Genomic DNA, 72,089 nt, shown 5'->3' on the forward strand with positions numbered 1-72,089 from the left:
ATTCAATGAATTAGGCCAATCTCATATCATAAATATTATCTATGACAGAGAGAAATTAATGAAGAATATTTAAGTGTATTGTTTTGAAATTAACAAATGCCATAATAAATATTTTGTATAGATTAACTTTAATTCATTAAGTAATAAAGCTAAAAATGTATGTACTAAGGTATTTATTAGGCTTCTGGCACCATATGGAAAAGTAGTATTTTTTGAACACTTTTGCCTTCATTCTAATCTAGTTTCCTCCAGGATCTGTTGGATGATTTCCAGCCATACTACTTAAAATAAATATCTATAATTTTTATTGACAGCAGCTCTCTTCAAAATGTCAAATATACTAGTATGTGTGCAAGATATTCTAACAGGTGCAATAATGACAGCTTGTGGCCAGAATGAAATACCAAAAAAAAAAAATTAATGAGACCCTGTATTTTGAGAATATGTATAAAATTCTTGTTATTTTGTCAGTTCAGATGAAAGTCAAGAAAAGGTACTTGTGTAGGTGTGAGGGAGAAAGAAGAAAATGCCTTGCTCTTTCTGTAAGTATTCAGAAAAGATAAAAAGTAGTTACAAATAATTTCCTACTGAAGTATCCAAGAAGAAAGATGTGTTTTGCTTCTTAAAGTAAAAGTTAAACAGCATAGGCAAAGCAGAGAGTCGGGACAAAAGAATGGTTATCTTGCTGCAGAAAGTTTTTTGCGAGTAGTATTCACCTTGGTGCATTTACACTGAGCCCTCAGCTGTGACTAACTCCCAGATTTATGGGTGCAAAGGTGTAACATGGCCTGTTCATTGTGAGTAACTTTTCCACTAAAACAATCAGTTACATTAACAAAGTGAATTTATCAACATTCATTCAGATGCAAGTAACAGAGGACCTATAGGCTCAGTATGTGTTGTCTGGGACAGTTTAAGTTCCTCACGTGGGACATTGGCTTTTCAGTAGAAAATTTCAAGCTTATTCTAAAATAATGTGTCAATTCACAGTATCTACAATAATCAAGTAATCATAAAATATAAGAACAATGTTGAAAGAATAGCACTACATGATTTCAAGAGTTACTACAAAGTTATAGCAATGAGAAGAGTGTGCTTTCAGCATAAGAGTAGACAAATAGATCAATAAAACAAATAGAGGGTTCATAAATGTGTCCTTATATGGTCGATTTTTAGCCTAGGCACAAAGTCAATTCCATGGAGAAAGACTGTCTTATTTTTTTCAATTTGAATACAGTTGACATACAATGTTACATCAGTCTCAGGTGTACAACATAGTGATTTGACAAGTTTATGCCTTATGGTATGTTTACCACAGTGCATCTGCCATCTGTCACAATACATTGCTATTACAATATCACTGACTATATGCCTTTTATTTCTGTGACTTATTCATTCTGTCCCGGAAGCCTGTATCTCCCACTCTCCTTTACACATTTTGCCCATTCCCATACCTCCTCCCCTCTGGCAACCATCAGTTCTCTGTATTTATAGGTCTGATTCTGCTTTTTTGTTTATTCATTTGTTTTGGGGGATATTTTTGTTTTTATTTTTTTGTTTATTTGTTTTTTTAGATTCCATGTTTGAGTGAAATCACATGGTATTTGTTTTTTCTTAGTCTGACTTATTTCACTTCGCATAATACCCTCCTCCAGGGCCATCCATGTTGTCACAAATGGCAAAGGCTCATCTTTTTTTATGACTGCAATATTCCATTGTATATATATGCCAATCTTCCTTATCCATTCATCCATTGATGGTTGCTTTTAAATCTTAGCTATTGTCAATAATGCTGCAATGAACATAGAGGTACATGTAGCTTTTCATTTTCTTTGGGTAAATACCCAATAGTGGGATTATTGGGTCATATGGTATTTCTGTTTTAATTTAAAATATCCATATTACCCAAAGCAATCTAAAGATTTAATACAATCCCTATCAAAATACCAACAACAGTTTTCACAAAACTAAAATAAATAATACTAAAATTTGTATGGAACCACAAAAGACCCCAAATAGCCAAAGCAATCTTAAGAAAGAAGAACAGAAGCTGGAAGTGTCATGATTCCATATTTTAAGGTACACTACAAAGCTATAGAAATCAAAACAGTATGGTACTGGCACAAAAATAGACACATAGATCAATGGAACAGAATAGAGAACCCAGAAACAAATGCACGATGATATGCTCAATTAAACTATGATGAAGGAGGCAGGAATATACAGTGGGGGAAAAGACAGTCTCTTCAACAAATGGTACTGGGAAAATTGGACAGCTACATGTGAAAGAATGAAACCAGACCACTTTTTAACATTGTACACAAAAATAAGTTCAAAATAGATTAAAGACCTAAACTGAGATCTGAAATCAGAGAAGTCCTAGAAGAGAACACAGGCAGTGATTTCTCAGACATTGGGTGTAGCAGCATTTTTCTAGATCTGTCTCCTAAATCAAGGGAAACAGAAGCAAAAATAAGTGAGTGGGACTACATCAAAATTAAAAGCTTTTGCACAGCAAAACAAAAAGCCAACCTACTAAATGGGAGAAGATATTTGCAAATGATACATCCAAGTTAATATCCAAACTATAAAAAGATAGTCTTTTTTAACATACGATTCCTACAAAACTGGAAAAATGAGTGGGAAAAAATACTCTTCTCCTACTTTATACCATACACAACAGTAATTTGAAAAAAAATCAATTATATTAAGTTCAAAAATACTGTATGATGTTAGAAATGCATGGTGATAGAAATCAGAATTGTGTTTGCCAATGGTGATGGAGGTTAACAATGGGGAAAACAAATTTTCTGGTATGATGGAATTATTCTGTATCTCAAACAGTAGTTTGGTTATTTTGGTATATATATTTCTTAAAATTCATTTAAATGCACATTTAATATTTCTGTGTTTCACTGTAGGTAGATTTTATCTCAAAAAAATCTCAACTATAAGAAAAGGTGTTAATTCTGCACACTTTTACTTGCATGACACCCACAAGAAAATCTTAATATATCTAAAATAAACAAACACTTTTGCAATTACAATCTGCTTTGGCTTAGTAAAAATACAACCCTCCTTTGAAATTAGCCAGAAAGGAAAAAAAAAAAGATGGGCTTGCAAAAAAAGGCTCCTTAAGAATTGAAAAAATGGCACAAAAAATATTTAAAATAAAAAGTATTGTCATGTCTCTGGAATAAAGCTATGCCTGTATAATGTTAAACGTCCAAGTGAAATGTGAAAACTTCAAACTTGCAGATATTTTCTTTCAGACCAACAAATATTCTGATGTTTTCAAGTCTAAGGATAGAAGGCTTTGTATAAAGTTGATTTTTGTTGGAATGAATCTAACTACATTAGAAAAAGATGAAAAAGTTAAAGGAGGTGCTAGAGATCAAGTTACAATTAAATATTGATGAAAGTTGACTTTGGGAAAATATTGTGTATTCCTGACGTGGAAGAATCCAAAATAAATTTGTGAGGATTCAAATTGAAATGGATCAAGTTTGTGGCTGCAGCCTTGCTACTTATTAGTCCTCGTTTATGTTTTCTTAAAGTACATAGGATTATATTTTTAAAAAGTATTTTTAGGTAAAAATAACTCACGATAAAAGATTGCAAATATGTTACCAAGTAGCTATAGACAATCTTCATATTTATTTTCTTACCTCTGTAGGAAAACTTATCTTCATCTTCCCACCGTATGGAACCGTGAGGCTCAACTGACAGTATATTTGTGAATGAAGTTAAAAAACTATAAAACATCACACTCACTATATGTATCATTCTAAATATTACCATTACATGGTTTCGACTGAAAAATGTCAGTAGTGTCATATAAATCTGCTTTAAGAAAATGTTTGTATTTTACCTATTATTTTTCCTTTTTTTCTTTTTGTTTTGCTTATAAATAGTGTTTTTGCACAAGTCCTCTAGATTCAGATAGAGACTTAGCATGTTGCTCCTAGCCTTTGGTTATCCAAATCTTTTATATTTATTTTCAGACATAAGCCAGAACATTTCAGTTTTTTATAGAACTCTGCACACATTCAGAATCCTTTTGATGTTCAGAATAAATATAGATGGATCAAACAGTCTTTCTTTGTAGACCACAGTTAGCATGATCTTTTGTTAGGGTTTTAAAAGAGTGGACACTAATCAGAGAGGCAGATTAGCATTGTATTTATGAGGATAGGCTCATAGGCCAATCTGTTTGAATTCAAAATCATACTCTGCCACTTTACTGGCAATATGACTTTCAGAAAGAACCTGAGCTGTCTTTGAATCAGCTTTCTCAACTTTAAATTATCTTTAATTTTCTATATTTCATAGTGCAGTTTTTCACATTAAATGCAGTAGTACATTTAAAAGACTTAAAAGAAGGGTAAAAATGTAACAAATATCAGTTACTTTTATTAAAAATAAGCATGTTTATCAGGCTTCTTAAAACTATATAGGCAGAAACAACTTTAGGTGGGACCAGAGAGATCCATACTGGGAAGCTGATTTTCAAAGAAACTTTAAATTGTTGTAATTGACTAGGATCTAGGAGTTCGATGTGCCACTTAATAAAAAAAGCAACTGAGTCTGGCTGCACATTTTTGGTACAAAGCCTGCTTGGGGATTATGGGAAGCAATCTGGCATTAAAAACTGAGCTGATAGTTTTCTCTTCAGTGGTTTGGCCTCACTTCCATGTGGAATTAAATAAGCCTGTAAACCAGCCTGAATGCTCAGTGAAATAGAGAAACAGAAATCAAAGTGTTAATGTTTGTGTTTTGTATTTCATAGCTCTGAGTCAATTGATTTCTTGTTTCTTAAAAGCCATTTTTTTTTTTTTTTTTAAAGATTTTATTTATTTATTTGAGACAGAGAGAATGAGAGAGAGAGAGAGCACATGAGAGGGGGGAGGGTCAGAGGCAGAAGCAGGCTCCCTGCCGAGCAGGGAGCCCGATGCGGGACTCGATCCAGGGACTCCAGGATCATGACCTGAGCCGAAGGCAGTCGCTTAACCAACTGAGCCACCCAGGCGCCCCATTAAAAGCCATTTTTAAAGAGAGCCTTCAAGAAGTCACACAACATTTGAAATCTGAAATCCCCATCTTCATATTCTTAAGTTAAAAGCTTTAAAGAAATGGTAGAGGCTGCCATTTTATACATTTAAATGCCTGAGAGGCTTTCATCCTTTTCTTGAAGCTAGAGCATGTTTGTTCTAAGGCTAGTATGAGTAGAAGATGCAATTGATCACATGGGTGGATATTGACTTTAGTGATGCTCAATGTATATCAGACTCAATATTTTTGTTTGTTATTTGAGTTTTGTTTTTCCTTCTATTTCACTTTGCTGTACTGACAGATGACACATTACGGTTTTGAGGTGTGTGTGTGTGTGTGTGTGTGTGTGTGTAATGGATGTGATAATCTGAACCGAATAATAAAAAAGGAAATGGTGTGATTCCCTTGAATGTACTGAGAAATTACTTTGGCAAGCAGAAGAATAAAATCTTCTATGATGACACTGTGGCTTCTCCTTGCACTTCTTTCTTTCTTAAGTGTGTGTTTGAGATGTCATGGGCATGTTCCTGGGCACAATGGACACGATCAATCACCTTTTTCTTTCTAGAACATAAAACGTGAGCTATTTTATAATGTTGCTATGTACTGTTCCTCCCTTTCATGTTATTCCAAAATACAATTCTTCAAAATAAATCTTACTGATATGTTCCCATACTGATGAGCATATGTACACAGAAATTATTGCTAAGCAGGGCGATTCGATATATTTGAGTAAAACATCTCTTGGTATTGCTTTAATGGTTGAGCAATTGTGTTCCCCCTGTGTGGTCTCCAGTGCATAGGTGTAAGTGTAAGAGCAGCTGTGCAAACAGTCTGCCTTCCTGATGTTTAGATACCTCGCTGGGATCGCGGAACAACGGACGGAATAAAAACTGCAAAATGTAATAAAGGCAGAAAATATACATTAGATATGTTTCTCCTGAATCCTGATAAGAAAACCCAGATTTTATCCTTCTTTCTTTCTTTCTGAAAATATATTTAATATGCCACCTTTTTTAGAAACCATATACATTATACATCACGTTTCAATACCAAAAGTACTCTTTTGTGGCTTGAAACACACAGGATAGAATGCTGTAACTTCAGAAAGGGAGGAGATAATTCCACTATATAAGAAAACTCAATGATGGGGTACTTTTCTAAATTCGGACTGTAACAGAAAGTATTGTGGAGGCAGTCTGGTGTTTTATTTTCATCAAATATTCTCTCCTTATTGAATCCTCTCAATCTTTAGGCTAAAAATAGGTATGATTTATATTGGAAATATGAAAATTAAGTTCACTCAGCAATGTGTTCAGATAGACTTTAGGAGGGACAGGAAAGAATGAAATTAACAAGTTTACCTGTAATAAAAGTTTCATTTCTTTTCATTTGCATTAAAGAATTGAGAAAATGGCCACCTCTGATTTATCAGTTTGTACTCAGGATAAGTAGTAGTTGGCAGAGCTGTTTCCTTTTTGTATAAAAACTATATTTGCTGAACACAGATTAACATTTTTGAGAAATATTTTGCAAGAACCATATTTGAGGAAATGCAACTCTAGATCCTCTTCAGGATATTTCATTTGCTGAAGCATTTAAACTTTAATATGAAGTTACTAAAGACAAAAAAAGATAAAAATAACTTTAAAGCAAATAATTATTGTATGAGTCTATATCTACATTAATTCAGACACTTTTCCTTTAATAGAAAAACATCAGAAATATGTGCTTAGGGCTTTGAGCTCTCTTGAACTAATGAGTAACATTTTGGTAATTCACATATCAGTTTATAATTTACACCCTTTACCTCGGAAATTAGATACATTTTTGGAAATTATAAGAACACTATCATACACCGAAAAAGGTACTTTTTAAAAAATAGAATCATGTTCTTGGGGAAAGTATATTGTAATACAGACAAAATGTTTAGGCAGGTTCTTGGGTGCTGGCATAAACTGCTCACTTAGTTATGGGAATTAAACCTTGGCTAGCTAGCACAGAAAAAAAGAAGGAACAAAAGTCCATTGTATAATTCCTAGAAGGTAGTTTTGTCGGGAAGATGCACTGAAACACAAAAAGCAACAATAAAAACCCTTTTGATGGTTGAGGGAATGGAATTTAGAAGAAAAACTAAGTATCCATGGTTAAAAGAAGCAAAAAAAAAAAAATAGGTGATACATAGATTAGACATAATGGACTCCACATCATGAGAATTAAGATAAAATGAATTCTGAGTGTTTTGGAAATCTTCTGCCTCATTTGGATCATTTTGAAACTTTCATTTAGCAAATGATATACTAGCTGAAAATTGGGTTTGCTTCTTGCTTCCACCATGGGAATATAAATTTAGGTCAATCATTAAACTCTCTAATGAATATACTAACTTATTTTATTATCATAGATATTATGTATACATTTATTTCCCATCTACCTTCATACTCTTTAACCAGATTCTCTAGGGTTTATAAACAGACTCTATCTACCTCCATTAAACTATTTAGGGTCAAGTTATTATGAGAATCATAATTTAGAGATTTAGAAATTGCAAATAAGTGAGTAGCTCTATCCTTTACCAATTTGGATAAGACTGTTTTCAACTTCTTTTATTTATTCTGGGAAGCATTTTACTCTTTTCATAAGATAATGTTAAATTAACTAAATTAATTATAACTATAATACATTTATTATATCAATTATATAATTTTAATATACAATATAGAATTATAAGATGCATAGTACAGAATTATAAGATATAATATAGAATTAAAACATATATATTATTGAATGAAGGCGGTAAACGCTTCTTCCTGTATTTCTCAAGCAGAGGTAAAATCTCCTATGACTATCTTGCCCTTGTGAAATTAGTGGTGTGGACCAGGTGGGCATATGAGAATGGATGTGCTTCAGCCAACTGTTGCTAAGTAGAAACGAGGGTTTGCTTTTGCCACATGCTTTCATTTTAAGGAAGCTAGAAATGCAGCTTTTTAAGTGAAATATTGTTTTTTTTTATATTAGAAGAATCTAAATATCTTAAAACACTATATGAGTTCAACAAAACTTGAGGGGCATCAGCTAACTTGCTGCTTCTATTAAAAAATTCATCATCAGTAACAAACCACGAGAATGTAGCTGGAGGTTTAAATTCTCTAACATAAACCTGAAAAACAACCTCTATTTCATTAGGCTGACTTTTGAACAGTGAACTCCACTTCCTCCAAGGAGCTTTCATAGGTCTCAACTGCCCCCCAGCAGGATCTAGTATGTTCTTTCTCAAATTGCCCATAGCACATTTTTATGTTTCCAGCAGAGATTTGTAATAATACTCTTTTAAAATAAAAATAGGATATGAGGTATAGAAGGTACAAAAACTAATGATGGGGTAGCTAATACAGAAAATATGGTGTACATTCTATCTTAGAAAAATCTTGGATCTATGACTTTCATGATAGAATATATATCACAATTTTATCACGTTAGAAAATTATGTAGTTGTACACACTCTGTATTGTAAGATTTTAGGGAAAAAAGAACTCTGATTTCCACTTTGCATTCCTGTCACCGTGGCCAGACTTTGGATGTTTAATATGTGTAGAATCAAGTTAAATGTATCATTAAAGTTTTATTCTGATTTTCCATATCTTACCTGCTCAGGAGTGGTGATTCTTGGCACTATATATTGAGAAAACTATCAATGCTTGCTTATTCTTTGGCTCCTTAAAATATGTAAAGGTAGTATTATTATAACAGGATTGATACATAACATGCACAAAAGTGACATGGAAAGAATGAGGTATAGCAAAGGTTATTGCATTCAGATTTAGGAAGTGGTTGCCTAGTGAGTGAAAATCAGTGAAGGATTACTTTTAAGTTTCTTCATCTGTGGGGAATCTCTTCCAACCCAAACCTGAACTACAGAGACCTTTGGATCCAAATCTGATTGAGTAAGGTGTTCCTATGAGCTTTTCCAAAGGTTGCTGTTACCAAATATTCTCAAGTTTCCCATCACTATTAAAAGAAGCTGTTCTTTTGTTTCAGTCTTAAATTCCAAGAGTGCACATTTTTTTTAATGATTTTTGTCATACCCATGACTTTTTTTATTAGCTCTAGATATATTTACACATCTACACACACACACACACACACACACACACACTAATGCTTTGAACAGGATTTGTCAAAGATTTCAAAATGAGGATAATGATGGAAAATACCAAATACACAAACATGTTTCATTGTATTTGCCAAATCCTTAAACTCTATTTTCTTTCTACAGATATTAACTAAAAAAGAACATATCAGAAGTCTTAGAAATAATTATAAAAATATATTTGCTACATTATGACTCCAAATCATAGTCTATACTTACAAATAAATTTCTTATGACCTTAAAATAGTCAGGAGTATATTTCTTGACACAGTAGTGAAACATACATTCATACCCACAAATATATGAACTCACACATATAAAAATAAAAAATTAGTATTTAAAATTCAAGACTGCTTGATATTTCTTCACTATACATGGTTTCATAAAGATCTTTGAATTGTCATGACAGTGATAAACTGTGAACACCTGGCATGCTATCACTGAGAATGATGGAAGACTACATAAATTTGATATATATTCCTTCTAAATAGGAAAAATAATTAGACTTTATGGAAGCCATAATCCAAATGGTGTATACTTGGTCTTTTTAGAGTCCTTAGGATAGTTTTACTCCTGAAATAAAACTCCCGATAATTTTAAATCTGAGTTTAACTCAGATTTAACTAACAGTAGAACTTCTATACATGTTTTAATATTGTGATGCTCCCAAAATATTTTACTTTTTTAAATCAAAGTCTCTGAAAGAAAAAAAATCCTATTTTAAAGATATCAAAAAACACTGAAAAATAAAGACACATTTCAGATGAGTAATAATTTACTCAACCATTCAAGTTAATTTTTAATTAAATGAATTATTCCTATATTCATAGAAGATTTCAATTTCCAACAACATCATTTTAATGAAACATACATAATTATATCCATCTCTGTCAAATAAAATGCAAAATCATTTCAACATTTTTCTGTGATAGTCTAAACTATTGTCATTTACTTGAGTTAGTATTTCTCCCAATTCAGGACATCTTAGTTTAAAAAGTTAAGTTTTCCTAACTGGCTGGAAAAAAAAATACTAGTTTACATTAAATGTTTAGACAGTGATACTTTTTAGAGCCTCTTTCTCATGAATATTACTTCTGGGAAACTACTATATATGTAAGATACGAAAACCGTGAACACATTCACAGATTCATAACACATTAGTGTTGGAAGGTATTTTTATATACCTGACTTGTCTAGGTTTAAATTGCACTGAAGAGAAACTGAGGATAGGCAGAAAAGTGATAATCATCAGCAGGGTCTCATGGCTTCCTTTAACTTTCCAAGTGGACTTCTTCCGTGCAGGATTTTTGATGTCAAATAGGTGATCACTTAAGCAACAGCTAACGACAGTCAAACTCTTGCCCAATTTACTCTGGTAGAATTAGTTCTAAAGTGATCACATGTATATTTAAACCAATCCAAGTGAGTATCATGCTAGCTGAAATTGAGAATCAAATCAAGACAGAACCCATGAAATAGAGTTTTAATTTTAATTTATAATGTTCTACATTAGCTGAGCAAATATATGGAAGAAAATCAGTAAACTCTCTTTAGAAGGTCTAATTAAAATGTGTGGGGCCATATTTTTATTGTTGTAATCATTATATAGATAAAAGTTTAGGAAAATATGCTTAAATATGTTTCAGAAGACACTCCTAACATCGGATATTTATAAGCACATCAGGGTATAATTGTGTTTCAGAGTCAAATCTGCAGAACTTGTTAGACAACCAGCTCTATTAGCAAATTTTTCTCAAGTCAGTGCAATATTGTTAGTATCTGAAAAGTCACACAGAGTATTACTAAAGACTTACCACAGCATTTCCGCCAACCAGTGTTCAAATGTGTATTAAAACATAGTTGAGAAAGCTGAGAACAATGAAAACTTCCTAAATATTGTGTTTTCCATGTTTGTGCACTGGTAACATAAAGACAGCTGAGCTCCAAATGTCTTCACTTTTAGTAATACTCTTGATTGAGTATTACTAAGAAGAGGAATTTTCAGCCTGAAAGGATTATCTTTGTCAAAGTTATGACAAGTTATGAATTGTCTTAAGCAGACATGCCTTCCCTTCTTAAATTCTGGTACTGTAATAAATTTGTTTTAAGAATTAAGCATGGAAAGCTAGCTTTGTCTTAAGAATTAATTTTTATAATCAAAACAATGCCAAAAAGAACAGTGATATTTTTTTCTCACACTCAAAACACATTTGGCTTGGACTAAATACAAGCATAAGCTTTTAATCATAGATGCTAAAAATCATTTATTTACATATGAAGATATAAGCAGTAGATAGGTAGGTAGATCAATAGATATGTAGCCAGGTAGAGAAGGAAAGCAAAAAAAGAAAGGAAAAGGAGGAAGGAAGGAGAGGGATTGGGAGAGAGAATAATATATGGAAATTTATGAAAACGTACACAAAATATACAGATTGTTCTTCCTTTATAATTCAAAAATAGTTCTGCTGCTGAATTTGCACATGAAAAATATGAAACAAAAATTTTAAAGACATAGTTCTAACACATAATTTTTATGACATAATTCTAACACAGCACGCACTGACATACAGGGAAACAAGGAATATACGGAAATACATACACACAGCCTGAAAGGATTATGTACTACCTTAGGAAAACCTTGGAGCTATGGTTTTCATAGTAGAATAGCTGTCACAATTTTATCACACTGGAAGAAATATGTAGTTATATATTGGAATACATACATATATGTATGGGAATATATTCTTATCCACTACAAAAGATCTCCTTTGATTTCAAATTTATGGTCAGGCTGTAATTGCTGGGTATGAAGGGTGGGTTAGTAAATGATTATGTGAATATGATGAATGTTGTGTGAAACATCAGTCTCTACCACTTTCCTATTCATCCTCTACTCTCTCACCCACTTGTGCATATCTGGCAATTCTTCAGGGATATCTGTTTCCCCTCATATCTATTAGAATAAGTATATTCAAAATAATTTATAAGTTAACATGTTGAGTACATTCTTATATGTACTACTATAACATTTCAATTGTAAAACAATATCTAGAAAAATAATCAGTAAGATCATTAACAATAATAGCTAAAACAACAGCAGAGTCAAAAGGCCTAAATTTTATGTATATATATGACCTTGTGCACATTTTCAAGCTTCTGTGCTTGAAAGCTAGGTTTGTAAAGCTAGGAATAATACTATCATTTGTAAAGCAAGGAGTGATACTATCTGTGTAACTACTACACAGATTGATGTAAATATAAAATGAGTTAATAGATAAGAAATAGTGTGGTCTGTAGAATTCAGAACACAATGTAAATGTCAGGTGTCGTTCATGATGTTTTCAGAGATGATGGATGGCTACAAACTTTGGCCAGAGGAATTGAGGGCAGCACGAAGATAATAAGCAGAGGGAGTAGAAAGAAAGCTTTCTACGTTCTGTTCCTGCAGAACTCTCCTGCGTTGTCCTGGGGCAATTTTCACCTGTCTCTTATGCATAGAAATCAGTGGTTAGTCTCAGGCTTCCAGGCCAGTGTCCACATGCTACCAGGCCAGTGTTACCATGATCATAACAGAAAATCAGACTCTACTGGGGAGAGTTGGTGAAAACAGGAAATATGATAAGCCATATGTAAGTATTTTCTTCTCTATTAGAATGTGCTGTTGTTTCTCCTGAGAGTTTGAAGTAGGTCCCTGAGCAATAGAGTTGTCTGGTGGATAATGGCGGCAAAGATGGGTAATTCAGTGTCTAAAGGATACAAAGGCTCTCTGCCCATGTTTCTTCACCTCTGGGCTGTTTAAACTCACTGTTCCCAGCATAGATTAGGGCTTTCTCCTCTACTGCATGACTCTTACGAGAGCAAGTACCTGGCATCCCTAGAGAAAGATGGGTTTGTAGGAAAAAAGATTTTTCACCATAAAACTACTATAAAGGACAAGAAAAAGAATATCCTCTGAAGTAGTATTTTTTTTTTAAGATTTTATTTATTTATTTGAGAGAGAGAGCGCATGAGAGGGGGGAGGGTCAGGTGGGTCAGAGGGAGAAGCAGACTCCCTGCCGAGCAGGGAGCCCGATGCGGGACTTGATCCAGGGACTCCAGGATCATGACCTGAGCCGAAGGCAGTTGCTTAACCAACTGAGCCACCCAGGCGCCCCTGAAGTAGTATTTTTGAAATAGTTTACTCATGTATTTAAACTAATCATGGTAAACTATTTCAAATTAAAATTATTGGAAAGATTTTTTTATTAATGTATCACCATATGTATGGTGAACTCCAAGTAGGTCAGCCATAATTATGAAAGGTAATACGATAAAATGGTGCTCAATATGAAATGGTGTTCAAACCTCTTGGTAATGAGAGGAATGGAAATTTAAATAAAGGCTTTCACTTTATACTGTTTGATTGTCCAAAATTAGAAAGTTGGCTAATACCAGTGTTGGTGGAGATGTGGGATAATAGAAACTCATATACAGCCAATGACAGTATATTCTGGCTTCAGTAATTTTGGAGAAAATCATAGCATTAATATGCCAAATTATTGATATACTCTATCAACCCAGATTTTCCATTCTTAGGTATTTATCTATGAGACATTTTCACACATGTTTATGAAGTGCTCAGGGTTGCAGAAATGCTTGTGAGGGTGAAGAGTTTGGGGGAACTTTGAGTGTTCATAATTGGGAAAATGAGTACATATAATGTACCAAATTCAGATTATGAAATACTATGTATACAGTAGTTCGGAGCAGAACATCAGATATATATGTGGCTGAATCTGACAGAGTACTGAGTGGAAAAATAAAGGAGGGATAACTGTTATACTGCCACTGATGTAAATTAAAATATATGTTCACAAACAATATAAGTTTGTCAGGAATGCATGAAAGCAAAATTAAATAAACACATTTATGATGCAAGAGGAAGAAAAAAACTAAACAAGACAACAAAGAAATCAATATTTCTTATTGCTAAGAGTAAGGTAATGTTCAGGCTTGGAATAGAACTGTGATATGATCTTGTCCAAAATTCTCCATTTTCTGCTTAAGAATTATGTTTTTGCTCAGAAGACATAAGTGACTTCCTATGTAGGGGTGAAGCGGGAACACGCACACAGATTTACTGGCCCTTAATCTCATATAGTCTCTTGATCACACAGCAATCTCCTTCTTCCCTCTCATGTTCTATAAGAAAAACCCTACTTTGTTTTGATATACATATCATACCTTTAAAATTTTAGATTTATTGGGGCGCCTGGGTGGCTCAGTCGGTTAAGCATCCAACTCTTGATTTTCGTTCAGGTCATGATCTCAGGTCATGATTTCAGAGTCCTGAGATGGAGCCCTGCCTCAGGCTATGTCATTTAGCAGGGAATCTGCTCAAGATTCTTTCTCTCCTTCTCCCTCTGCCCCTCCCCACTAAAATAAACAAATCTTAAAAAAAAAAGTTTAGATTTGTTTTGCTTGAAAAAAGCTTTGCTAAATGAGAATAGGATCTTCATATGCAAATAATGAAAGTGAAATGATTAGAAAATTTGTTTATATAACTATTCATATTTCTGCTTATGTTTTCTTAAAGTGCATTCCAACCTAAGCTTATATTAAGCAGTTTATCTTGGTAAGTCAAGACATAATTTTGTAAGGAAAGATTTCTTAACAAGATTTCACACAAGATTTCAGTCTTGTGTGTGAATGCATGTATGTATGTGTGTGTGTGTGTGTGTGTACACAAATATTAGTTTAGCTAAAATACTACAATTTAACCCAATAAAACTAGGAAATTTAAAAGTGCAGAAAAAATAAGCTGAAATCAATATGATACAATATTAATAATAAAATATGTCAATAACATGAAATATCAGTATGGAATATCAATTGGAAAATGTGTAGATTACAAAGACCTAGATTAATAACAATGTTGAAACTGTAGAGGAATTAATATTCAAAATGTGCAACTTTTTCCAATATAGAATATGATTCAAACCATTTCAGAACTCTTCTCTATAAGAAGGTGAAAGTTCAGGAAGGAATTTAATATGAAACTGATTGTGGTTAGAAAACCAGGAGCTGACCTTATTTTTCTTGAAAAAACAAAAGCAAAAGGGACCTCAAATTTTACCTCTTATCCAAAACCCAACACCTAAAGCAACATTGTGACCTCTTTAAAGTTGCCTGGGGACATAAACTCAGAACGTATTTGCAAAATGGCTTTGTAACTGAAATTTTAATATCACTTTCTAAGCAGATTTACTCTCCTTGGGTGTCCAAAGAGTGCCACAGACACTTTTAGGCTATAAGTTTCCTCCTGTTGGGGTCCCAGAACAAAGTGGGAGGGCTTCAGGCCACAGAAAGTAAACTCAATCTTCTCCTCATTTTGAATAAGCAGAATGACACATTGTAGTGAATAGAAGATGTTTCTAAATTCCTCGATGCTATGAAGAAGAACTGTACCCCTACCCTAGTCTGTCTCATTACCCTAAGTTAGGTCCCATGGGAAACTCCATTAATACTTCCATATTACCTATATCTACACATTAATATGCAAATAGCAATCTGAAGGCCAAAAATTCCCCATAGCTGAATCTAGTGCAAGGCTCCAGAGTTTTGGCAACCACAAATTCTGATGGGTTCATGAGTCTGCTATTGGGCAAACGGTATTTTATTTCTTTTTTAATTTAAAAACTCAGTATCGTAGAACTATTTTGAGCACACAAGCTCACTTCACCTTTGTAAATTCTCTTCTGAGACAGGGCAGTCTCCCTTTTTTTGATGCTAGTTTTTCAGTGGGGAAACAAACCAAAACCAAAACCAAAAAAATACACTGTATTTCTTCATCTCAGTCCATTTCCTGGTATTGGCTGTATCCAAAAAAGACAGAGTGGAGCCACAACAGAAAAGCCTTTGTACGGGAATTCCAAGTCAGGCACAAACCAAAGCCTACTGGAAACCTTGTGGGAAACAGTGTTCTGTGAAGTTTCCATTCTCAAGACCTCAGTCCATCATTTGAGTCAGCAGGTGATTCAAGACCATCCATTACTGATTATAGTTTAATTATTATTTTAAAAAGAGGTCCATCTTTATATCCTTGGACATATTGTTATAACAAATTTGTTTCTCAAAAGATATTGCTCCAAATTTAACCATTTCTGAAAACACAGAATTCTCTTTAATTTTCTTAAGTGTCTATAACCACAAAATCTCTAAAAACACCATAACATATACTTGTTACATCTCAAAGTTTGGTGAAGCCTTTGTAATAATGGGGGCAAATGTTGAATTCACATTTTAGTTTTATATACTTTTTTTTTTTTTTTAGTATATGGGAGCAGAGAATTACAGACCTTGTAGAAACCCAGGATAAAGATAGAAAGACTGCCAGGTTGCATGTTGAACGGGGGCCGACGGAACGCTCACTCTTGATGCAGGGATCCTGCCCTGGGCAGATTTAGTGCCCAGTCCTTTTGTGGTCTTCTCTAAAGTCCTTGATTTGACCTGCATTCTTTTCCTTTGCCATGTCCATCCTTCTCCCTCAGATATTCTTTCCCTTTAAGACTTCTACAAAGCCAGGCAGTATTTCCCAATTATTATACATACCTGGTGTCTCTGCACAAAAAAACCCACAATTACCTTTTCATGTGTTAAAGATTTTTAAATTTTCTAGTAATCAGATAGGACTAAGTTAAATAATGAACTTTGAAGCACTTCCATTAGGTGACATTAGTAAAATCACGGGCTGATACTGTTCATACTTTGTCAGTCTCACTATCTTTCTCCCTTTCTTGACCCAACCTGGAGATTTCTGAGTGAAACATTTCCAGATTTAGCCTGGCCCAATTAAATGCCAGACCAATTTCCTCTACCAAAATGTTTTTTTTTTTTTTCTAGATTTTCATCTGCATATTCTCTATTGGGTCATTTCCATCAGCATTTTAAAATGACTCACTACCTCTCATTTTTCAGAAATCCTTTCTAATCATATCTTTCCAGTTACCACCACATTTAACTCATAAAGTTCTCTGCTTAAGTTACCTGCATCTGTTTCCTTACTTCCCACTTCATTTAGCCTTTGATCCCTTCAGTCTACTGTAAGTGTTCTTGTTAAAACACTGGTAAAGTCCAACATTGCTAAATCCAATGTAGAATTTTTAATTCTCTGTAAACTTTCACAAGTATTTGAAAAGTTCTCTCTGTCCTTCTCTTTGGGAAAACTCTCCCTTTTATTGCCTCATAGGACACCATTTTTCTTGGTTTTTCGTCTATATCTTTAATAGTTTTTTTTTTTTTCATTTTTCTCTTCCATTTTCCATCCTTTAAAATCTTTGGATATTTTTAGGTCTTTACTCATTGCACACCCTTATTCAAAACAAGCATATCAGTTCCTGTATCTTAAAAATACAATCTACTTTTGAAAACTTTCCAATTATTATTTCTCTCTGATTTTTCTTCTGACCTCCATTCTTATAGCTAAATGGTAACTTGACATTATCAATTTTGATGACTAATAGACATTTCAAAATTCAGATGCCCCAAATGGCACTCTTGACCTTCCTCTTCAAGCCTAGGATTCTTCTAGACTTCCCCCATTTCAGTAATTGACATCAATGTTGTGAACGAAGAACCTGGCAATTTCACTTTCCATTGCCTATCTTCTACCTCACAGTTATCTCCAAGTATTGTTGAGCTCCCTTCCAACACATATATCAAACCTTTCCATTGGTCTCCATTTTCACTGCTTTCCCTCTAGTCCACATCACTGTCCTCTCTCCTCTGAGCTATTGTGCTAGCCTCCAAATGGCCTTGTCATGACTCTCCTTGCCTCTGTCTAATGAACTCCTCACGCAGCAACTAGAATGATCTTGGTTAAAAGCAAAGGTCAGGCTAGCCCTAGCTTACAAGTATTCAACTATTTCTGATTGCATTTAAAATAAAATCCCAAATCCTTCCCATTAGCTAGTCATTTGTGCATGATCCAGCTGTTATTTAATCCTTAGTGCTCATTTGTAGTTACTCTCTATCCAAGCTTTCTCTGCATCAGCCTGATGGTTTTTTTTCACTTTTGGCACAATTCAATTCAAATGTTTTTATTCCTGAGGACCTTTGTACCTTCTGCATTGAATAATCACCCTGGCTCTTCACCTGTTAAGCCCCATCGTTACACAGTCCATGACTCAGGATTTCCCTAACTCCATAGTCTAATCTACATGGCTTTGGCTATTACTTTTTATATTACCCAGTTGTTGCCTTCAGAGGAAATAACAGAGCTAGCATTAATATGTTTTTTTTTTCTTGTATTCCTTATTGCCTGTCTTACATACTGGGTTATAAGCTTTATTAGGCCAGGGACCATGCCCATATTTTTCAGTGGTATACGCTCAGTATAACATCTATGGGTTTCAGAATTTTTGTCCAACTTTTGTTTTTTGGTCTGTGATACACATTACTGCCACCTTAGTCTACTTCAAGACCTTCCTGGCCTTACTAATTAAAAGTTAAGCACTTTACTGCACATCTTCCCTCTCTCTCTGCCATTCTCATCCTTCTTATCCTTGAAATATGATGTTCAGTCTGGATAAGGCTTTTGGTGACGGTAACTCCAAAATTACTGTTGTATGGGCAGTGGCTGGGTGTGCATGGCTAATTTTAACCAGATCCTTTTGTTGTAGATGGTAATGGCCAAAATGAGCGGCAGAGTTGCATGCAGCATTCCCAGTCACTGATACCATCTGGAGAGCCCTAAGGGAAAAGAAAACGAGAACCAGAGAGTTGGCATGTGCTGGAAGTTGCCTCCTGACACCAGAGGCAGAGGCCAGCATCTGTCCAGAGGTCAGGTGATCACACAGACATCATGTCGTGGAATGCACTTTCTTCTTTATGCACATGCCCCCTCTCAAAAAGAATAATAATGCAGTAAAACAAAAACACCACAAAAAAACTCCTAAAAATCTCAGTTAGCAAGTAGAAGAGAGATGATTGGAAGTCAGGAATTAAATGCCAGACTGCCAGTACTGCAGGTAACACTTGCTGGGTGGGGCTGAGGGGGTGGATCTCTTTCTGGTCCAGAGTTTAGTCTCCTATGTAGGACCCATGTTGTTTCTGTAGTGCTGGAGTGTCTAGTGTATTCTGATTAACCTTACATGAATTTGTTGGTTTATGCACTTTTTCTAAGTATAATTCTAGTTCTGAGCTTTTATCATAGAACAGTGTGTGTACCTTAGTATGTCCTGAAAATTGATATATTTTTAATAAACCTGATATGTTTTTAATAAACAACAAAAGATCTGTGTGGTCCTCTAATATTATCTAAATAGGACCTCTGTGTCTGCATCCTCCCTGTGTTATCCAAGATCCCTCTTATTATGACACTGTGGTGAATGATATGTGAGGTGTTTATAGCTGTTTTAGTTAAGATGAGATCACTTTCTGATAGTAGAAGAAATGGATTCTATCATATTTCCATGACACAGAATTAAAAAGCAATGCACACACAGTGGCTGTAACTTGGAAAATCAGTCACTTTGTTAACAATATAATATAGATTACATAAATACTATAATGATTTGCTATGTGCAGTTTTTGAAGTGATTATAAAAAGCACTAAAAATCCAAACTCAGTAACAGTAATATTTCTATTAACAGTTCAAGCTATCCTTTTTTTTTTTTTTAAAGTAATCTCTATGCCTAATGTAGGCTTGAACTCATGATCCCTGAGATCAAGAGTCACATGTTCTACCAACTGAGCCAGCCAGGTGCCCCTCAAGCTATCCTTTAAATAACAATATACTTGGCAGGAGGATTGAAAATGTTTTTGCTCCTCTAAGTTAAATAATTGCTCATGATACTACCTGTTTTAATGCAAATGCGAAGCCAAATACATCTATCCGCCATAAATACATATGGGTCAATTCCTCACTTTCTTCAGGACCCTTCTGCAATTTACTTATCATTGAGAATTTCCATGTAAATCTTATTTAAATTATCACACACCCAATCTGGTATGCCCTATGCACATTACATTGCTTTCCCTTTCTGCATATCACATAACACCACACCATTTGACATAGTAATATGCTTTTGTTGCCTGTTTCTCTACTAGCAGAATGTGAGCTTTGTGAGGATGGGGCATTTATTTTGTTCTGTATTATATCCCTTGATGTAAAACAGTGGCTGAGATTTGAATAGACATTTAACTAAAGAAGATAAATGAATGGCCAATAAACACATGGACAGATGTTTGACATTAGGGAATTGCATTTCAAAATTAATCATTAGGGAAATGCATTTCAAAATCACAAAGTACCACTTCACACTAAGTAGGATAGCTATAATCATGATGACGTAAAAAGCAAATATTGGTGGGATGTGGTAAAATTTGAATTCTCATACATTTCTAGTGGGGATGTAAAATGGTACAATTATTTTGGAAAATTGTTTGATAGTTTCTTAAAAAAGTTAAATTTACCATATGACCCAGCAATTTCATTCCTAGGTACATACATAAGTGAAATAAAAACATATGTCCACATAAATACATGTATATTAATGTTCATAGCATCATCATTCATAAGAGCCCCAGATTGGAACCAACCCAAATGTCAATCAACTAGTAAAGATATAAACAAAATGTACTATATCCATAAAGTGGAATATGATTTAGCAATAGAAAGGAGTGCATTACTGATACATATTACCACATGGATCAACCTGGAAATACTATGCTAAGTTAAAGAAGCCAGGTGTAAAAGATCCCATATGTACAATTCCATTTGTATAAAATGTTCAAAAAAGAGACAACACGTTGAATAGAAGTTGCCTAGGGCTAGAGGTGCACTAGAGATGGGCAGAAGAGATGTTTGGAGGGATGAAAACATTCAAAAACTGGCCTGTGCTGATTTTTGCACAACTTTGTAAGTTCATTAGAAATGATTTAATTTTACACTGAAAAGAGGTGAATTTTAAGGAGTGTGAATGAGACTTCAATAAAGCTGCTTAAAAAAGGGACTGATATACAAAGTAGGACCTCAGTATTTGTTTAATTGAGAAATAATTAAATAAGATCCTTACTCAGTAATGATTACAACCTCAGAAGCAAGAACATATGAAATTATTTGACTGTGTGGCTATGTATATAAACATATACAAACAAAAATGTACTTTATAAACACAGTGTGTGTGATATAGGTGTGTATGTGTGTATATGTGCATGTTTGCGTGTGTTGTATATATATGCATTTCCAACAGTCTCAGGAATCCTCTTACAATGCACGAAGCATTAGAACCTAAAATATATGAGTGATGTTTTAGATGTGGTTGTTAATTAGGAAGAAACAAGTCAAACTTCCATTACCACAGTGGATTCTAGAGAGAAGAGTTTTGCCTCTGCACCATCCCCACGTACAGTCATTATGGTTTAAAGGATCAAGGTTTAATGAAGAGGGGCTTCTGTAGTCTTAGTGAAGTAGTCAGATGACTGGAAGGCTGCTCAGATTTGATGGTCTGCTGGACACAAGCACATGAGGCTTCTGCAGAGTCTCACTACTGTCTCTCACAGGGTCCAACACTCTCTTCCTCTTAAAGGTAGCCAGGAACACTCAAAGTAATTATTTCTAATAATATTGGAAAACGACATCTGTATATAGCATCCGGAAGTTATTCATGCAGCAGAAAGGCAAAAAAAAAACCAAAAAAAAAAAGTAGCAAACTGAAACTATAATGGATGCTTCCATAAAGTGGACATCTATGAAAGAAGTTCTGTATGACTTTTAAAATAGAGACTGGGTTTTAGAAGTAATTTTCAATAATGAAAGCTTGCTTTGTGACTTAAACTTTGGCCTTAAATCCTTTCATTGAAAAGGTTAAGTCTTGGTTTTTCCATTTCAGAAATTGTTTCAGGTCTCATCATTTCCTCCATGAGAGGAAACAATTGGATTGGGTCACCTTGTTTCAGCTTATAAATATTAGCCATTGCTTTTCTCCTGAGTATCTCATGGTCAGCTAACAGTCTGTGCTTTGAACAGATTTATGAAACCAAAGAGCAGGGTTGTGAAGAGAAACTACTCTCAGAACAAATGGTCAGGTTCCTGTCCTCGGCTGCCCCTCTGGTGTGAGACCTCAGCAACTGAAATAAATTTTCATCCTCTACTGTCATATGTAACTAAAAATAAAAACAGTGCTCAGAGAAAAGTAAATGAACAAAAAGTTCATTTAATTTATTTTGAGAAAGAAGTAGAATGGTCGAAAGAAAGAAAACCACTTTCATGTTATCTGAACATTTAGGCTTTGGTAGTGGACTGATTTTCCAAGTCACATTCCCCTGAAATAAAACCTGGAGGGTTTGCCATGTGTGGGCAGAGCTATGTCAGTAGTAATGAACTGGTCAAGGATATTAAAATATTCTTCTTTTCTCAAGCTGATCCAAAGAGTATCTGCCAAAATTTATTAATTGGATATTTGCTCCCCAAAGTATTTACATACCTGCCAAAAGTGCTTTTGAAATTTTTGGCATGAATTACTCTGGATAAAAAGAAATATGAGCTGTAAAATAATAAAATAAACTTGAAAATAGCAGCTAAGTGTGTTTGATTTCTTTATGAACAGCCAATACCTCTATTATTTAAAGTAATTTGAATCCTTTAAAAATGATATGTATGGAGTACAGAGGATAAAACAACCACGGGAAACCTATCATAACAATATCCCTTATGTTCAAGATTTGCTACAAGAAGGGTCCATTTGTTATTCATAGAAGAGAGTGTAGTTATAGATGTATGAAATGGAGCTTGTTATTAGGTGATTTTATTTTTCAGAAATCACGTGGCATGAAACCAAAGAAAAGATTCAGGGAAATCTGCTAATATGTATGGAGAAATGAGCTCTTCAGAGATGAGTATAAAAAGAACATGTATTAAAGTTTTTCTTAAAATTACAGAGTGCTTAGAGAAAATTCTTACAGAAACATCTGTAAGGAAAATAGTTTTGGCTGGTATTCAAAGTGGCAACAGTTCTGAGTCTCTATCTACCTATACTTTCCCCACCTCATTGTTATTCATTCCTGTGTAATAAAGACTTACAATATGATATAAGGTTTTCCTTATTCCAAATGTATCTAAGTTGTTTTTCACCTGCTGACTTTAAAATATTGGAGCAATTTGACTTAAATTTTCAAACTACTCAATGCAACATGAGTTCATGCTCTTTACTCTCCTTCCGTGAAGAGGGCCTCTCCTGAGTTCAAGTTTTTGTAATCCCTGATGGCTAGAAGTTGAAATGCCAAAGGAGATGATTTACATTCATAATTTGAGAAAGAATTTCAGCTCATGCAATGATTTCTAAATTTCAGTTTGAGGACTGATGTTGATCTATGATGGTTTTTTTTATCCACTATATGACAAATGTGGAAAACAATAATGTGGTGATTATTAAAGGTAGATTCTAAAGACTAACTTTGAGTGTACATATACACACATATACATGTATATACACACACATCGATGTGGCAATGGTTAAAAATCTTTTTAATGAAATGATGGTATCCATTAAGTATTTACTTAATTCAATTTTTTAATGATTGAATGATCTTAATGTCCTGCTCTGACAAAATTAAAAGTTAGCAATCTGAAGACGGAAATTCCTTCAATGATCCACGAAATCTCAAATTTAAGAATCAAGGGGTTAGAAAAAGCTTAAGCAAAATTGAGAAATACAAGTCTGTGCCTTCCCTGTGCTACCCCACATTTAAAACCTGTCAGGTGCACTTTACTCCAACCTTTGATTTCAAATCTGATGGATTTCAAAGGTAGCACATTTTAATTAAACTTGCTGCAGTATCAATTTTATTCACTTTTTTCCTCTCCCAGGTTTCCTTCAAGTTAAGAATGAAAAGTGAAGTTAATATATTTTACAGCAATTAAAAGACTTCTAGGTGCAAACTAATGTGTTGCTTATAAGCAGTATATCAATAATTATCATGTCTAAAACCCCCGGGCATGTCCCTACATAGGATGGTGATCTCTCCCCAGAGGAATTGGGGAAAGAAAAATGTGGCACACGCTGTTCTTCTGTCTGATACCGAATCCCTTGATTCATTTTAGACTATGCTTCCTTCAAATATTTAATTTCTTTATTCATCAAAATAATTTACATTTGGCTCTATAGCTGCATCAGACATTACTTAAGGGTTTCATGTAATTGAAGGAAATAATTATTTGGGAAAATAATTTCTTTTTCTTTTTTGCTTTTTTAATCCAATCTGACAATCTGACATTTTTATTCAAGTAAAATTCACATAATATAAAATTAGCCACTTTGAAGTGTACAATTCAGTGGTATTTTTAATATATATTTTAAAATTTAAATTCAATTAATTAACATATAATGTATTATTAGTTTCAGAGGTAGAGGTCAATGATTCATCAGTCTTATATAGGGCTCATTACATCACATGCCCTCCTTAATGTCCATCACCCAGTTACCCCATTGCCCCACCCCTTTCCCCTCCAGCAACACTAAGTTTGTTTCCTATGATTAAGATTCTCTTATGGTTTGTCTCCCTCTATGATTTCATCTTGTTTTATTTTTTCCTCTCTTCCCCTGTTTTGTTTCTTAAATTCCACATATCAGTGAGATCATATGATTATTGTCTTTCTCTGATTGACTTATTTCGCTTAGCATAATACCCTCTAGTTCTATCCACGTCATTGCAAATGGCAAAATTTCATTTTTTTGATGACTGGGTAGTATTCCATTATATATATATACCACATCTTTTTTATCTGTCGATGGGCATCTGGGCTCTTTCCAATAGTTTGGTTATTGTGAACATTGCTGCTATAAACATCGGGGTGCAGGTTCCCCTTCAGATCACTACATTTGTATCTTTGGCGTAAATCCCTAGTAGGGGATTGCTGGGTTGAAGGGTAGCTCTATTTTCAACTTTCTGAGGAACCTCCATGCTGTTTTCCAGAGTGGCTACACCAGCTTGCATTCCCACCAACAGTATAGTTCCCCTTTCTTTGCATCCTCACCAACATCTGTCGTTTCCTGACTTGTTAATTTAGCCATTCTGACTGGTGTGAGGTGGTATCTCATTGTGGTTTTGATTTGTATTTCCCTGATGCTAAGCGATGTTGAGCATTTTTTCATGTGTCTGTTGGCCTCTTGTATGTCTTCTCTGGAGAAATGTCCGTTCGTGTCTTCTGCCCATTTCTTGACTGTATTGTTTGTTCCTTGGGTGTTGAGTTTGATAAGTTCTTTATAGATTTTGGGTACTAGTCCTTTATCTGATAAGACATGTGTAAATATCTTCTCCCATCTGTCGGTTATCTTTTGGTTTTGTTGACTGTTTCTTTGCTGTGCAAAAACTTTTTATCTTAATGAAGTCTCAATAGTTCATTTTTGCTTTTGTTTCCCTTGCCTTTGGAGATGTGTCTAGCAAGAAGTTGCTGTGGCCGAGGTCACAGAGGTTGATGCCTGTGTTCTCCTCTAGGATTTTGAGGATTCCTGTCTCACATTTAGGTCTTTCACCCATTTTGAGCCTATTTTTGTGTATGGTTTAAGGAAATGGTCCAGTTTCATTCTTCTGCATGTTGCTGTCCACTTTTCCCAACACCATTTGTTGAAGAGACTGTGTTTTTTCCATGGGATAGTCTTTCCTTCTTTGTCAAAGATTAGTTGACTATAGAGTTGAGGGTCCATTTCTGGGCTCTCTATTCTGTTCCATTGATCTGTGTGTCTGTTTTTGTGCCAGGACCATACTGTCTTGATGATGACAGCTTTGTAATAGAGCTTGAAGTCTGGGATTGTGATGCCACCAGCTTTGGTTTTCTTTTTCAACATTCCTTTGGCTATTCAGGGTGTTTTACAGTTCCATACAAATTTTCAGAATGTTTGTTCTAGCTCTGTGAAAAATGCTGTTGGTATTTTGATAGGGATTGCATTGAATGTGTAGATTGCTTTGAGTAGCATAGACTTTTTTTTTTTTTTTAGTTTCAGCCAAAAATTTATTTATACAAGAAAAAATATAATAATACATATGACCAAATCAGAAAAATAGATATGAATCAATGTTGTTTACACTGCAATATTAGAAATGAAAACAACAATAAAAATCATAGGGCTATTAAGAATCATTAGAATTTTTTTTATTTTACATTTTTAAAATTTTATTGTGTTATGTTAATCACCATTAGAAATTTTAACAATATTTGTTCTTCTAATCCATGAGGATGGAATATTTTTCCATTTCTTTGTGTCTTCCTTGATATCTTTCATGTGTGTTCTATAGTTTTCTGAGTACAGATCCTTTGCTTCTTTGGTTGGGTTTATTCCTGGTTATCTTATGGTTTGGGGTGCCATTGTAAATGGGATCAATTCCTTAATTTCTTTTCTTCTTATTTTTTTTTAAAGATTTTATTTATTTGACAGAGAGACACAGTGAGAGAGGAAACACAAGCAGGGGGAGTGGGAGAGGGAGAAGCAGGCTTCCTGCAGAGCAGGGAGCCTGATATAGGGCTCGATCCCAGGACCCTGGGACCATGACCTGAGCTGAAGGCAGACACTTAGCGACTGAGCCACCCAGGCGCCCTTCAATTCCTTAATTTCTCTTTCTTCTGTCTCATTGCTAGTGTATAGAAATACAAATGATTTCTGTGCATTGATTTTATATCCTGCCACTTTGCTGGATTCCTGTATGAGTTCTAGCAATTTTGGGGTGGAGTCTTTTGGGTTTTCCACATAAAGTTTCATGTTATCTGTGAAGAGTGAGAGTTTGATGTCTTCTTTGCCCAATTGGATACCATTTTTTTTTCTTTTTGTTGTCTGTGGTGATAGTGGACATCCCTGCCATGTTCCTGACCTTACGGGAAAAATTTCCCCATCGAGAATGATATTTGCTGTGAACAGAATATAGCAATACACTGGATCCTGTGTGTAGTTTGGTCTGTTTGTTAGAAAACTAGATCCCAAAATTGTAAAGAAAAACTTATATATGTACAAAAATAAAATTAAACACATTGAAATGATAGAATATAAGTGTAAAAATTAAAATTAAAAGACAAAAAGAAAAAATAAAGAAGGAATATAAACAGACAGGGGAACAGGACAGAGCAATACATTATATCCTAAGTGTATTTTGGTCTGTTCATTAGAAGAGACTACATCCCAAAATTGTAAAGAAAGAAAAACATATATATACAAAAATAAAGTAATTACATTGAAAGGATGGAATGTAATTGTAAAGATGCAAATTAAAAAAAAAGACTTTAACAAAAAAAAGTGAAAGAAAAAAGAGAGAATATGATCAGACAGGTGAAGAGAACAGAGCCATATACTAGATTCTGGGTGTATTTTGGTCTGTTTGTTAGAAGAAACTGCATCCCAAAACTGTAAAGAAAGAAAAAAGTATATATATGTATCTATACATGTGTAAAATATATGAAAAACATATATATATAATTAAATATAATGAAAGGGTAGAATGTAAGTGTAAAAAAGAAAATTAAAGAGTTGATAAAATAAGAAATTGGTTGAAAAAGGAAAGAGAAAAAAATTAAAATTGAAAGACTAAAGAATTGTGGGGAAAAAAACATGAATTCTATATACTATTTTACCCTAGCGCTGGAGTTTTGCAGTTCTCTGCGATTAGTAAACTTGGTCTTAGCCAGATGTTCTTGCTGATCTCCTGGGGGAGGGGCCTATTTCATCAATTCTCAGGTGTCTTTGCCCAAGGCAGAATTATTCCACCCTTGCCAGGGGGCCAAGCTAAGTAATCTGCTCCAGTTTGCTCTATGTGGCTTTTGTTCCCTGAAGGCTTTCCACGCAGTTTTAGAGGATGAGAATGAAAATGGCAGCCTCCCAATTCCCAGCCCTAGAGCTGAAAGCTTGGGGCCCCACTCCTCAGTGTGCCCTCAGGGAAAAGCAGTCAATCACTTCTGTCTCCCTGGTCTCCATCCACACTGCCTGCTCACCCAGCCTGTGACTGACCATTTCTTTCTTAGGCACGTGACCCGTTTTGAGTCTCCAAACTTCTGGGGCACACACCCGCACTGCTCTTTCCTGGGGGGGTGGTTCTTGTGGTTCTGCCACTTGCTGGGCCCCAGAGAGTGGTCACTGGATCGTGGCATGGTTCATGGTTTATGGCAACCCCAAGCTGAGAGCCCACTCCTGGGCTCTCTGTTTGCAATCGACTTCCTTGCTCAGATGCCTGGGAACTCTGCTGCACTCAGGCACCCCCGGTATTCTGGGACCCGGGCATCCTGAAACCACACTGTCTCACCTAGGATTCCACCCTGCTTTGCTGCCTGAGCATCTTTTAAGCAAGGATGTCCCTCAGTGGAGCAGACTTTTAAAAGTTCCAGTTTTGCGCTCCACTACTGTATCAGTTCCCAGTGCTGGCTGATGGAGGCTCCCTCCCCCGCCCCACCACAGTCTATCTTTCCATATATCACCTTGGATTCATTTCTCTGCACCTCCTACCTTGCAGAAAGTGGTCAGTTTTCTATTTGTAGAGTTGCAGCTGTTCTTTTCTTAGATCTCCAGTTGAGTTTGCAGGTGTTCAGAATGATTTGATAGCCATCTAGCTGAATTCCTGGGATCAGATGAAACTAAGGCTCCTACTTCTCTGCCATCTTAGACTCAGATAATTTCTTTTTAATGTACTTTATGAAAGTCCCCATAGCTCTAGGTTCTTAGCCTTCCTTCTTTACCTTCAACTCTGCCTCACTCCAAAATAATTTTCTACCATTTTAATTGTCCCCACCTTTTGGGACATCTTTCATCCTACTTACATGGATCAAAATCTCTGGAGGATCCCTACTCTTCCCAGTAACACATTTTACCAGTCTTGGGTAGTTTAGTCTGGAATAACAGTCAACTGCAGCCTGTACAATCCCAAACCTCTCACACCAAATATTTCCTGCCTCTCATACCAAGTGTTTCCTGCATAAATTTTATTTTATGCTGTGTAGGATTTGCCTGCACAGAATAAAATGAAGCAAACAAGAATACACAACTAATATTTTATTTTAAAAAATTATAAAAATAATTGAAAGCAGAGATTCTCAATATGAATTTTATGGAATTTGATGAGACTATATTAGGAACAGTGTAATCTAAATGTTTGGAAGACAAACATTGTCATGTGTCTTAATTTCTGCAATTTCAGTTGTGATGACACATCAAATGGTTTGCGGCTATTACAGAGCCATCATATTTTAGAATTTCCACATCTTGACTGTGAGAAAATAGTGTTTGTTTTTACCAGGACCAAGTGAAATTTTTAGAAAAATGTTGTTCTTTCACTAAAATATGGTCACAGAAGTAAGGTTTATGATTCTTGGCTTTAAGCAATTTTCAGGATTGAGGAGAAAGATGTTTTTTTTTAGTACACAAGTAAAATGAAATTTCTTTGTAGAATAATACCTTGACACTTCAGAAGTCTCCTTGTTCAGAAGTATCTTATTTTATTTTCCTCAACCTTCCAAAGGAATTTGAAAAAAAAAAAAAAGAAAAGAAAAAGTTTTGACTCAGAGTTTTTGATGCATTGGGATGCATAACACTTTTCATTAACTCTCTTTTCTATTCACTGATGGGCATTGCAATCCCAGGAAGATATTGTATCAAATTATCTTTGAAACAGTTATGAAGTACTCACTTTGCCAATAGATGGGGAATATGGAAGGTAGGGAAAGAGAGACTATCTCTGTGGCCTGCTCCACAAAGGACAACATGGTGTTATCCTTATACTAGCGTTTGCCAAACACGTGGTTCTTGACATTTTGCTCAGGGATTTGCCTATACAGTGCAAAATAAAGCAGACAGGAATAAAAGACTAAAGTTTTATTTTAAAAATTATAAAGATGATTTAGTGCAGAAGTTCTCAATCTGATGTTTATGGAATTCAGACTACGTGAGGGACTTCCTGATAAATGGGCTCCTTACATTTTTCTCTGTAGAGGGTCTATATATTTTATTAGATTCTTAAGTGCAATTCAAGAATATCACAATTTATTGATACCAAATTAAGTGGATTATTATGAGATGTACATTTTACCCTGTTCCGTGTAGCATATTCTATCACTGGTAACTGTCCTTGTTTGGGATTCACAAATGGAGAGCCTAAGAAGATGACTTGAGTAAATGTGTATTGTCTTGAAAGGTGATCAGAGAAGTAGGTGAAGGAATTGGGGGGGGGGTGAGACAGGAAGGAAGAAAAGCCAAATGAAAGGTTTGTTGTCAAGGTCACTTTATGGGTAACACATAAGTGCTTGACTCTGTAGGAACTTACGGAGAAATAAACAAAATGTTTTTCTGCATTGTCCGTCCTAAGAATAGACACTGGAACACTTAAATACATTTAAATACAATATCCCTCAAAAATTGAAAATCGTCCTCAGAGGTGTTAAATTCATCTGCCACACTGCCTTTCCAGGTTGTAGCCACTGGAAGGATGAATGAGCTTTATCTTCAGAGAAACCCCCAATGCAGAAAAGCAGGGAGCCACAGAGCATGCTAGTGATGAGGTGCTGTTCACACATTCAGAACTGCCCACGCCCCTGTAGCTGAAATACAAGGTGGCCCGAAGAGCATGTGACATGGGGAACAAAAATCATCACCTCAATAATCAAATGGATATATCTGATTATTAAAATAAATATATTAATAAAATATGTAATAAACAAAAATACTAGAGATTACATATTAGAAACATCTATGGTGTGGGTAGGTGCACTTCAAATTAAATTTCTCCATTCATAAAATTTCTGTTTAAAAGTGGAACCACTTATCATGTGAGATGACCATGTGTTTTTATCCCTAGTTAGTCTTATACCAACAAGTTTTATTTACTAAGATTGTGGGCAATAATGCTGAAAGGTATAAATAAAAATGTTTAAATTAACAATGGAATGAAAAATTAGAATAAACTATTTCAGTTTTCCATATTCCTAGATTTGTAATATATGTATTATCTATATTTATCTATATATATCAATATCTACTTATTTGTCTATCTATATAAAGAGAGACACTACATATATCCTACAAAGACAGGTGGAATTTTATTCTGTCCAATTCAATTTGCTTATTCTTTCATCCCAAATGGAGTGATGTTAGAAAAACATAAAGCAGTCTTGATTCTAAGCAGGCTCTTGGTTTAATATTGGTGAATTAAAACAATGTAACTTCGGTGACCGTATCTATGATGAATGAGAGAGAATACAATCCTGTAGAAACATGTGGCAGTTGTCCATATAACACACAGAGGCATAAGCACATTGTTCTTTAGGCCTTTCCTCTGGCAGATGAAATGTGGTATATACAGCATAAGAAACGGGTTTTCCAGTATCTGTGCCTACTCTGACAGGAAGAAAGTCAGATTGTGTTTACCATCTTGTCTGTACGTAACACCAGAGCAGCTGCACGTCTTGAATTTGTTTATTCTAGAGTTTGGGAGGAAGAGAGTGTCTAGACAAAAGAATGGTTTGTTAGCTTCCTGCCATTGTCCGTACATCCCCTTCAGAGTGTAGTGACGTTGTTAAAGTTGTAGATACACCTAGTTCACTCTTTGAGAAAAATAGACATTCTGCCCTGCAACAAGAAAGCAGAGAACAAGAACAGTTATCGCTTTAAACATTTAAGAATGAGGATCAAATTCTTTTTTTTTTTTTTCCCCCTTTCTCTTACTGGCACTGACACAAATGTGTAGATAAGTCCAAGAAAAGTACAAAACATCCAAATATTATGAACATAAGTCATGCTAGTCTCAAAATCCCTGTAAGATACATCATACATAACAGTTGGCTCACATGTCCTTGAGATGAAAAATAAAATGTTGCACAGCTTTGCATAGTCTATGAAAAAGATTATTCAAAGATGTTGACTATTAGTTAAAAAAATAATTTGGGTGTTTTGTTATTTTAGATTTGAGCTGGAAGTTTTCCTGTACCTTACTTCCCAGCTTTTTGATGGCTCAGGTTTTTGTTTTTGTTTTTTTAATAGATTTCGGATTATAGTTTTATATTCAGATACTGTTTTTAAGAATAACATTGTGAAAACAAAACTGCTTTATAAATTCTGGGCAACAATTTTCTTCAAAAATAACTCTGTTCCATGTAACATGTACTGTAGCAAATGATGAAGATTATCTGTTTTTACATTTTATCCATTTGTAAGTTTCTGCATATGATAGTGAATGTAGGCAATGTATATATATGATATATATATATATAATTTTTTTATTCTATTGTTCATGTTGTATCTATGAACTGATTTTCTTAAATATTAGGAAAATGTTTCTCAAAATCATCTAAAAGAAAACTTACCTATTACTGTTTGAATGTATGGTAAGAAATGCACATCCAAGAATCACTTTGGAAAAGGGATGTGACCAAAGTAATAGGATCCACAGGAATTAATGTATAACAGAATGGTAAAGATGCAATTCCTCTCTATGTTAATATGACTGAAAAAATATGAAAAAAGGGGTGGGTGGTTAGAGTGTCTCCCTAAGGGAAACTGTTTGTGCCAGAGATGGTGAGACAGACTGCTATAAAGTCTCTGTACCTAGAAATCTTTTGGGTGCCCCCTCCAAAATATTTACTTCCCTCCCTCTTGGCCTGCCTTCTCTGAAGTTCAAACTACTCTGGTCACTTCCACAAACTACTTGAAATTGTCTCACAGCTTTTACTGATGCAACCCTACAGTCCAAGCAGTAAACATGTGCTTTTTAAAATTAGGTTACTTACGCGTTGAAAGAGCAGAAGTCCATAGGATGCAGGTGAAAAAAACCCCAAATAAACAGTTTTTTTCCCCTTTCCAAACATATGGATACATAGACCCCCCCCCAACACACACACAGCACACCCCAAGATACCTGGTTCTTTAAATTCTTCTTCAAATTAGATCCATCCTATATCTTGAATCAATTTTAGATTAGGTTTAATATTTTTTGGTCACATTTAGATGAGAGAATGTCAGTTTTAATCCTAAGAATTCTTAAGTGTGGCTATCAAAATGGCCAGTAAAAACTCAAAACAGTATTTTTAAAAAGCCTCTTTTCTCTCTCACCCTGGCTTTGCTTCATGCGACAAGCAGCAGCATGGGACGTGGAAGGCATCTCTGTCTTGCCTTCTGTGGCTCTAGTTCCTCTCCTCTCCGAACCCCCAACTAGATTGCCTTTGGATCCTCCAGATTTAGATAAAGGAAAGGAAGAGAAGCAATGAGTAGGAGAGACCTGACTTCGCTGACAACATTGTAACCTATTCTAGCTGCTCTCATTGCAGGATTTAGATCTTACTCTTTAGTAGAGCACTTTCAAAGTTCCTCAGAAATGTCCTCACTGAAAAAGTCTGATTATAATTCCTCTGACATGAGTAATTGTATTTTTCCTTCCATTAGTTCCTCAAGAATAAAAACCTTAAGATCTGGGCAAACAGTGATTCAGGCCACACAGATTGTACCTTCCTGTTAGGTTCTTATCACTCCTCCAGCTTAATAATGTTGAGACAGTGGTAGACTGGCTATTCTCCCAAGAAACAATTACACATACTTTGCTCCCACTGCCTGTGGTTGAACAGCACAATTTTCATCCACATGGAAGCATCAGTCAGTTAGCAACAACAACAAGAACTAACAACAGCGTGTCACAGAATCTAAAGAAACTCTTTCTCTCTCTTATCTTTTCAACGTCAGTCCATTTGTTTCTCTAAATGTGTGTTGGCTTTGAGAGGTAAACAGTTTTCGATCATTTTTTCCAAGTCCCAAATAAGTGGAATAGCATCTAACTTTCTAAGAAGGAGATACTTGGAGATACATTATGCCATTCTTGACTTAAGGCTTCATTCAAACTATTGCATTTTACTATGCTGGTAGATACAGAAAGCATACACTTGAAAGAAAAATCATTTAAGATTAGGTTTGCGTGTGAGTAAAAAATGCTTATGATATCCGTGGCCTAAATAAGAGAGAATTTTGTTTTTATCTCCGGTAATAGTAGAAAGGTAAGGGGGTCCAAGCTAAATCATGACTCTGCTCTCACAAGGCCCTCCGGACCCTCCTTTGTTCTGTCTTATTTTAAAGTGGATGACTTCCAAATCTCAGATCACTGCATGCTCAAAGATGGCTTCTTCAGCTCTAGTCATCACATTCACATTCCAGCCAGCAGGAGAGAAAAAGAAACTGAGAAGAAAAGGAGCAGGAGACAAGAAACATCTATTTTTTTTTTTTTAAGGAAGGTTACTTAAACTACCAGTTGATGCATCTGTTTATAATCCCATTGGCACAAACTTATTTCAGGGCTGTATTTAGCTGCCAGAGAGACTGATCCCTTTAACCTTTGGGTGCTTATATATTCTCTCACTATGAAGTGTAAAGTACATAGATAGGTGGTGATTAGGGGTCTCTTCTCAACTTCTTATAGCTTATAGAATGAAATCTAAATTCCATAGTGAGGAACACAGCTAGATTATCTGGCACCTGCCTACCTTTTCAATCTCAGGATTCTTCGCCTTTTTACTGTGCTTCAGCCATGTAGGAATACTTTGTGTTTCTTGAACGTTCCAGGCTCATCTCTAACTCCCACCTTGGCACCTGTGCTTCTTTTAACCCAGAACTTTCTTTTCTCAGAATTTCTCTTTGGTAACTCCATTCATTTACATCCTCAATAATGCTTTCTGCAACCAGTTTATAAGTCAGGAAGTACTTCTCTCCCTATCCCATTCGTTACTTTTTAATGTGTTTTCTTGTATGCAGAGAAAGTATGTCACTGAAATTATTTATTTGCTTATTTCTTATCTGTCTCCCCATAATAGCTGCGGAGGGTGCTGTCTTCTTATCATTTAATCTTCAGTCCCTACAACTCTGCCAGACATATAGTAGGTACTTGATATTTATTGAATAAATGCATGCATATGCAAATATTTTTAATTTTTTTTTCAAATGTAAAGCACCTGCAAATGCAGGTGGTTGTGTCTGAATGCTTTATAAAAGTGTTTCATGGTGGTGGTAATGATTGTTGTTTTTATTCATCCATCCCCTCAAAAAAGCCCTTCCTTGGGGTGCCTGGGTGGCACAGTCTGTTAAGCTCCCAAGTCTTGGTTTAGGCTCAGGTCCAGATCTCAGGGTCCTGAGATGGAGCCCCATGTTGGACTCTGCATGAGGTGTGGAGTCTGCTTAACACTCTCTCTCCCTCTGCCCCTCCCAACTGCATTCTCTCTAAAATAATAAATCTTTAAAAAAACCCTGCCCTTCCTTACCTGCTTATTTTTTAACTAAGGTAGTCCTAGTATTTGTTAAAATAATTCTTGAAAATAATATAGTTTTTAAGGAATAAAAGCTACTATAGTTTACTTTCTTTAAGAAATGGGCTATATATGGGGCGCCTGGGTAGCTCAGTTGGTTAAGCGACTGCCTTTGGCTCAGGTCATGATCCTGGAGTCCCTGGATCAAGTCCTGCATTGGGCTCCCTGCTCAGCAGGGAGTCTGCTTCTCCCTCTGACCCTCCCCCCTCTCATGTACTCGCTCTCTCTCATTCTCTCTCTCTCAAATAAATAAATAAAATCTTAAAAAAAAAAAGAAATGGGCTATATCACCCTGGGAACATTCAGTAAATCTAATTTCCTGCTTTTTTTTTTTTTAACACTATCTGAACCATAGAATTAATATTCCCATTTAGATAAACCACAGAGAATTAAAATGTCCTAATTTGTGTCCCTATTCAATTAAACTGTAATATTTCTTTTTTTTTAATTTTAATTTTTATTTTTTTTTAAGATTTTATTTATTTATTCATGAGAGACAGAGAGAGAGAGAGAGGCAGAGGGAGAAGCAGGCTCCCAAGGAGCAGGGAGCCTGATGCGGGACTCGATCCCAGGACCCTGGGATCATGACCTGAGCCGAAGGCAGACGCTTAACCATCTGAGCCACCCAGGCGCCCTAAACTGTAATATTTCAAACATAGGTTTAGTTTTATCCTTTTACTACCCATTAGGTAAAAATAGTTCTCTATATATACTTAATGGTTTAAACCATGATGTCTTATTATTCTTAAAAACACAATTTCTTTTCCCTGAAAACTCGTAAAGTCACAGAATGCCTGGATATATTTGTTAAACGATCCTAAGGGTATTGTTTTCCTCCTTTTCAGTAGTCCTTCACACAATCTTAGAACAAGAACTGATTATGATCTTTCAATGCCATATTTTGAGGCTTGGGCAAGAACAATGCATTTTCCCATTGCATATCATTCTCCAACTTTTATTTTCTTAAAATAATCACATAAAAGTAATTCAAGACAACCTTAGATATGCAACTATTGACTCTTGGAGGCTTTTAATCACCTGAACTGCATTTGCGCACTGATTTGCTAAGGAGGATTTCTCTAGCTTTCTTTTTTAATATGTTTATATAAGGGACAACATTAATTTATATTTTCTAAAATTAGATATTAGGTATTTTGATGCATGTTTTATAGACTTTATATATGGACAAAATGTCTCTAAACAATTTGAATCATCGGATCATCTCAGTGTGTGTTCATTTTTATATGTATCTAAAATTAATATATATGTAGTGGACTTATGCAGTACCTATTCTAAGCACTAACGTATGAGATCTACTTTGCTTTGCTTAATTCACACACTCTACCATTTGATTTTTTCTTTTTCTATCCAAAATGTTTACATAAAACTTTCTGGACAGAAATTATAACTTTTATTTTTCTGCACCTTTAGGTAATTACCTCCTGTGTATTCTCATTATCCTTGCCTTGTTGATGTTATGTTTATGCCACTTAGAAATAATCTGTACATGAAGAGTTTCTTATTGTGCCTTCCAGCTCTGTACTACCTTAGCCTTTTGTCCAACTTTTCTTTTAACTTTTTTTTTATATTAAGTTGTGCATTTGTGAGGGTAAGTGAATATATGTATAAATAACTAGTTGGGCATTATTTTAAGATGCTGATCTTTTTCTACTTATGTGTCTTGATAACCCTATTAGATTGCATATATTTGGTATACAGAATCCTCATTTTATTTGCTTTTTATCTGGCAAAATGCCAAGTGAATTTACTTGCCTTCAATAAAAATTTGGTAGCACCCATCTGAATATATATGAAACCTATTTTCCATGAAATTCTTCAGGGTCTGAAAAAGATATTACGGGTTCAGTTCCAGACCACTGCAAAAAAGCAAGTCAGTTGGATTTTTTTTGGTGTTTCCCAGTTCATATAAAAGTTATATTTACACTATATTGTAGTCTATTAAATGTACAATAGCATTATGTCTAAAAAAAAGTACATACCTTCATTTAAAAATACCTTATTGCTAAAAAATGATAACCATCATCTGAGCTTTTAGTGAGTCATAATCACTGATCACAGATATAATAATAATGAATATAATAATATGTAATATTATTGAAATATATAATATATACTATAATGATGAAATACAGAATAATAATAATAAAATTTTTAAAGTTTGAAATACTGCTAGAATTACTAAAATGTGACACAGAGACATGAAGTGAGCAAATGCTGTTGGAAAATGGTGCTGATAGAGTTGCTTGATGCAGGGTTGTCACAAACCTTCAACTTATTAAAAAATACAATATCTGCAGAGTGCAATAAAGGAAAGCACAATAAAACAAGGTGTGCCTGTATTATCCAAATCATCATTTCATTAAAGACCACCCTAGTTAAGTCAATTTCTCCCATTTTCCCACTCTCTTGCTATCACACTACTCTAGTTTATATTCTTCAAAATAGGTATCTGTACCTACATTTTCAAATTTAATATAGTATGTATATATATGAATAAAGTAAATAAGAAAACACTTTGTACTTTTAAGCATAGTATTTATTGCATTTATTACATATACATATATGTATATACATATATATATAATGGAATATTACTCAGCCATATAAAAGAATGAAATTTCGCCATTTGCAATGACATGGATGGAGGTAGAGAGTATTATGCTAAGCGAAATAAGTCAGTCATAGAAAGACAAATACCATATGATTTCACTCATATGTGGAATTTAAGAAACAAAACCAAGCAAAAGGAAAGAAAAAAGAGGCAAACCAAGAAACAGACTCTTAACTATAGAGAACACACTGATGGTTACCAGAAGGGAGCCCATGGGGAGGGCATGGGTTAAGTAGATGATGGGGATTAAGGAGTGCACTTGTTGTCATGAGCACTGGGTATTGTATAGAAGTGTTGAATCACACTGTACATTGTGTACCTGAAACTAAGATTACACTGTATGTTAACTAACTGGAATTTAAATAAAAATTAAAAAAACACTGTCGGAGGGGGGAAAGATGGTGGAGGAATAGGGGACCCTATTTCAACTGGTCCTCGGAATTGAGCTGGATATCTACCAGACCACTCTGAGCACCCATGAAACCAGCCTGAGATGTAAGAAGATCTGGATCTCTACAAGCAGAATATCGCAGGAGATTGGTTTTGAGGTATGAAGCGGGGAGCCCTGATTGTGTGGGCAGATATCAGAGGATAAACGGCAGCGGGAGGGTGCCTGGCTGTGAGGATCCTACACCGCCAGTGAGCGACAGCCTCACACGCTGCGGACGGTGCACAGACTTGCAGACCAGTAGCAGCGAGGAAAGGATTTTAGGGTGTTGGGTCGCCCGTGCACGTGCGAACTGGGAGGGCTGGCAGTTTTAGACGCACAAAGGGCAGAGACGTGCCCTGACCTGGAGGCAGGACTGGGAGCCCCATGGAGGGGCGCACAACCCAGGACGCTGCAGTTTATAGCAGCACGGACAGAAATGGAGTTGGTGTGGCCTGGAGAGCTTGCTGAAGAACAGACTGTGATCTCTCTGCTCTGAGGCAGAGGGTTGGAAACGGTCTCTTCTGCTCTGACTAGCAGAAGAGACATGGAAAGCCACCAGGGAAAGCTGCCAGAGAACAAAAGCCCCAAAAACTGATTCCGGCTGAGCCCATCCCATGGCACAGGGGGGCAGGGTAACTCTGCCCAGACAGGGTTGCCTGAGTAATAGCCCAGCAGGCGCCTCCCGCAGAAGACAGGCTGGGAAAACAAGAGGCAAGCAACCCTAAGGTCCCAAGAAAACAGGTGCATCTTGCTTGGGTTCTGGTCAATAATTTGGACTCTATACATTCCCTCAAACACCCATCAACAGAAAGACTAGGAGGAGGAGCCCCCAAAATAGAAAAGACTCAGAGATTATGACTTATGCTGCAGATTTACAAATGGATGCAGATATAACCAAGATGTTGGAGATGGAATTCAGGCTAGCAATTGTGAAGACAATGGCGAGAATGGAGAAATACATTAATGGCAACATAGAGTCTCTAAGGGCAGAAATAAAAGGTGAATTGGCAGAACTTAAAAATGCTATCAATGAGATCCAATCCAATCTAGATAATCTAACAGCTAAGGTAACTGAGGCAGAAGAGCAAATAAGTGACCTGGAAGACAATATAATAGATAAAAAGGGAAAAGAGGAGGCCAGGGAAAAACAACTCAGAATCCATGAAAATAGAATCAGAGAAATAAGTGACACCATGAAGCGTTCCAATGTCAAAATAATTAGAATCCCGGAGGGAGTGGAGAGAGAGAGAGGACTAGAAGATGTATTTGAACAAATCGTAGCTGAGAACTTCCCTAATCTGGGGAATGAAACAAACATTCGCGTCCTAGAGGCAGAGAGGACCCCTCCCAAGATCAAAGAAAACAGGCCAACACCCAGAATGTAATAGTAAAACTTGCAAATCTTAGAACCAAGGAAACCATCTTAAGGGCAGATAGGGGGAAGAGATTCCTTACGTACAAAGGGAGGAACATCGGAATAATGTCAGACCTATCCACAGAGACCTGGCAAGCCAGAAAGGGCTGGCAAGACATATTCAGGGTACTAAATGAGAAGAACATGCAGCCAAGAATACTTTATCCAGCAAGGCTTTCATTTAGAATGGATGGAGAGATGCAGAGCTTCCACGACCGATAGAAACTGAAAGAATATGTGACCACTAAGCCGGCCCTGCAAGAAATATTAAGGGGGTTCTTTAAAAGGAGAAAGACCCCAAGAGTGATATACAACAGAAATTTACAGGGACAGTCTATAAAAACAACATATTCACAGGCAACATGATGACAATTCATATCTTTCAATAATCACTCTCAACGTGAATGGCCTAAATGCTCCCATAAAATGGCACAGGGTTGCAGATTGGATAAAAAGACAGGACCCATCCATATGCTGTCTACAAGAGACTCATTTTGAACCTAAAAACATCCAGACTGAAAGTGAAGGGATGGAGATCCATCTTCCATGCCGGCAGACCTGAAAAGAAAGCTGGGGTAGCAATTCTTATATCAGACAAATTAGATTTTAAACTAAAGTCTGTAATTAGAGACACAGAAGGACACTATATCATTCTTAAAGGGTCTATCCAACAAGAAGATCTAACAATTGTAAATATCTATGCCCCCAACATGGGAGCAGCCATCTACATAAGCCAACTGTTAACCAAAATTAAGAATCATATTGATAAAAATACATTAATTGTAGGAGACCTCAATACTCCACTCTCAGCAATGGACAGATCATCTAAGCAGAAAATCAACAAGGAAACAAGAGCTTTGAATGATACATTGGACCAGATGGACCTCATAGATATTTACAGAACATTCCACCCTAAAACAACAGAATACTCATTCTTCTCGAGTCTCGACTTTGTGACCACATACTGGGTCACAAATCAGGTCTCAACCGATACCAAAAGATTGAGATTATTCCCTGCATATTCTCAGACCATAATGCTTTAAAACGAACTCAATCACAAGAAAAAAATTGGCAGAAATTCAAACACTTGGAAGCTAAAGGCCACTCTGCTCAAGAATGTTTGGGTCAACCAGGAAATCAAAGAACTTAAACAATTCATGGAAACCAATGAGAACAAAAACACATCGGTCCAAAACCTATGGGATACTGCAAAGGTGGTCCTAAGGGGGAAATACATAGCCATCCAAGCCTCACTGAAAAAAAATAGAAAAATCCTGAATTCACCAACTAACTCTACACCTTAAAGAACTAGAGAAAAAGCGACAAACGATGCCTAAGCCATGCATTAGAAGAGAAATAATTAAAATTAGAGCAGAAATCAATGAATTAGAAACCAGAAACACAGTCGATCAGATCAACGAAACTAGAAGTTGGTTCTTTGAAAGAATTAATAAGATCGATAAACCACTGGCCAGACTTATCCAAAAGAAAAGAGAAAGGACCCAAATTAATAAAATTATGAATGAAAGGGGAGAGATCACGACTAACACCAAGGAAATAGAAACAATTATTAGAAATTATTATCAACAACTATATGCCAATAAACTGAGCAATCTGGATGAAATGGAGGCCTTCCTGGAAACCTATAAGCTGCCAAGACTGAAACAGGAAGAAATTGACAACCTGAATAGGCCAATAACCAGTAACAAGATTGAAGCAGTGGTCAAAAACCTCCCAAAAAACAAGAGTCTAGGGCCTGATGGATTCCCTGGGGAATTCTACCAAACATTCAAAGAAGAAATAATACCTATTCTTCTGATGCTGTTTCAAAAAATAGAAACACAAGGAAAGCTTCCAGGCTCATTCTATGAGGCCACCATTACCTTAATCCCCAAACCAGGCAAAGACCCCATCAAAAAGGAGAATTTCAGACCGATATCCCTGATGAGTATGGATTCCAAAATCCTCAACAAAATACTAGCTAATAGGATCCAACAATACATTAAAAGGATCATCCACCATGAACAAGTGGGATTTATCCCCGGGATGCAAGGGTGGTTCAATATTCGCAAATCAATCAATGTGATAGAACACATTAATAAGAGGAGGGAGAAGAACCCTATGGTCCTCTCAATTGGTGCAGAAAAAGCATTTGACAAAATACAACATCCTTTCCTGATTAAAACTCTCCAGAGTATAGGGATAGAGGGAACATTCCTCAAGCTCATAAAATCCATCTATGAAAAACCCACAGTGAATATCATCCTCAATGGGGAAAAGCTGAGAACCTTTCCCTTAAGATCAGGAACACGTCAAGGATGCCCACTCTCGCCACTATTGTTCAACATAGTATTAGAAGTCCTAGCCACAGCAATCAGACAACAAAAAGAAATAAAATGTATTCAAATTGGCAAAGAAGAAGTCAAACTCTCTCTTTTCGCAGATGACATGATACTTTATGTGGAAAACCCAAAAGACTCCACCCCCAAATTACTAGAACTCATCCAGCAATTCAGTAATGTGGCAGGATACAAAATCAATGCACAGAAATCAGTTGCTTTCTTATACACTAACAACGCAACTGTAGAAAGAGAAATTAGAGAAACGATTCCATTTACAATAGCACCAAAAACCATAAGATACCCCGGAATAAACCTAACCAAAGAGGTAAAGGATCTATCCTTTAGGAACTACAGAACACTCATGAAAGAAATTGAAGAAGACACAAAAAGATGGAAAATGATTCCATGCTCATGGATCAGAAGAATAAACATTGTTAAAATGTCTATGCTACCCAGAGCAATCTATACCTTCAATGCCATCCTGATCAAAATTCCAATGACATTTTTCAAAGTGCTGGAACAAACAATCCTAAAATCTGTATGGAATCAGAAAAGACCCCGAATTGCCAAGGAAATGTTGAAAAAGAAAAACAAAGCTGGGGGCATCACGTTGCCCGATTTCAAGCTATATTACACAGCTGTGATCACCAAGACAGCATGGTACTGGCACAAAAACAGACATATAGACCAATGGAACAGAATAGAGAACCCAGATATGGACCCTCAACTCTATGGTCAAATAATCTTTGACAAAGCAGGAAAAAACATGCAATGGCAAAAAGACAGTCTCTTCAATAAATGGTGCTGGGAAAATTGGACAGCCACATGCAGAAGAATGAAACTTGACTATTCTCTAACACCATTCATAAAGATAAACTCAAAGTGGATGGAAGACCTCGATAGGAGACAGGAATCCATCAAAATCCTAGAGGAGAACATAGGCAGTAACCTCTTTGACATCGCCCACAGCAACTTCTTTCAAGATACATCTCCAAAGGCTAGTGAAACAAAAGCAAAAATGAACTTTTGGGACTTCATCAAGATCAAAAGCTTCTGCACAGCAAAGGAAACAGTCAACAAAACAAAGAGGCAACCCACAGAACGGGAGAAGATATTTGCAAATGACACTACGGACAAAGCACTGATTTCCAAGATCTATAAAAACTTCTCAAACTCAACACCCAAAAAACAAATAATCAAGTTAAAAAGTGGGCAGAAGATATGAAAAGACACTTCTCCAAAGAAGACATATAAATGGCTAACAGACACATGAAAAAATGTTCATCATCACTAGCCATCAGAGAAACACAAATCAAAACCACATTGAGATACCACCTTACACCAGTTAGAATGGCAAAAATGGACAAGGCAAGACACAACAAATGTTGGAGAGGCTGTGGAGAAAGGGAAACCCTCTTACACTGTTGGTGGGAATGCAAATGGTACAGCCACTTTGGAAAACAGTGTGGAGGTTCCTCAAAAATTTAAAAAGAGAGCTACCCTATGACCCAGCAATTGCACTCCTGGGTGTTTACCCCAAAGACACAGATGTAGTGAAAAGAAGGGCCATATGCACCCCAAAGTTCATAGCAGCAATGTCCGCAAGAGCCAAACTGTGGAAAGAGCCGAGATGCCCTTCAACAGATGAATGGATAAAGAAGATGTGGTCCATATACACAATGGACTATTACTCAGCCATCAGAAAGGATGAATACCCAACTTTTACATCAACATGGATGGGACTGGAGGAGATTATGCTAAGTGAAATAAGTCAAGCAGAGAAAGTCAATTATCATATGGTTTCACTTATTTGTGGAACATAAGGAATAGCATGGAGGACATTAGGAGAAGGAAGGGAAAAATGGGGCGGGGATTGGAGGGAGAGATGAACCATGAGAGACTATGGACTCTGAGAAACAAACAGGGTTTTAGAGTTTTAGGAGGGGGAATTGGTTAGCCTGGTGATGGGTATTAAGGAGGGCATGTACTGCATGAAGTACTGGGTGTTATACGAAAACAATGGATCATGGATCACCACATCAAAAACCAATGATGTATGGTGACTTAACATAACACAATAAAATTATAAAAAAATTAAAAAAACAAAACAAACAAACAAAAAACAAAGTAACTGTGGAAATAAAAATAGAAATATACAATATCATTAAATTTTAACTAGGTTAATTTTCTTGTCAACATTGTAACTTCTGCAGCCTGCTGTTCTGTTAAAAGAGGAGATTAGCACATGCTTAGAGGGCTACTAATGAGTTTTCCCATTATATAATCAGAAGGATTAAAAGTAAATAATTTCATAGCTCTGTGGTTCAAAGTTATTTAAGTACAATGATTCTGCATCCCCCAAGATCTTCCCCAGAATCACCAGAACGCACTTTTGGCAGGATATCCATGGAGCAAAGATGCCTCAGTGCATGTAAACTTTAATCACTCTGGGTTCAAGGAAAAATGAATAACAGAGAAATACTAACCACAAATTTTCTACTCAACATTTTTTTTTCAAATATTAACCAGATTCTTTCCAATAGTTGATATTTAGGGTTATTATCTTTAACTATAGCATAAAAAATCTCATATGTTGGCAAATACATTTAAATACTTGGGTTTTTCAAGTTTGGGTAACAAGATTATATGTTTATAAAAATTTTTCCACCATCTCTCTTTCTTTCTCTTTTTCTCTTCTTTCTCACTCTTTCTCAAGCCTGCATTTTTTGCTCTTCTTAATTATACATAGTTAAAAATCTCAATTACTTACATACATGTATATTTGAAAAAAATTTTAAAATTTAAAGTAATGTATATTATGCCACACATATTAATACCTCATGTTTCCTAAAGATAAATCTAGTGCCTATACATAATTACTTTGCAAAATGTTATACCAAATTAGAAGTTTGAAAGGTGAGTTATAACTTCTTATTCTGAAGATATATGGATTCAGTGTCTTGAAAATATGTGGGGACATAGATATCCTCTCTTGAAATATAAAATTTAGAATCACTTTTGTTGGTCCTTCACTTTCTAATAAATTTAACTTGGAGATTTTTTCAACTTTGGTCAGGAGACACAGCTTTCACCATTTATGAAAGGTTTTTCTTTGGAGATGTAAATAAATTATTTCCAATTGGAATGAGGCTCACATCTTCTGTGGTAGGCACCTGTCTGTGGTAACAAGACTAAGCCCACCACTTCATTATTCACATGCCACATGGCAGATGGCAGATGACAATGACCTTTAGTCATTTTGTCCAGTGAGAGATTAAAGTTAGCTCATAAATTGCCAATCTGCTGAGCCATCTGGTCTTTCACGGTGGATTTTCTTTAAATCATTCACAAAGCTTAGGAAAATAATTTATTGACCACCTATGTTCTATGTATGTTCTATGTATTAAGGACTGTCTTACAATGATAACCTGTAAACATTTTGGGATGAACAGTGTTCTATAAATGCTCCATGTGAAATATGTACAGCATATCTTGTACCTATGTATTTTTAGAGTAATTAAATTCCTTTCACATTAGATGGTTGACATCTCATATGTTTTCTGCTATGGGAGTGAGTTGGGTAGAGTATAAATATGCTCAATGTAAACTCAAATAGTGAAGAACTTTTACTTAGAACTAGCCATAAAATTTATAGATAAGTAGGTGGTTTATATTTTTGTAACACTTATTTTGCCATTATTGTTGTTTTAAAGTGAAATTGGAAGAATTTACAGCTAATTTAAGATCCAGTGCTTAACTTTGTAACACAACAAAAGATTCCAATAAATTGTCAATCTGACCTTGATCTCAAGCAGGTAATTTCCAACTTCCCATATTCTGAATATGAGGTGCTCTGAAAAGAGCAGATCACCCATACAGTATTGGTAATTATGAAAGCTTGGGGCATTTTATGGTTGTGAATATCCAAAATTGATGTTCACATTTTTGGAATTTAGAGATTATTTCAGTTAAACACTTTACAATGAAAACTAACATATGTCAATTTTTTTATGTCAATTATTCTTAAAATAAATATGGTGCTTTGAGACATATACTACTGTAATCCTTGTTGATTCCTAAAGTTAATATATCAAGCAATTATTTTCTGAAAGTACAAGTGAAATTAATTATTACAGGAAGGGATAGCTAACACTTTAACCAAGCCAACTGTTTCCTTGGCAAGCGAATGATAGCAATTATTTATTTTTTTAAATGTATGATTACTATTATTATCAATGTTATTTAATAAAATAGTCATCATAGGAACAATCACATTTTTTCTCTCCCTTTTTCCTCCCCTTTTTTCCCCTAATTCCATGACTGCTAAATTGGTGATGGTCTCTGACTTCAGGGAGCTTGCCAAATGAGAGAAATATATGCATGGTCCTTGACTTCTGTATTTCCTGGCATTCCTTCCGGAGACCACTATTCATAATGAGTATAGCAGTCCAAGAAGATTCCATCCGTCTCTTGGCTGCAGGGTAGATGATGCTGCATTTGCCATTGTTAAAAAGGGAAGACAATGGGAAACGCTTAAGGTAAGTGTACAAAATCTAGGGTAGAGGGTTAAGTTAAACTATAAAATGATATTTGACAGAATATGTGAATGTTTGGAAATTCTTTAAGGCTCTTTTCTGATAGTTACTTTCCCCCTTGCTCTCTATGTAAAGCAGCAGGTTAGTCTGATCTGCAGTCAGGGGACTGCTTCATCTCCACTCCTGTCACACATGCACCTACCACCTTCACTACCACTTACTTACTAGTTTCCTTAAATTGACTTGTTTGAGACCTGAAAATTGTAATGCACGCTTTCTTGGCAAAAAGAAGACTAATACCAATACCCACTAATATAGCTAAAAATAAATATAATAGAAATGAAAGAAATATAAAAGGTTTTATAGATATTGTTGCTTAACCAAAGCTCTGGCATGAGGTCTTCTCTTTCTTTCCCAGAAAGGGGAATTATTAAGTATTAGAGAGGTATCTAATGCAGGGTATTTTCATACTACAGCTTCTTCCTTGACTAATAAGAATATAAAAAGAAGTAAAAAGCAAGTCATTTTCAGGTTCTGAGTCCATGTAATTAGAGTATGTGTCTATGTACCACCTAAAAGCATTTCTCCATATCACATTTTGGTAACCCTGGAATAGGTGTTATTCTTTAAAGTCAGCGCTATCTAAATTTTAACCCAATTTCTGCCATTTTCCAACTTTGTGTCTTTAGGGACTCATAATTACCTGACACCCCCCCTCTTTTTCTTATTTTATAAACCGTGGGGCATTACTTATTTCAGAAGGAAGCAGTGAAGACTGAATGAGGATGTGTGTAACAATTTGTCCTATAGCTATAATGTACAGTTTCTGCAACATTTGGTAGTTATCATAATTTTTGAAGGAGGAGCATCAAATGAAAATATGAAACTGCTAGTCAAGGCATGCTAATGCCCAGGAAGTCTGTTGGTATTCTTTTTTTTTTTTTAAAGATTTTATTTATTTATTTGACAGAGACAGAGACAGCGAGAGCAGGAACACAAGCAGGGGGAGAGGGAGAGGGAGAAGCAGGCTTCCCGCCGAGCCGGGAGCCCGATGCGGGGCTCGATCCCAGGACCCTGGGATCATGACCTGAGCCGAAGGCAGTCGCTTAACCAACTGAGCCACCCAGGCGCCCCAGTCTGTTGGTATTCTTGACTTTTGAAAACATAAATTTCATCATGACATATTTGTGGTTCTTTGACATATTATTTTTTCTACTTGGATTTTTTTTCATTTCTTCTTGGATTACTTTTAGATCAAAATAAAATATTTTATAAATTGACATCAGTTTTTAATAAAACAAAAAAATGAACAAATTTTTAATAAAGTTGGATTTTCCAAATATAACTTGCCATCCCACATGCTCCTCTTATAGTGTGGTATCTGCCATCCCGCATGCTCTTCTTACTATATAAGGTTGGCAGAACTTGTTGGGTTTTTGTGACTATTTCCACCACTATAGTACAGAGGGAATGATGTGAGATGCATTCTGGAATCAAGTCATAAAAGAACATGCATCTACCACATTGTTCATCAACATACTTTCACTAGAGCCCTGAGTTGCCATGTGAGGAGTGTGATGGTCCTGAGGATTGCGATGTGAAAAAGTCCAAACCAGTCCCCACAGAGAGAGATTGCAAAGAAGTCCTAAGAGCTCTGAAAGAAAATGAGGGGCCTGGGAAGACCCTGTTCCTCCACATCCCCCTCTACTGTCCCAGCTCCAGCTGCCATCTGATAACTACCATGTGAGAGACCCCGAGCCAGAGATTGCAGCCAAGCCCATCCTACAGAAACCATGAGAGAAAATAAAAGAATGTTCATTGTTTTAAGTCTCAAAATTTTGGAGTCATTCGTTGTATAACAATAACTAACCAGAACAATGATCCAACATGATACAACTCTTCATGTTTTTATACATACTGCCATATATTATAAGTGCTTTTCCTTTCTTTCTTCTTTTCCAAATGGCAGTAGGCTATTGTTCTGTCTGGAAAACATTATTTTCCTAAATGTTACCTTCTGGTAATCCCAGGATCTGTTCTATTGTTCTACTTTTTTTTTTTGGCTATGTTTTTTTTTATATGTTTTATTTTTCTTTTAATGATAAGATACTAGAAAGTATGAGATAGTTTTAAATAGATAATTTATAATAATTATAAATTATTATCTATGTTTTTAAGTTGGGATGTATGGGAGGGGGATTAAAGTTTCTCATTAAGAAAAAAAGATCAGAAAATGCTGATGTTAAAAGAAGACCATAAAGACAATGCATGCCATCTTGAAGAAAGACTTTCCCAGTCTCTAGTTAGAGGATATTTGGATTACTCAAATTTCCCTTTTCTTTTTCAGAAGCCCAGAGGAAACAAGAAATGGCAATAATTAATTACACATTTTTTAAAGAAAAATTAGTTTAGGAAAAATAATTAGTTGAATAATTTCTGGTATTTATAAATAGCTGAGAAAATACCCCCATAATATGACAGAATGATCAATAGTAAAAGAAATAAAAAGAATGACTCAGAAAAAAAAAATTTTGCCATTATCTTGGAGGAAAGAAAAGTGGTTAAATTATTTTTGGCAAAGTATCTAGAGCTATAACAAAAGTTCAACTTTCTTGAGGTCTAGTTTCTCCAGTCAATCTCGCTCTCTAAACTGCTACCAATTTTATAATCAGTAGAAACATTATCACAAGTTTACCTGGTCCTTTTTGCTCTGATATTTTTCAACCATGGTATCAATGTAAGAAGCAATTTTATTGGGAAGAAGTTTTATGTGCTTCTATTTAATACCGATAACAACAACAACAACAAAAAGCATAGCATTTTGGTTCTTTGTTTGTTTTAGTTTGTTTTGAATGATAGACTCTAAATTGTCAACAAAGACTGCAGATTCATTGTATGAGAATAATAGCCAAATCCAATATGAATCCATTTTGGTATCTTCTGACTACCAAGGGAGTGATGCATTCTACTTTCATTGTTTTTGTCTCTTTTCCTAGTTCTACAAGTGATGTTTACAATAGGCTATCACCCAGGTTAAGCCTAGTATCAACTCCTTCTGATCTGTGTTATATTTTGCTTTACTACTTCAGCGGCATGTGTAGCTTACTCCTTGCCCCCACAGAACTTTGGGAGTTTTGCCCTTTAATAAATACCTTTAGAATGGGGCCCTTCCTTCTTTTGTTAAAGATCTCTCTTTGCATTCAAGTTACTAGCTTGTATGTTTCCATAGCGCACACATACGCTGACACACACATATATAAGAGAGGGAGATAAAAAAGGAGACAGGAAGAGAGAGAGTGTAGATTGTTTTCTTTGTTTCCAATCAGTTATAATATCTCTGTCCAGTAAGACATCAGGGTCAGGATGTAAAGATTTTGTAAATATTACTTTAGATAACTACAGTAATATTTTATCTGAAGCTGAGTAAAGACTGTAATGACAGATCTATTCACATAAAAAGAAATATATAATAATGTCATGTAAATGTTAATTTAAAAATTGTCTTTTCTTATTAGGAGGAGATGTGCTAAACCTATTGCTTCTCTGAGCTGTGGGATTGAGCAGTTACACACACATGTATTTAATGGCACTGATCTTTGTCATTCTTGTATTGCATCTCACTGTGATTTGCTTATACTTGAAACAGAAAAGAAAACACATTTCCACTTCTAACAGGAAGATGATTATAATACTCACTATATATTTTCTTTTTTCCTCTCCTTGAAACACTATAGTACATACTGGTTACTCAGCAAGGTCTACAGAAATATCTTCCAAAAGAAGTTACTAGAATGAAAGTATCGTATACTGTCTGGACAGACTTTGATAGTCCACTCTAAGAAACTAAATTTCTTCACTAGATTTATTATGAGGACCCTCATGACTAGTTTCATTATTTGTTTTTATTTATTTCCCCTCCAAATCATCTGAAATTCTCAGGAAAAATTATTTATAAGAACACCATATAATGACATTGCCATGAAACTTTAAAAAAATGAGTATTCATAAATTTCCCTAAATTAGTCCTTCTGAGTTAAAAACTGAATTTGAAAATTCAGTTTGACTCTACCTTGTGGTGTACACATGTTGTCTAAAGTTCTAGAACTTTTATTTTTTAAGTGTCAAAAATGACATTTTAAAGTAACCTTTTGTTGAAGACAGGTTTAAAATAATCACTATAGTTCTTTATGATATGCTCACAAAAATAAAGAATTTTAATTGCTGAGCAGTGTACTCAGTAAGTGCTAATAAAAGGCTCTGTGCAGAACACAAAGGTTTGTTTCACTAGAAAATATTTTGAAGTAATTTGCCTTTTACATTATGCTATGATGGGATGGGGCATTGCCTACTCTCAGGATTCAAATAAAACACATAATTTCAAGTTAACCTAAATTTGAGCCATATAAACATTTAATTAAGAATGAATGAAATACTGTACTTGAGCAAAATATAAATAAAAAGCATCTGTTGGGCAATTTCTGAAAGGCAAGTGGTATTATATTCTGTTATAGGCATTCTTAAAAAAAATGTATAACATAATTTAAAATGGCAGACATTTTTCCTTATAAATACTGCCAGCTAGTTTTATAGATAGTGTTATTCTAGAAGGCTACTCACATCCTGCCAAAGTACATACCAAATAATCTTATTTTTTTCGCCCTTAGACTGACTCTGCCCATCCTGCAGAACTTGACTTTTGTTAGGAAGTTGGGGCACATAAGATGACATTATCAACACTGAGTGAGCACCACATTGATCAATTTCACTTCCTGCAACTACTTTTACTCAGATTTTCTAATTCATTTTTGGTCATTTACTCAAAAAGTTACCTTTTTTCACTTTTAAATACTATCCTTAAAAATGATGAAAATGCAGCTGTAAATAAATGGAGAATTTTTTTTGGTAAATTACCTTATGAAATTTATGGACAACATTTTAAAAGTCCCTAACAATTTAATTTTAAAAAAACTTTTTTATTTTAACTGGCTAGTTCACACTGGAACTTTTTCTTGTTCTTTTCTACATGAAATTTGGGAACAACTCTTTAAAGTTCATTTTTATTTGTTTTTAAACTCACTTTTATTACAGTGCCATCTACATACAATAAAATTTACCATTTTAAATGTATGATTCAAAGAGTTTTGACAGGGATATGCAGCTATGTAACTACTACCAGAATCAATACATAGAACATATTTATCACTCCGTGATAGTTCTATCGTGTCCCCCTAGAGTCAGGCCATCCCCTAAACCCCCATGGCAATCACTTATCTGATTTCTAATTATAGTCTTGCCTTTTCCAGAATGCCATATAAATGAAATCATACAGTATGTAATCTTTTGTGTCTGACTTATTTCTCTGAACATAATGCGTTTGAGATTCATCAAGACTGTTGCATGTTTTCACAGTCCATTCCTTTTAATTGCTGAGTAATATCTTACTGCAATTTGTTTATTCATTCACTGGTTGATTGCTTCCGGTTTTTAGCTAATTTAAATAGTATTGCTTTGAATATTGGAATATATATCTTGTGTATTGTTCAGGGTTCTCCAGAGAAACAGAACCAATAAGATCTATCTATCTATCTATCTATCTATCACAGTAATTTGGTGGCTCATGTTTAAGCATTAGTCTGACCTACAGTGAGAATTGCAGTTACTGAATTGGGAAACCTCTATGCAATGGGAGTAGTTGGATCCTGGGGTGGCAAGGAACGTGGCAGGCACTTAACCAGCCAACCAAATTAGACTGTTACAGTCTCCTCTTCCTCCCCAAGCTGCAGCATTAAATGCAAAGTCTCTACTTATTAAACCCATATCAATAAATTCAGCCTTATTTACTTTATTTTCTTCCACCATTATCCCATAGTGTTGATATTCATTTTCAGACACATTCCCCAGATTTCTGTCTGTTTCAATTTCCAAGTCTTTTTTAAAAATTTTTTTTATTATTATGTTATGTTAATCACCATACATTACATCATTAGTGTTTGATGTAGTGTCTCATGCTTCATTGTTTGTGTATAACACCCAGTGCTCCATGCAGTACATGCCCAAGTCTTTTGGAGTGTAGTATACCTCTGATGGGTCACATTTTGTGCCTCATCTTTAGGGGTCTGTTGGGACTTGAGTCTAGTTATAAGTCTAAAGTGATAGTGGGGGTGTTTCCTAAGGAAACTCAGCATTACTTTGAATAGCACTGCCTCATGGGAGGCCATTACAGTTTTCTTAGACAATCCAGAGTTAATAACATCAGATAGGGGTGGTGAGGCAGGGAGGCCTCATCCACTGCCAAATTGACTCATCAGAATTTAGGGGCTCAGTATCCCTAGCTTCATCAGGATCTCGCCACGTGTCCCTGTTCCGACTTTAAGGATCTCATTTCTTCCCAGGCAGTGCCCTCACATTAACACTAAATACCCTATGAGATTGGGAGTTCAATTTGGGCTGCTATTCAGATAATCACAGAATGGGATTGAGTTTGACTTTCAGTGATCTCAGCTCTGTGGCTACAGGTGATGGAGGTCTCTTTCAGGGCACATACAGAGCTTTCAGATCATTTATGCAGCACTTGGGCTGGACATTTGAATCCATGAACTAATCTTTTTCTCACTTTGCAGTGACATTAGGAACAACCAGCTAATCTTGTTATAGTCATTAGTTTTTCAAAAATGTTTGTTTGAAGGTTTTATATACATAATCATCCAGCTCCTTGCTTCTTTTTTTAATAATTTTTTTTATTATGTTATGTTAATCACCATAATCAATGTCCCAGCTCAGCAGTCAAGCCATATCATTTCCATCTTAGGCTTTTTATTCTATTTAGACCTTCAACTGATTGAATGAATGCTACCCACATTAGAGAAGGCAATCTGCTTAGTCTACTGATTCAAAAGGTAATCTCATTCAAAAAACACCCCCAGAGACACACATGGAATGATGTTTGACCAAATATCTGGCCCAATTAAGTTGACACATGAGATAAACTATCAGAAGATGTTTCATTTCTCTTGTGTAAAGACTTAGGGGTGAAATTGCTTGATCCTATAATAAGTGTATGTTTATATTTCTAAAAAAACACCAAACTTTTCCAAAGTGTTTGTACCATGCAAGATTTCAACCAGCAATGTATAAGTGTTCTATCTGCTCTGATCCTCACTAACACTTGGTATTGTCGATATATGTAATTTAAAGAATTTTTCTTCATTGTGTGGTGGTATCTCTTTGATGACACTTAAAATAGTTTTATTGAGGTTTAATTGACATATAATAAACTTCACATATTTGAAGTGTATAGTTTGATGAGCTTTGACATTATGTGTATAACCATAAAACCACTCCTACAAACATGAAAATATGTATCATGAAGTTCTCCCAGTTCTTTCCTTGACCCACACCCACCCTATATATATAATTTTTTACCTGACTTTTTTCACTCAGCATAATTATTTTGAGATTTATTTTGTTCTTGTATGTATCAATGGTCCATTCTCTTTTATTACTAAGTAGTTTTTAATTTATGGTAAACCATATTTGCATATTTATTCACCTGTTTATGGATCTTTGGCTTGTTTCCCCTTGTGAATTATTGCAAATAAATTTGCTCTAAGTTTTTATGTACAAATTTCTGTATAGACACATGTTTCCTTTTCTCTTGGGTAAATACCTGAGTTTTGAATGGCTGTATCCCATAGAATATACTAGAATATATGTATTTAACATTTTAAGAAATTTTGGAAAAACTAATGATATTGATTTTGGAAACCCTAAACTATTATTTTAGTTTATTAGTCAATTTTACAATTAATTGAATATAATCAATACATATTATGTGGGAATTTTCAGAGCATAATTTAAATTTACATTACAAAATATTATTCACAGTATCACACATAGTACAGTCCCTTGCATGTGTGAGGGGTATGTATGTGTAGGGAATGTTCTGGGAAGCTATAAAACAAAGTAAACAATGTGTTTATTTATTTACTTATGGAAATGAGGAATAGAAGATAGGGAATGGAGATTGAATGGGATTTCCAAATTTAAGGTTTATATAAACTTTTTTTTTTACTGTACATAAAGTGTTATTTGATTATTTAATCCAAGAATGGAGTCATTTATTTCTTGAAAAATGAAAAGTAGCATTTGTTACATGATTGAATACTATATGTATTTGCCTTCACACTTTATTATTTTTTTATTTTTAATTTTTTGCCTTCACATTTTAAAGCAAAATAAAAATAATTAAATTAAACAATAAACGCAGTTACTTCTGCAAGGCTCAATTGCTGGAACTCCCTACTGGGTACCTGCTCTTACCCTAGGACCTAAGTTTAACCATTATGGAATAACAATAATAAGAGCAGCACAGGAAACTTTTCCCCCAAAGAAAATTTAATTATCATTTATAATGTCAATACACTTATTGAAAACATCTGTGCATGTCCATGTCAAAGATTTATACTTTCTTTTCATTTTTTAACCAAACATTCCAATGAACTTTAACATTGAATGTGGGCAACTCCATACTTGCCCACAGTTGAGAGAAAATTTTGAAAAAGGAAGCATGGCACATTTATTTTTAGCAACAATTAAATCTGTGCTATTATGAGTGAACATTGAAAATATACAGTTTTGCATTTGTGACAGTTCTTATAATCTAATTTTTAAAATGGTTTTCTTTTAGATGAGACACTCCTAGGATCACTTCCTAAGAAATTATAAATTCTCCAGATTTAAATTTGTGTCTGGATAAAGAGAGTTGAAAATTTCAGAAATGAAATTTGCCCCTTCTAAATATACTTAACAGTTATCCATTATTCTTTATTTGTCATTTTATTTCTAGTGTACCAGATAATCTTATGGAAAAAAATACTAATTCTGGAAAAGGAAATATGGATAAGAAATAATTTGAATCAAATTATATGATTTATTTTACTGAATCTTCTTCAATGGTTAATATCTCCATTAAGCTTCACATTCTAATTCTGCTAACCATATTTGCATATTTTCAAATTTGTCATTTTTCAGTAGTTTTGATTATTATCACTCATAAAACTGAATCCAGTACTATTGAAACATAAATCTTTCCTCAATAGCAAGAGACAACATCATAACTTTCTAGACTTATTAGAAAATGTTTGAATTATTAATTATCTAAATCTTATTAAAAAACTGAAAGATGTGATACTTTGGGGAAATCACTTTATTTTTAAATTTTTTTTTGAAGATTTATTTATTTTTAGAGGGGTGGGGAAGGGGCAGAGAGAGAGAAAGAATCTCAAGCAGACTCTTGAGCGTGAAGCCCAACGTGGAACTTGATTCCATGAGCCTGAGATCATGACCTGAACCGAAACCAAGGGTCAGACACCCAACTAACTGAGCTACCCAGGCACCCCTTGGGGAAATCACTTTAATAATGTGCACTTTCCTACATTTTTATTATATATTCTGCACTTATATTTAGCTAAGTGTCATAAAAATGAATAACATCACTAAGTTAACTTAACTCAGTGATTCTCAAACTTACCAGAAAAAAAGCCCCCCTTTTCACATCAAATGTTTTGTAACAAACACCTTACTGAAATTAGTAGATAGTGTAACTTTACTCTCACATAAAACTTCAAAAAACAAACAAACCCTATATAAAGCTGTAAGGCTAATATAAAGGATAAATAAAAAAGGGAGTGATTCATAATAAATTAATACTTTTCATATGAAATGTATAGGCATGATCACACTGGTAGCTATAATGAAGAAGACACACACTTGTATCTTCTCACTGAGCCAGAAAGTAGGGCAAATGGGACAGATACAGAAACAGACTGATACAAATTTGAGGTTGGGGATTCAGAAAATAATTCTCAATACATTTTCAAACCAAACAAAATTTTCTATTGATTTAATAGTAGTTACCATCTGTGCAGAGTAAATTGTGAAAAATACTTTGCATTTTTATGTAAAACAGATTTAACATCTAAGCTAAATGTATCAATAAATACATTTCCCATCTAGGTGAATGTCCAGCAGTGCATTTGTAACTCAGATAGCTTTCTGGGTAACTATAGTGCAAGACTTGTGTGCATTTGAGCATGTCTGCTGTTCCTTGTCTCTTTCTATGAAACACCAGTAAATGTCTCCCTCACCTCTACAGATTTAAAAATGCCCTAGTGAGAATGACTTTTATGACAATAACTAACTTCATCTTTTGATTATTTCCTGAATAATCTTTTTACTGTGCTATGAGTTGGTGTTGTTACTTATGTTTTCTGTTGAAGATCTCTAAAATGTAGCGATGTTCAATTCATTCTTCCAGTTGCTGTAAGGTGGCCGCTGTTCAGGTCATGCCCTCCTATGTGGAGCTCCATATAATAAATGGTATTTTGTATTGGTTGCCAAGAAACTCAGAATTGAATATAAAACAGAACTATAACACATGAGGCCCTTCATCCACAACTTTAAAAATAAATCTGACTTTATTTCAGGACCAGTATTTTGGTATTTGGTCTGACATTTTTGTTTCCTTCTACTGTGTCATTATTTTATGTGTGTGTGTTTTGTAAGCTGCCTAGATCCCTCTGTAAAACAAGGTTAGAGACAGTGAAGTACTGAGATAGACAATATGGTATATGCAACATGTATCAAGTTCTTAGTGTCATGGGTTTTACCTATATTGAATTACCTATAAAGTTGAAGTGTTCCACAGAGATTTTAGAACCTGGGGAAGAAGTATTGAGTAACAATACTTGGAATTTAAGATTATATAACTGATGAACAATTTATAGAGTTTATAATAGTTAAATTTAATGAAAAGGGATTGATATAAATGTATTTTGTTACATAAATTTTGTTACATTTATGTCATACTTCCTTTGAGTATTTGTCTCAACAGTAAAGAAATGTGACTTATAAAATTCAAAATCACACTTTCTTGGAATGATATAAGACTAAGGTAAGCAGAATGTACATGATACAGAAGCATATAAAGCATGGATAACTTCCACTGGCTTATTTTGTCAATTTTTAGTAAAACCATTTTCTCATAAGTAGAGAAAAATCAGATAGGTAGACTTACTGGCCAATTTTGGAATTGATATCAGAGGTTTCAAAACAAGAACTTCAAAGCAACAACACAGTTTTATATATGATAGATTATGAAAGATATTGATTGGATTTGATAGGATATACATAAGGCACAATAATGCACACAGAGATAGATGCATTTCCATGACTAGATTTTCTTATAGACTTATGTAAGATGATCGCTATGAAAATATATAAGCATTATGTTTTGTCAGAGCTAGCTGGTTGTCTTAGAAACCTCAAGAACACTTAAAGTGGTAGGCACATGCTATAACAAAATTTAGTTTTCCCTATGAATATTACTGAATCCTTGGTTTTGTCATAGAGACGGAATTCTTTACTTACGTGATAAAATATCTGATAGATGACAATAATTAATAAGATAAAACAGGGATTGAAGATTACCTATAGAAATCTTTTTCTTATATTTATATAAATATAAAACATCTTGGAAAATCTACCAAGAACCCTTATCTTATTAGATTAAATTATTTATGCTCTTTTTCCTGGTCTTTATCACCCTTTACTTCATTGTAGAACTCGGGCTTATTACAAGCATTCGTGTGCATGTGTGGGCACGTGTGCACATGTACAAACACACACAGAACCAGACTGAAATGTCCACAGTTGAACTAGAACAAAAGACTTTTTAGCTTATTGCTATGAAGTTAGCTTAAATTATTTTATTCTTATTTTTTTATCAATAAAAACAAAAATAGAATCTTTGTTATTTATATTTGATAGTATCTTTTGAGAATATAAAAAGGCAGTACAGTACAGTAGACAAGAGCATGGACTCTGGGATCAGACTGCATGGATTTAACCCAAGTCCCTGAGTTTAACAACTTGGTGACCTTGGTGCTGCTGATAGGAATAGTAAAGTATCTACCTCATATGTTGTTACAGGATTTAAACAAAATTAAAAATGTTTAGGAAAAATTTTTGGTTTAAAGTGTGGCATAAAATTAAACCTGTTAGTTTATTGTATATGTGACTTAGTTTTTGACATAATGAAAGGCAAAAGAGACTCTCTTACCTCTTTTAAAACAGTGCTATAAAAAAAATAAATAAAACAACATTATATCCCAGAATAATGGAGAATAGACATGCAAAATAATCATTATGTTCTTTTTGATAACTTTGGTTGAATTAAAGTCTTAGATTCCCATGTACTGCATGAACATTGCTGATTATATATCAGTGGTTTTTCTCTCTCTCTCTCATGCATACACACACACACACACACACACACACTGACAAATCATGATTTAAACATAATAATACTTGCTATATTTTGGACTCTGTCAAATGTTTATTTCCTTGGAAGAAAAAGGCAAACAATTATATGTATCTTAGCATTTTAAGATATTATATATTTTCCCAGCAAGCTCACTGATATTTGCAAAATAATCAAAGCAACTGGAGATAATTAAATAGCAGAGAACATTTAAATTCAAGCATCAAGAGTGTTTGATGTACCATACCATATAATATGCTGTCCTTTATGACAATGTGTCATTTCATAGTTCTCTCTGCTCTCCACACGCAGAACAGACAATAACAGCAGTTCATAAAAAGAGGGTAATTTAAGCATCCATTAAGAATTCCTAAATTCATTCAACCAATATTGCACACCAAAAGGCCAGCACTCATCTTTATGAGATAATGCACTTTCCAATAAAGAAGGAAGGAAGGGCATTTAAGAGCCATGCTCAAGTCTTCGATGAGAGGCCTGCATCTATGAGATGACTATGAGATTTATATGTAGAAAATTTTTTAAAAATTGCTATCAACTTAACTTTTATCATTAGGACTAGTGAAAATCCTTTCATCAATTTATTCATTCAACAGATTAGTTATTATATCTGATATTGTACTAAGTAACAGACATTGTACTAAGCCCTAGGAATTTAATAGTAAATAAGAGTTTATATCATCACAGAAGAGTGTAAAAGTATCCAAAATAAATTAATAACAATATTTCATAAATTATAAGTACTGTAAGAAAAATATAAAAGGAAAGGTTAATAAGGAAGGTCGAGGCCATATGAGTATATTTTAAATTTTAAATGGGTGGACAGTATGTTTCTGAGTCCATAGTCTCTCATAGTTCGTCTCCCCCTCCGATTTCCCCCCCTTCAGAGGGTTCTAGACGGGAGGCGGGGGGGGGGGATGGGTTAGCCTGGTGATGGGTATTAAAGAGGGCACATACTGCATGGAGCACTGGGTGTTATACGCAAACAATGAATCATGGAACACTACATCAAAAACTAATGATGTAATGTATGGTGATTAACATAACATAATAATAAAATTAAAAAATACTACAATGAAAAAAAAAATAAATGGGTGGACAGGAAAGACCTCACCAAGAAGATGATAGTTGAACAAATACTTGTAGGACCTCTGAGGCTTGTGACTATCGAAAAGGTTAAGCATTCCAGGCAGAAGAGAGAACACTATAAAAGGTTATAAAGTAGAAGCCTACCTACTATGGGTAATGAGTACCATTACAAAAAACTATATTTTTTTTAAGGAGAAAAACATAGAAAAGTCTTTGGAATCTTGGGAAAGGGACAATTCTTTGACTTCACACTAAAAACATGGTTTATAAATGGTAAGTTGGGCTTTATCAAAATTAAAATCTTTTGATCTATGAAGGAAACTAAGGTGATGAAAAAATGAGCTCTTTCTGGGAGCTCTGGAAGAAAATATTTGCAAATCATATATCTGACAAAGGACTATTATCTAGAATATATAAGACAGCTCTCAAAACTCAAATGCATTCAAACGACCAAATATTCCAATTAGAAAATAGACAAAACATGAAGAAAACTTTCATGGCAGAGGATATACAGATAGGAAATAAGCACCTGTTTAATTGTTCAACATCATTAGCTATTAGAGAAATTAAAACCACCATAAGGTATCACTGCTTTACTGTATAAACCTAACAGAATGGCTGAGTTTAAAAATAGTGGCAACTCCAAATTCTGGTGAGGATGCAGAGAAAATTGCTGGTGAAAATATAAAATATTGCAATCATTCTGGAAAACTATTTGACAGTTTCTTTAAGGAACCTAAACATGCATCCTTCATATGACCCAATATTTGAAATCTGAGGCATTCATTCCTAAGAGATGAAAACTTATATTCATACAAAACTTATACATAAATGTATAGAGCACCTTTATTCATAATATCCCCAAGCTGGAAATAGCCTAAATGTCCTTTAATGGATTGAGTGAAAGTTTCTGATTAAAAAATGAAATTTAACTTTAAAGAAATCCAAAAAAGAAATAATGAGCAAAACTGGCCAAGATAATCTTGTAAGAGAATATTGAGGAGATACTTATATTACTAAATATTAAAATATGTAAATACAGTTGGCAAATGATGTATTATCATCACAAATATTAAAAGGTACACCAATAAAACAGAACAAAATATGCCCCAGAAAATAAATACTATGCTGTGTGAGTTATACATGTGTGTGTCATATTGCATATTGCATAATATGACACACATAGTTATAAATGATGACTTGACAATATCCATGAAAAGATATGAAAGGAGCCAAGATTATCCAACCTCACAAATATTCATAGTAATGAGAATTATATCAATAAATATTTTCTTTATAATTTGGCAGAAATTTAAAATACAATTAGGCTTGGAGTAATGATATAAAATATTTCATATATTACTATTAGAAATTTAATTTTATTAAAATTTTAAAAAATCATATCAAATACCTATTTACTCATTTCTAGTATCCTACTTTAAGGATATAATTGAAAAAGTGGTCAAAATATTTTTCATAATCTTGACTACTATGCAAAAGTTTATCTGATAAAATATTACTTATAATATTTAATAACTGGAAAAGAAAAAATAGTTAAGTAAAATATTGGATATATGGTTTATAGGCATTACATTATATTTTAAATAACACAATGATATATTCCATGTAATGTTGTCATATTAAAAAGTTACAAGTAGTTGTTCCATACATATTTATGCCTTTTTATTTAAATGTAATATACTTATAGAAAAGCATATTATATAAATATATGTATTATATCATATATATGTATATTTACATAGATTAAAAACTAGAAGATATTTTACAAACATATTAATGGAGTTTATCTCTGAAAGTACCATAATGATTTTTTCCCCAAATGTATTGCTAAGGAATTCTAACCTAATTAAAGGAAACCAGAAATGAAGAAGCACTCCTGATCATCACCAAGTGTAAGGGTTGAATTATGTAAAGGAATCTATTGATCAAAAGGAATGGACCTCTTGAGAGGCTATTGACCTGGACAATTCCTTCAATAATCTGGTCTAGCAGGCTTAATTTCCCCACATTCCCTCTTGTCCACTCCCATTAGATCATTCTAAAGAGGTTAAATAACAGACATCTCAACCCAGATGCCAAAAAGCATTTGGTGATGGGTTAGATCTGCCAAGCAATGACTGCTATTCGTCAGTAAAATTAGATGTCCATATGAATGTGTATATAGAAGGAAATATTAGTGTGTACTGTAACTATGTGTGGCTATCTGTTGCCATATAACACTCACTTCCCTGATATTTACTGTCAGACATCATTCACAGATATTTCACAAACAGATGGTTTCTTTCACTGGCTCAGGAGCCACTTCAAAGTGTTTTGATTCCTGACCAAGTTGTATATCATACTTCTTTAGGAAGATTTTCTTCCCAGCTGCAGACTTGCAAATAAAATCAAGAATAATCAGAAAGCTACACAACCCTTTCAGCTTAACTACCTTCAAAGAGCAGACAGCAAAGGCTTCTTCACCATAGCAACATATTGGAAATTAACTAATATTTGACATACTTCAAAGGCAAAGTTAACATTATGGGAGATGCTCTTATTAAGACAACTGACAGAAAATGTGACGTGAAAATTCACAGAGATTTATGTTTGTCATTAACATTACTTTCAAGCTAAAACCAAAGGTGCTGAATAAACTGTTTTTCCTCTTAATTTGCATTCAGCCAACCTATTCAGCCCTAAATTCTTTCAGCAGTAGAACCTTTTTCCCCGCTTGATCAGAATCTAGGAGTTTGAAGATATATTAACTTTTTTTATGATCAGAGTTTAAGGTTGAGAATAATTTTTCTAGACAAAACCATTTTCACTAATTAAAGAGTTTGTTTACAGGAACATAAAAATTTTGAAACAACGAAACTCAGTATAAGATAAATGCTAATGGAAATCATTGTAACAATACACACAAAACAATAATTTTGAATTTTCAATTCTTATAGCATCTTCTATCTCACTTCCTTTGGCATTCCTGTTTATTCAGACGTGATTATATTTGTTACATATATTTAGGGACTAACTCTCACATCTAGATCTAGGGAGGCTGACTTTGAACATGTCTAATCTGTGCATGTAGTAGGCAAACCTGATAAATTTTAAATATCAGAGACCTCAGAGAGGCAATTTTCACATTTGGTGAATATAATAGAAACTCAAATAATATTTCAATAATTCAATAATTAAAAGATCAGAGCTAATGGGAACAAAAAATCAAATTATGATTCCTTAGAATAATATCACATCCTATTTAAATTTCATCATGCTAAAAAGTAAATAAAATAGTTGCCTAAAGTCTTTGTTCGTTAAAAAATTAAATTTTTAAATGATTTTGTTTATCTAATTTTTCCAAGTGGGAAATGAGGTGAGACCAATGGAAGGGACAGATTTCTTTAATAGAATAGCATTTGTTCATCCTATTTTTGTCTGCTTGGTATATCCTTTCATTATCCACCACCAAAACTTGAATTAAACATCCTTTGGCCATTGTTTAATTCTTATGAACACCTTCAATCATGTCAATAACTTTAATTTAGCCAACTCTGAAAATTCTGTCTCATTTATTCATTATTCAGTTTCATTTTTCACCACTGCCTCATGATATCAGTGAGTAGAGGCAATGGCTTTGCCAAGCAGCCTTTAATAGTCTACTGTAGTCATGGGAGTCTGAGACAAGTAGAAACAAGTGGTTAGTACTAGAGAATGAAAACTGGATGAAGCAGTGATGGAATAGAGGAGCCTATTGTGGAAAGGAACTACATGACTTAGTAGTGGTTGTCTGAGTTAGTGAGAAGCATTCATGTGCTTGATGACAACTCATAATCTGAGAGAGCTACTAATGCCAAAGACCCACCAGGCACAAGCTTGTACTCTGACAAACTCAGATTTACTGATGCTGTGCAATGAAGGAGGGGATTCCAGGGGAACCATGGAGGAAGAAGGAAAACATCTTTTGTACTATTCGGATTCCCCCTGAGAGATTCTGGGGAGGAGACTAAAGGGGGTGTACATTAGTTGTTTCTGTGACAGGATCTGAAGAAGGGGGATAAAAGAGAGATGGCTGCTGCCATGACGGGAGGGTAGTTTAACAACTGGGTATCCCCAGTGACCGATGGGTAGAACAAAGTGAGTCTTGGAGCATCACTGGTAATAAAGCAGTTAGTTACTTAGAGGCAATTGTTCTTCCATTTTATAGCTGCTACATGACCTTGGGAGAAACAGTGTCGCCTATCAACTGCAGCTGGCATTATAAGTGTCTGATCTCCCAGTGTAGTTAATAATGGGTTACTTTTAAAATTTTCAGGCTCAGCTGATTTTTAGTTTTTCAGTTCCAGCTAGGTTTTAACTCTTTTAGTAGCAGGTGGAGTGGCTATGTTAATAGATATGGCTGCTCTAGGAAGGAAACCAGCAAAGGTGATCCAGTGGCAGATACCAGAAGGTACAGTGGTGAGGAGAACCTAGAAGCAAGTGTCTGACAGGTATCTTTATTTCTTTAACAACAAGAGGACTTATGATCATAATGCCATTCATTTCTCTATACTCTGTTCTCTATACTCTACACTCATTTCTATACCAGAAATTCTTTTAGGAATCTATCCCAGGAAATCATACCAGATGTACACAAAGATGTACACTTTTATGCAAAGATGTTCATCACTACATAGTTTATATTACTCCAATATCAGTTAAATCCATTCTATATTTTGAGATTCAAAAAAGATTAACTCAATCTCCTTCTTTTGGGGACCCATATATTTCAATATAATTGGTTTGCCTCAACCAATTTTTTGTTTTCCTTTTTTTTTTTTTTTACTTAACTTCCATATGGAACTGAGTTTCTTTTTCCAATGGAGTTTTAATTTCCAGTGCATATAATGTCCCAAGTCTTTCCTCTCCAAATAAAACATCTCATTTTTCTTGATTTCTGTCTCCTATAATACAGTTGACCCTTCAACAATGTGGGGGTTAGGGACACCAAATCATGTAGTGGAAAATCCACATATGACTTTTGACTCCCCTGAAACTTACCTACTAATAGTCTACGGTTGACTGGAATCCTTACCAATAATAAACAGTCAATTAACACATATTTTGCATGTTATATGTATTTTGTACTGTATTCTTACAATAAAGTAAGCTAGAGAAAAGAAAACGTTATCAAGAAAATCATCAGCAAGATAAAATACATTTACAGTACCATGCTGTATTTATTGATACTATAAATTTATTTTGAAAAAGAAATTCATATTTATTTACAGGTATTACAATTCATGTATTGATAATGAAGAAACATCAATATGATTGATGATTTATAGTAGCCTAGTGTAGTTGATAGGATTGCTTCATGGAAACCTAGACTATACACTAATGAATAAATGGTTATAAAATTTGTGTGACATAGGGTATTACAATAATATTATTAATACATTATTAGAAAGATTGTTCCATATTTTAAAAAAACACTCACCTGTGATGATAGGCTGATATACAGTTTTTTTCCATTTATGAGGGAGAGAGGCATACTGTATGGTAATGTAATTCTTTGAAAGCAAAGTTATAAAACAGTAAGAAAATTAATACATTTTTAATTTTATATTAAATATCACCGACCTTATGCCTATGTAAGGATAGACTATCTCCTTCCACACAAAACTTGCACATGAAGCTCTACGTGATGAATACTTAGCTGCTGCTGCTGCTGATGACACAATTCTTGTTGTACAGTTATTAAATTTTCACATGAAAGCACACACGTGCACAAGAGATAAGTTTTTAAACTGTATGTCATGATGATTATTTACTATTCATTATGTGAAAGTGGGTCATCATAAAGGTCTTCATTCTCATCATCTTCACATTGAGTGGGCTGAGAAGGAGGAAGAGGAAGGGTTGGTCTTGCTGTCTGAGGAGCAGCAGAGGCGGGAGATATAGAGGTGGTTGAAGGTGAGGCAGGAGAGGTAGGCACACTCTGTGTAACTATGAAAATACATCAATTTTTTCCTGAGTTTTCTGCTTTGTCATTGTTCCAAAACTGTGCCTATACAGAACCAATCCTTCTTCCACCATTTGCTTTAGTATCAGTGCCAAATCATAGAAGGTACCTTGTCATAAAGGAAGTCAAAAGCAGTCTTGAATAATCAGAACCCTTCTGCCAGATGGTCTAATCAAAATTTGTTTTCTGGCACTGATTCTTCTATATCTTTTTCCTCATTGTCTGGCACTGGTTCAGAAGCACTCATCTCCATCAAATTGTCTTCTGTTAATTCCTCTGGTATGGTGTCCATTAATTCTTGAATTTCTCCTGATTCATATATTGAAGGCCTTCACCCTCCAACTTTTTTTTTTTTTTTGCCATATCCACACTCTCTTTCATGCCTTGATTGGCTCTGTCATAAGTCCTATGAAGTAATGCACACCATCTGGACGGTTTTCTCCAGCAAGTATTTATTGTTTGGGGCTTGATGGCTTTCACAGTGGGTTTTTTGTTTGTTTGTTTGTTTGTTTGTTTGTTTTAACAACAATGGCATCTTCAATGTCAGGCTTTCATGATGTTCTCTCTATCAGGGTTCTCTTCCATAACACTGGCAATCCTTTTCATAGAGTATCATATGCCATGAAACTTAAAGGTCACTGTTACCCCTTATGTAGAGGATAAATTAGAAATGTTGTGTTTCAGCGGAAGTAGACGACTTTGACACCTTCAGTGTTGAACTCATGGGGTGGCCAGAAGCATTTCCAATATCAAAACAACTTTAAAATGCAGTCCCTTACTAGAAAGGTATTGCCTGACTTCAGCTACAATGCATCAATAGAACCAATCCACAGAAAATGTCATTGCCCAGACCTTCCTGTTGTATGACCAGAAGAACGGCACCTGTTTATCTTTTCCCTTCAAAGTTTGGGGTTTAGGGGCCTATAGATAAAGGCAGTCCTGATCATAAACTAGACTGCATTTGCACAAAACAGTAGAGTTAGCCTATCCCTTCCTGCCTTAATCCCTGGTGCTTTCTTCTCTTCCTAACAATTGTCCTGTGTGACATTTTCCTCCAGAAAAGGACAATTTCATCTGCATTAAAAACCTGTTCATGGGGCGCCTGGGTGGCTCCGTCATTAAACATCTGCCTTCAGCTCAGGTCATGATCCCAGTGTCCTGGGATGGAGCCCCGCCTGTGTGGGGAAATCCCTGCTCAGCGGGGTGCCTGCTTCTCCCTCCCCAGCTTCCCCCTGCTTGTGTTCCCTCTTTCACTGTCTCTCTTGGTCAAATAAATAAAGAAAATCTTAAAGACCTGTTCAGGCAGATATCCTTTCTCCTCACTGATATTTGTACTGACATTTGGGAACTTGCATGCTGCTTCTTGGTGGGAAGAAACTGCTTTTTCTGTTATCTTGACACTTTATAAGCTAAACCTCTTTCTAAAATTATCAAACCATTCTTTGCTGGCATTAAATTCTCCAGTTTTAGGTCCTTCGCCTTCCTTTTGCTTTAAGTTGTCCAATCATTCCGGTTTTTCCTCAAATCATATTAAAATCTTAGGTATCCCTTTCTTATAGCAATCCTGCATGCACATAAAAACTATATTTTCAAGATAAAAGGGTATTTTGCAAAAATACAAGGTTTTCTCACCTTCTAGAGTAGCTATGGGGATGGCTTCATGAACTTCCTTTTTTTTTTTTTTTTAATTCTACAATTATCCCTACACTGGATTCCTTTATCTTAAAATGACAAGCAACCACAGCTGCAGACCTTAATCTATGGTACATACCAAGCAATTTTTTTTCTTGTAATGTTACGACTTTTCTCTGCTTCTTGGGAGCACTTCCAACAACCCTAGTAGCACCTCATATGGGTCACATGGTGTTATTCAACATTCGTGGAATTGTACTAAATATGATGAAAAAGATGCAAAAATCACAAGATATCACTTTTTAGTGTGATACGTAATTTACTGGAGAGATGAATTGCTCACGTGGAGCTGATTAGTGTCACATGGTGTTTTAAGCTGACACTTGCAACATTTGAGCTCCCTGCAGTAGCAACTGGAGGTGGCTATGAAATTATTCCAGTAAAGTGTGTACTACAATTAATTTTATGCAGTTATGATTTAATACTGAATCTTTACATTTGTTTACATTTCTCTCAACTGCAAATGGCACCATATACAGTCTGTGTTTCCGTGTGTAAGTTTTGATAAATTTTAACTTTTATAATAGATTTGTGTATATTTTATGGTAGCAAATGATAAAATAGACTAGAATCTACATATATTTTATGCATTCATGACATACCTAACTTTTTCTTAATTTTTTTGATATTTCTAGGCTATGTGGTTCATGTGCACGCTTTTTCAAATTGCTGCAAATCTCCAAACAATGTATCAACATATATATTGAAAAAAATCTGTGTATAAGTGGACCCATGCAGTTCAAACCCATGTTGTTCAAGAGTCACCTATATGCTTATGTATGAATAGTGGGCAGAATTCCTTAAGGTTTTGAGATACTGTGTTCATTTCCCTTATTTAAATTACTTAACAGACTTTCTTGTTCCTAAAAACTTTTTGTCTCTCAATTATCAGCAATTATTCTCAGGCCCCTTTATATGTAGATTCTTAGGTTCTCTTATTTGCTTCTCTACATTAGAGTTGATAACCTGAATTGCAAGCACCCTCAAAGAGTTTGCAGGTGAAATGCTAGGGGCAGGTAGAACAGTTATGGGTAAAACAAATTTATCTCTATTTTCTCTAACTTCCAAACTAATAGCAGTACCTGTGACAATAGAAATCTCTTGACTTCTTTTTTTTCCAAATTTTTATTTAAATTCTAGTTAGTTAACATATAGTATAATATTGGTTTCAAGAGTAGAATTTAGTGATTCATCACTTCCATATAACACAGAGTGCTCAACACAACAAATGCCCTCCTTAATACCCATCATTCACTTAGCCTATCATCCAGCCACCCTCCACCAAACCTCAGTTTGTTCACTATAGTTAAGAATCTCTTATGGTTTGCTTTCTTCTCTTTTTAAATTTCCCTGCCCCTATGTTCTCCTATTTTGTTTCTTAAATTCCACATGTGAGTGAAATCATATGGTATGTGTCTTTCTCTGACTGACTCATGTCACTTAACATAATACATTCTAGCTCCATCCAAGACATTGCTAATGGCAAGATTTCATTTTTTTGATTGCTGAGTAATATTCCATTGTATACGTATATACCACATCTTTATCCATTCATTTATCCATTCGTCTGTTGATGGACACCTTTCATCCATCTGTTGTCTACTGCCCTTGAACTTTAGTGTTCCTAGTTCTTGGGCTTTCAGACTCAGACCAGGACTTAAAACATCTACCCTCTTCTTTCCCATTCTCAGGCCTTTGAACCTGAGCTGAATTAGACAACAGGCTTTCCTGGTTCTCCAGCTTGTGGAAGGCAGATCACAGGACTTCTCATTCTCCATAACCACATGACTCCATTGTTGTAACAAATCTCCTCTTATATGTATATATATTCTATAAATATTCTATCGGTTCTGTTTCTCTGGAGGACCCTAAGTAATAAGGAAAATAATAAGACTTATAGAGTTCTGGTGATGATAGATGAGTTAATATAGGTAAAGAACACAAAACAGTACCTGGCATATATATGATAAACACAACATTTTAATTGCTCTTATAATTATTGTTGTCATTATCATTGTTATTACTGAGCCTTTTGAAAGCCTGTAGTACACACATAAGAGTCCAAGTTTTGACTTTCCTCTTCTGGCACATTTGTATAGCTTACAAGGCACAAAAAACATGTGATTCCTGGCACCCACACTTAAATGTAATTATGCATTCCACACTAGATTTAGCTACATAATGAACCAAATTTCAACAAAAATGCCCTGTGTTTCTTGTTAAACACTGTTGAATTCCTGATATATAACACAATACATAGGAGAGAAGTAGTTATGAATCATTTCACCTTATTCTCAGTTTATTGCCTGTAGTCACAAGGTCTTTAATATATGCTCAAATTTTAATTTTCTTTACTGGTATCCTGAATACCTAAACTGAAACTGAACTGCCTCATTCTGTATTAAAGTTAGCTGTTGATGTGAATTGAAAGTCTGTAAGACTTTCACTGATAATTCCAACTTTGTGAGGAGTTGTTTAGCTCCTTCACCAATCAAGGTGAATAGTTCTATTAAGGACTCTGCTGGGTTGCCACAGTGTGGTTCTATTTAGCGACTTAGGACTTTGAAAGCAAAAGCAAGCTTGGAATACTCAGTGTGCCAGGACTTTTAAAACCTTTCTTTTGTGACCCAGAAGAGAACTGGAATGTCATGTGTCTTCACTATAAGATCAAATTCTGTAATGCCCTTAGGTTTGTTATTACTAATAACAATTCCATTTATTGAATGTTTAATAAATGCCAGGTATACAGTGAAGTGCTTTACATAAGTTTAATTTAAATATTTAAAAAATTCAAAAACAAAAAAGCCTTAAAATTTATGCACGTTCACTACATCATACAGCTTGAATGTTTCACAGTTGGACTCAGAATGAGGTTTTTCTGACTACGAAAGTATATACTCAACTCATCTGAATATTATATTCCTGTATATAAAAATTCCAAAAAGTAGCTAAGGAGTAGCATGCACTAAGCTATATGGTATGAATGCAGAAATGAGTTAGCCATCTGACCCATATAGGAGCTGAAATCCATAGACCTATCCAAGAGTCAATAGATTAAAACAACTAAAGCCTCCCAAGCCATCATACCAGAAAATAATGTGATCTCTTGGGTTCTTCGAGGAAGGGATTTATGTATTATCAGGGAGAGTAATCAAATGATAGCAAATGTAAACAAATTTGTTGAATAGACATTGATCTATTTAACATATAAGAGCCTTTTACATACATGTTAAAGAGCTATGTAGGGACTTATAATACTTGCTTTTTGGTATTGTCACTGCTTATTTCATAATGCAATCTCTGGTTGACATCATTTTTTTTTTTTTTAATGTCAGTACTCTTCCCTTAAATGCCTTTTATTCCTTCTCCATTTTTTTTTTTCTATTTCCTCTGAAGGATTGGAACTCAGTTCTTTGCATCTACTGCCATGTCCTGAAATTATAATTCTTGGTTCTTTCAACCTGCCACTTCCAATAACCACAGGGGGAAAAAGTGCTATGCAAGCCAGTTGGCTCTATTTAGTATCATAAGGAAAAACTACATCTGCTTTTTGGATTAAACTATGCTTATAAAACCATGCCTATTTAGTTGACAGGGAGAAAAAAAAGTATAAATTATATGTTTTAGTTATTCTTGTTTTAGTAGACTTCAGAACTTTAATTTACCCTAGGTTTACCCTTGAAAAAAAATACTGAGAATTTCAGTTTGTTGGTTCTTGGCCAGCTGTTTTCTTTTAGACTGGCAGCATGATGTTTGCCAGAGTTACAATCGCGTATGCCAATGCCTATTAGAGACTAAATGCTGTTTGCCCCATGTGCTTGTTCTTCTGACGTAAAATTGGTTGCAATAAACACTCAGCAAAACTGTAACTTAATTCAGAATGTATTTTTAATTACTTGTTCTGTACATTGTTCAGTGCTGGTGCTGTGACAAAGTATGATGAAATTTACCACATGGCCTATGGCCTTGAGGAGCTTCCAGTTTCACAGTAGAAGGAAAATAGAGTGACAAAGCACATAAAATTTTTGCACAACAGTTCTGAAATAAGTTCAGGGGAATCTATGATTCAAAAGACACGAAGATTTTGTTGTGAAATGAGTTAGGATTGAGGAGAAAAAATTGTGTGT

Source organism: Neomonachus schauinslandi, chromosome 2 (genome assembly GCF_002201575.2).
Source record: "Neomonachus schauinslandi chromosome 2, ASM220157v2, whole genome shotgun sequence".
NCBI lineage: Eukaryota > Metazoa > Chordata > Mammalia > Carnivora > Phocidae > Neomonachus > Neomonachus schauinslandi.